Source organism: Pantherophis guttatus, chromosome 3, assembly GCF_059756535.1.
Source record: "Pantherophis guttatus breed Tessera chromosome 3, ASM5975653v1, whole genome shotgun sequence".
Lineage (NCBI taxonomy): Eukaryota > Metazoa > Chordata > Lepidosauria > Squamata > Colubridae > Pantherophis > Pantherophis guttatus.
In genome coordinates this window covers 35,174,377-35,228,890 of record NC_142065.1, presented here as the reverse complement: position 1 = coordinate 35,228,890, position 54,514 = coordinate 35,174,377, and the positions used below count along the sequence as shown (strand labels likewise).

The window sequence follows — 54,514 nt, the reverse complement described above, 5'->3', positions numbered from 1 at the left end:
AAATGTCCTGAAATCGAGCTCTGTGTTTGGTAAAATCATTCAGTTTTTATGGCAATCTGCAGAAGTAGTTTATTTCAAGAAGGTTTTTAAAATTATTTTCTAATCCATCCTTCAGCTCTTGGCATTTTTCCATCCAAGAAGTAAGCAGGCCCAAGCATAATTAGTTTCAGAGATAAAGCAAGTTAACTACCTGCCAAGACATGGGGATGAGGAAGTGAATAATATAAAAAGAAAAAGGGAAATATTTTGATTTGGGATATAAGATTTTCTTTATGACTTTAATTGTACTAAATTGGAAGGGTGTGTGTGCCTGTACGTTGGAGAATTATAATTTATAAGCTTGCAAGAAAGCAGCTCCAGTAAAAATGGTAATTCAGTTCATATTGTAGGAAGTTAGCACCCACCCCTTTCCTAGAAGAATGAACTGTTTTAGGAAATATTAAAAAGGCAGAATGTATTTTCCTGGATAAGAAATGGAGAAACATGTTTTAAAGACAAAGCAGCCCCCACTTTCCTGCCTTCCCCCCTTTGTCAATGGGCCAGAGGCAGAAACCCAATCCTCCCCCACCTTTGTCAATGGACCATCAACTGCAACACAATAGGACCCATCTAGCAACAGAAACTCACCACATGGCATCTGGGAAGATTACTTCAGCCAGCAAGGCTAGCTAAGACCCCCACCCCCTAGGAGTCTGACAATCAATCAGGATACTCTTCCTATGCCCCAAGAAGTTCAAAGCTCAGAGGGCATAAAACCAAGGCACGCTCAGCATCTTGCCCCTTTTCTGTTCAGGAACTCGAACCATGTGATCCTGTCCACCATTAAGCTATCTTTCCGAGCAGTCTCCATGTTTTCAGTGTCTTTTTCCCCACTTGGAACTGAACCCAGATGGATATTTCTTCCAACTGTAAGGTTCCAAAATACACTTGAGTCACCAGAATGCCAAAGAGAGAGACTCAAGATGAGGCTTGCAAAAAAAACAGATTTTATTTATGGCCAAAAACAAAATACCGGGTGGAACTATATCCAGAACATACAGATACAATGCATGCGAGGAGATAGCCACACCTTGGGGAAGGTATGGCGTCCTTTTATACCCTCAGAGACGTCAGCTTAGTACCCAACTCTGGCCTCCCAATCCAGGCCCGTGGATTCCTTGTTGCCCTGCAAGGGGGAATAGAAACTTCCCAATTAGTCATCTTGAGCATTTCTTTGTTTACTCAATTGGCCACTTAGGCCCCCTGGCCCTGGAAAGTAGCAGTCTATCCAGATCAACATAAATTAAGACTGAGATAGTACCATGCTCTTAGATGGCACAAGAAAAAAACAGGGAGAAGATTAATATGGGTTCAGGTCAAATGGCAGGGACATATGTTTGACAAATACCAGATACATTACAGGCCTAATAACAGAATATGTTTGTTACAGGGGATACAAATATAAAGGCATAATATATGTGATACAAATACAAAGGCATATGTGTATTACAAGAACCTAATGGTTACAGAATCTAGTATACCAGTATATCATATCCTAGCATTATTTATTATATCCTTATTATTGTTTCCCTTCACAACAATGTCCTGCCTATGTTCCTTTTCTCTTAATATTTGGACAAAATGGATCATCTAAGGATGAGACAAATCGTGGGAAAAGAAAAGTGCATTCCCTGCAGTTTTATTTGACATTACTTTGGAAAGGCTCACGTTTGAGAATAATAGCCAGTTTGGTGTAATTGTTACCAGATCAAACTAGAAACCAGGTGACTAATCCTGCCAAAGCCAGCTGGGTGACTTTGGACTAGTCACTCTCTCTTCTTAGCTCTAGGAGGCGGGCAATGGCAAACCACTTTTTAAATCTTGGCAAGAAAATATTGCATGGTCACCAGGCATCAACACTAACTCCAAGGCACACACTCATGTCTGAAGAGGGGAGGTGGCCGAGACATTTTTTTGCATGGAGAGAAACGCAGAGAATGGAAGCTACCAGATCCATTCTGGAGAGTTAGTGTAGGAAGTTAGCACCCACCCCTCTCCTGGAAGAGTGAAATATTTTAGGAAATATGAAAAAGGCAGAATATTATATTTCCCTGGGAGAAGCATGTTCCCTGGGAGAAGCAGCTCCCACCTTCCTGCCCCCCACCGTTTGTTAATGGGACAGAGGCAGAAACCCAATCCTTTGTCAAAGGACATTTGCAACACAATAGCAACAGAAATTAACACAATGGGCCCCATCTAGCAACCGAAACTCACCACACGTGACCTGGGAAGCATGTAACCTGGGAAGCACATGTGACCATCAGCCAGCAAGGCTAGCTAAGACCCCCACCCCCTGGGAGTCTGACAACCAATCAGGATACTCTTTCTGGGCCCCAGGAAGTTCAAAGCCAGAGAGAGCATAAAAACCCGAGGATTTACTGTATCTGCCCTTTTTCTGTTCAGGAACTCAAGCCATGTGATCCTGTCCACCATTAAACCATCTTTCCAAGCAGTCTCCATGTTTCCAGTGTCTGTTTCCCCACTTGGAGCAGAACCTAGAAGGAAGTTTCTTCCAACATTAGGAAGGGAGATTACAACATGGAACCACATAGCACGTGCTGTCGTTAGTTATTACATTTGTAACTACTTCAACGACTATCTTTTAAAAAAAGGATTATTGCCTTTTCATTTGAAAACACGGAACAGACGACAAGCAGGCCGATTTAAACCTCGGAGCCTGGGTAGAGATGTCCCCTTTGTCCCAACCACCCTGAATAGAAAGGCGAACATAGCCACCAGCTTGAGCCACTGCTCATTTCTCCGAAAAGGGGCGGGGAAGCCAAAAATATCAACGTGGGGGTGGATGGGTCCATTGGCGGGTCGAGGTTTCAAGGCTCTTCTTCCCACGCGTTTCCAGCTATTGTTAACGTGGCAGGTTGAGTCTGCAGCGCGGCTCAGGCGCGCAAAAGTCTCCCTTCGTGGTCGCCCCTCCCGACCCGGGGAAGCCAGCAACAGTCACGTGGCTCCCTCCCTCCGCCGACTCGCCGGTGGTAACGTGAGGCAGCAACGGGGCGGATCCGGATCCCGCGCAAGCGAAGGATAGCAGCTTGCTCGCCCTTCTCCTCATCAGTGCTGCAGCGCAATGTCGAACGCCCTTAAACGGGCCCGGCCCACCAGCTCGCCCGATGGCTTCCAGACGCCTCAAAAGCGCGGCGTTCCCGCTGCGGATTTGGCGGGTTCCGTTAGCCTCCATCCTCGGTCCTGGGATACGGAGCAGCTGTGCGCCTTCCTTCAGACTCAGGGCTTGGAAGCTGCGGAGCTGCAATGCTTTCGAGGTGCGCGGGAGGGCCGGGCCGCGGGAAAGGCTTATTAAAGGAGCCGCCACCTAGTATTGCTGTGGGCGGTTGCCGGGCATTTGCAGAAAGAGACTAGAATCGAAAAGGGGTTCTTTTCCGAAGACTTTCGTTTGGGGCAGGGCGCTCCAAAAGTGATGGCCGTCATTGCCCGGGAACAAGGGGCAGGTTTATTTTCACGCTGGGTGGTCTAGAGAGAGGGCAATGGCGCTTTTTCTAGTGCAAAAAATAATAATCTCGGAATCAAAGGGTCCCCCCCCCCCACCTGCTCCTAGCCACACTGGCCGCATCCTTTTCCTCCTGTGTTTGGCTTCATCAGCCGTGAATGGGACAGCTTGAATCACCATCCTATGTTGTTGTTAGTTGCGAACTCGTGTCTGACCCATCGCGATCCCATGGACAACGTTCCTCCAGCCAGGGGTCCCCAAACTTGGCAATTTTAAGACTTGTGGACTTCAACTCCCAGCCGGGGAATTCTGGGAGTTGAAATCCACAAGTCTTAAAGTCGCCAAGTTTGGAGATCCTTGCTCCAGGCCTTCCTGTCCTCTACCATCCTCTGGAGTCCATTTAAGCTCACGCCTACTGCTTTAGTGACTCCATCCAGCACCTCATTCTCTGTCGTCCCCTTCTTCTTTTGCCCTCAATCTTTCCCAGCATTAGGCTCTTCTCCAGTGAGTCCTTCCTTCTCATTAGATGGCCAAAGTATTTGAGTTTCATCTTCAGGATCTGGCCTTCTAAAGAGCAGTCAGGGTTGATCTCTAGGACTGACAGGTTTGATCACCTTGCAATCCAAGGGACTCGCAGGAGTCTTCTCCAGCACCATAGTTCAAAGGCCTCAATTCTTTGGTGCTCAGCCTTTCTTATGGTCCAACTTTCACAGCCATACATTGCAACTGGGAAAACCATAGCTTTGACTATACACACTTTTGTTGGCAGGGTGATGTCTCTGCTTTTTAAAATGCTGTCTAGATTTGCCATAGCTTTCCTCCCCAGGAGCAAGCGTCTTTTAATTTCTTGGCTGCAGTCCCCATCTGCGGGATCTTGGAGCCCAGGAAAATAAAATCTGTCACTACTTCCATTTCTTCCCCATCTATTTGCCAGGAATTGAGAGGGCCAGATGCTATGATTTTAGTTTTCTTAATGTTGAGTTTCAAGCCAACTTTTGCATTCTCCTTCTTCACCCGGATCAAGAGGCTCTGTAGTTCCTCTTCGCTTTTTGCCATTAAAGTAATATGATTGCATATCTGAGGTTGTTGATATTTCTCCCAGCAATCTTAATTCCAACTTTTGATTCATCTAGCCCTGCCTTTCTCATGATGTGACCTGCATATAAGTTAAAGGGATAACTTTAATTTATATGCATAAGTATAAGTTGAGGGATGGGGTCTTCCCTGCCATACTCAAGGAGGCAGTGGTTCGTCCCCTCAAGAAGCCAGCCCTGGATCCGGCCTCCTTAAACAACTTTCATCCTGTCTCCATCCTTTGCTTTGTAGCGAAGGTTGTTGAGACCGTGGTGGCTTACCAACTCCCACAATTCCTGGAGGAAGCTGATTACCTAGACCCGTACCAATCGGGTTTCAGGCGTGGCCACAGCACGGAAACGGCATTGGTCGCCCTGGTGAATGATCTCTGGGTTACCCACCGAGCTCCGGACAGTTCCCGATCTCTGCACTTTCTGCGCTGGCCTGAAGACATGGTTGTTCCAGCAAACTCCCTGATCAACTATGAGATTTTAATTTTGGGGATTTTAATTTTCATATTGGTTTTAGGTGTTATTGTTGTTTTATTTGTGTGAGCCGCCCCGAGTCCTTCGGAGAAGGGCGGCATATAAATTTTAATAAATAATAAATAAATAATAAATAATAAATAAATAAATAAATAAATAAATAAATAAATAGATGATAGATAGATAGATAGATAGATAGATAGATAGATAGATAGATAGATAGATAGATAGATAGGCAGGGCGACAGTATACAGCCTTGCCAGACTCCTTTCCCAATTTTGGACCAATCAGTGGTTCTGTGTCCAGTTCTCACTGTTGCTTCTTGACCCGCATATAGGTTTCTCAAGAGACAAGATGGTCTAGTACTCCCATCTCTTTAAGAACTTGCCATAATTTGTTATGATTGACACAATCAAAGGCTTTAGCATAGTCAATGAAGCAAAAGTAGATGTTTTTCTGGAACTCCCTAGCTTTCTCCATGATCCAGCGTATGTTGGCAATTTGATTTCTAGTTCTTCTGCCTCTTTGAAATCCTGCCTGTACTTCTGGTAGTTCTCGATCCACATACTGCTGGAGCCTAGCTTGTAGGATTTTAAGCATAACTTTACTAGCATGTGAAATGAGTGCAATGGTGCGATAGTTTGAACATTCTTTGGCATTGCCTTTCTTTGGAATTGGAATGTAAACTGACCTTTTCCAATCCTGTGGCCACTGTTGAATTTTCCAAATTTTCTTGCAAATTGAGTGTAGCACTTTTACTGCATCGTCATTTAAGATTTTGAATAGCTCAGCTGGAATACTGTCATCTCCACTAGCTTTATTGTTGAATGAGATAACTTGAATTACCACCCTTAGTTGGGATTAAAAAATGTAATAAAAAATAAAATAATGAGGCCTCTTGAGAGATGACTCACAGCTGGGTCCATGTGATAAGTAATGCCCTATCATGGAAACAGCTGGTGCTGCCGGCCTTGAAGGAAGCAGTGATATATATCATCTCAAGAGACCAGGAGAGGTCATCTGATATTGCAGTGTGTTACATGCAGATCTTGCAAGGCTCCCTTGCTTCCTAAGTGGGTTTTCCAGATAGATATAACTGCAATAGATAAAGCACATGTCCTTCTGCCAAGTCTGAATCCAAAGAAGACACTAGGGATAGGCTAGGATCTCTTTTTATTCCCCAAAGTTCTTGCTTTGTTGGGATTGTATCTTTTTTCATGGCTCAGGCCCAACTTCCTTTGACTGGTTCAAGTGACAGCTTTCCTTTGTTTTCTTAATGACTTTATTTCTTATCTACTTCCCTGAAGGAATCTTTTAGATAAGATTCCTGGCTTTTGTCTTCTCTGCTTTTGCACCTGTTTTATCTTTAGTTATGGCAGCTTCAGTCTAATGTCACAGGTGCAGTATCAGTATGCTGAGGATACCTAATTATACATCTCTGTTCCTTGCTGGCTAAGAGATACTGTCCTGCTTTTGGCCCAGTACCTGCCAGCTACTAGGGTTTGGATGGGAAAGAGCGAGTTTCAACTCAGCCCTAGCAAGTGGCTCTGGATTGTTGGGACTACTGAGTCCAGGCATATGTCATTTTGATTCTTGCCAAGCTGGAATGGAATTTAATTTAATTAATTCAATTTATATGCTGCCCCTCTCTGAAGACTCAGGGCAGCTCACAATACATTTTAAAAAATAATTATAAAAAAACATTTAAAAATTAAACATTAAACATTAAAAACTCATTCACGCCATTCATGGCCAGATCTCGCCGTAATGGAATGGAATGGAATGGAATGGAGTGGAGTGGAGTGGAGTGGAGTGGAGTGGAGTAGAGTAGAGTAGAGTAGAGTGGAGTGGAGTGGAGTGGAGTGGAGTGGAGTGGAGTGGAGTGGAGTGGAGTGGAGTAGAGTAGAGTAGAGTAGAGTAGAGTAGAGTAGAGTAGAGTAGAGTAGAATAGAATAGAATAGAATAGAATAGAATAGAATAGAATAGAATAGAATAGAATAGAATAGAATTCTTTATTAGCCAAGTGTGATTGGACATACAAGGAATTTGTCTTGGTGCATACGCTCTCAGTGTACATAAAAGAAAAGATACATTCATCAAGAATCATAAGGTACAACACTTAATAATAGTCATAGGGAACAAATAAGCAATCAAATCATATTAGGAAACAGTCAGTATAAATTGTAAGGATACCAGCAACAAGGTTACCGTCAGGGTGGATAAAAATCAATGATTTTTTTAAAAAAATCAGATTTTTTTGATTTAAATCGGAATTTTTTTTTTATTTTTATCGAATTTATTTTAAAAAACTTTTGGGGTAAAAATCTATCGTAAGATAGTTTTCTGTTTAAGATACATAATTTAGTTTATTCAGCATGAAATGGAGCTTAGTTATGTAGCATGGTGCTATATATTCTGCAACACTGGGACTCGGTGAGTCAACAGTGAGTCAAAGGAGTAGCAGAGATGACAGTTGCTCTTTAAAAATTATGATTTAAATCGAGTTGATTTATGGAGAGTAAAATGGTTTACAGTTGATAAGTAAAGACTCTTAAGTTTTCATCACAGAATTTATATATTATAATTATATCCACCAGAAACAGCTGACACACAATTTGGGGCTACTCATGGATTTGAAAATTCTGCTTGTGAGACAAGTGATAATCATGGCTATGGAGGCCTTTAGACAAATCCATCTCATGCACCAATTGCAGTCATTCCTGGACTGGGATACTTTGCTCACAGTCACTCAAATCCTGGTCATTTCCTAGATGAATTACTGCAGTGGCTCTACATGGGACTGCCTTTGAAGATCATCTAGAAACTACAACTGGTCCAGAATGTGGTAGTATTTGCAGTTCTAGATGCCTCACATTTTGCTCATGTTTCATCTCCATTGAGGTGATGAAATATGAGGTGCAATGGCTCCAGTTTCTTTGCCTGATGGTGATTGTCACCTTTAAAGCCCTAAATTTCATGGGCTTAGACTACTTATGGATCCCCTCTTTTGAGGGTATCTGCCCATATTTCTAGGTAAAATAGAGTGGGTACACACTAGGTCCCTTCTCTTAAACATTGTCATCTAGGGACCTAAGCAGCACATCTTTTAGAATGAATTAAAATGGTGTGCTGTTGGTTTAATCCAAGATTTGTAGCAATCAGATTGTATCCCAACATCTTATCTTAAACCACCATTAACTCTATCCAAAACATAGGTTCTATCATGATAAAAAGGCAATTTTTTTCCAATACTGATTATTTAAAATGAATTTTATGAAATTAGTGTTTCAGTTACTCACCTTGTTTCCTGTTGGATGATGTCCTGACTTTTGGTTTATATTGCCCTCGGGCAAGTAACAGCAATATCAGGCCTGCTTTTGTTATGGTTACATCAGTGTAGCAATTGTTGGCTGAGGCTTTAAATCATTGATGAAGAAATGGCTCTAGACTGCTTCTAGTCCTGCCTGTGGAACTCACCCCCACCTCCAGAAGCAATCACTTCATTTATCTCCTAATGCTGGTACAGCCAATTCTTAATTGATCATTGCTAATGTCTGAATAATATTTGAATTGAAATCACCTGGCAATGATGTTGCTTTCTCTATCTTCCTGTGAATTATCTTCTTAGGTTACAGTATAAAGAGCTTTTAGGTAAATGGATTAGGCAGTTAGAACTCAGGTTGTTTGCTGTGAGGTTCTTCACTGGGTGAGTTTGGGCTATTATTGATTTTTTGTAGCCTAATCCTACAAGACACAGATGATATATTAAATTTAAAACTGATGTCCAGCTTAGCTTACATACAGGCAATCTTATTATTACTGTCTTAGAACTGTGACTGTAGAAATGAATTACCAGAACATAATTCAAAATTATGTGCGGGCTTCTCGGCTCTCTGAGCTTGCTTGTTTTCTTGTAGACATTACCCAATCTAGATAACATTATCAGGGCTGGTAAAAATGCTTTTATCTAAAGTAAAGCTATCCTTGGAATGCATTCCTTATCTCATTTCTTTGGGCAAGCTATCTTCAAGGTTTGTGAAAAGTAAAAAGGCCAACAATATCTTAGAACAGGGGTCTCCAACCTTTGCAACTTTAAGACTTGTGGACTTCAGCTCCCAGAGTTCCTTTGCTGGCTGAAGAATTCTAGGAGTTGAAGTCCACAAGTCTTAAAGTTGCCAAGGTTGGAAACCCCTGTCTTAGAAAACAAAGTGAGACGTGGTTTCAGAATCTTAATAAAAGTGTAATTGTCAGCTGCCACCTTAATGCTTGCTTGTGCTTCCCTACTATATTGTAACATACTGCCATGAACTATGGGAAGTGGTGAAATAAAGGGGAAAACAAAAGTGAATGCTGTATCTCTTGGAGATTCTGCTTCAAGGTCACCTGGCATACCAGCTGCATACCATTCTGCGCTTGGACAGGCCTGCTTGAACCTTACTGGTCGCGTAGGGGTCAGCAATGGAAGGTAGTTAAGGGAGGGAAAAGTTGGACTAGAGATTTTGGCACCTGATTCTCAGTTCTGGCTATGCACTACTGCAATGCACTTGAAATAACACTATACCTTTCTCAACAAATGGAGCCAAGGATCATTTGCATTTAGAGGTTTAAGTTTGTGGCAGATCTGGCAGTAATCCTCTAATAAAATATCCTAATACTATGTATTAGTAATACTGCAAGTCCCTTGGACTGCAAGGCAATCAAACCGGTCAGTCCTAGAGGAGATCAACCCTGACTACTCTTTAGAAGGCCAGATCCTGAAGATGAAACTCAAATATTTTGGCCAACTAATGAGAAGGAAGGACTCACTGGAGAAGAGCCTAATGCTGGGAAAGATTGAGGGCAAAAGAAGAAGGGGACGACAGAATGAGGTGCTGGATGGAGTCACTAAAGCAGTAGGCATGAGCTTAAATGGACTCCAGAGGATGGTAGAGGACAGGAAGGCCTGGAGGAACGTTATCCATGGGGTCGCGATGGGTCGGACATGACTTTGCAACTAACAACAATACTACATAAAAAATCCTTAATAACTGGCAGGTCAACATTTCAGAAGAAGGAAATGGAAAACTTACTTCTCTACTGTCAAAAAATCTGCATGGACTTGTCCGTGAAATCAGCAAAAAACAAGATCATTGCAAAGGAGATTAATATGTAGAAACATGTTACAATTATACTACATGGGATAGAAAGAATATATTGTTATATATTCACTTGGATTCCCTGTTTCATAGTAAGCATGATCTGCTCTGATACTGATCTGATCTGCTCTGATACAGCCTTCTGGGATTGCTGTTTCCCCTCTAGTAATGTTAGAGGGTGTGCCCAATAAGCTTTGTGAATTGGGTTCAAGCTAGAACGCTGTGATACTTGACAGTCTGGCATAGAATTGCTTGCTCTGCTCAGTAAGTAAGCAAGATCAAACTACCATGCAATTAGCAAATCTTCAGGGCACTGGCAAGATCCACGTTCTTTATTGTGTAACTTCCTGTATCCACAGGGAAGTTTTGAAATGTATATTGGAAGTCTTCTGGTTATGCTAATTTATTCCAGGATAAATGTAATATTCAGATTTTTCTATATTTAGGGAACAAGAAGAATCACTTTATTACAGTAATATGAAGGATTAATTCACAGGATATCTATGCCTTTAATTATAATTATTAAATGTTTATGTTGCCTGACTCTCAATAAACTACTAACTTGGATTAGTAGTAGGGATGAAATGCTCCCGGTTCAGACCAGATCGCCCGATCCGGTAGCAATCCTGGCAGGTAGTTCGGAGAACCGGTAGCAATCCTGGTGCGAGGCTCCACCCACCCGCCTGGTTGTCATTACTTCCTGGTTTTAACCAGGAAGTAATGTTTTGTACCCTCTGCACATGCAGGGGTACATGCCAGAACTGGCAGTTAAAAATGCTTTAAAAAGTAAAAAAAAAGAAAGAAAAAGTTCTGACATCACTCAGCTGATCATCGGAACTTTTTTTAAAAAACTTTTTAGGCATTTTTTTACTACTGGCTTAGGCGAATAGGTAGTAAAAAAATGTGTTAAAAAAGAAAAAAAAAGGCTCTGACAATCACAGCTGTGCCACGCGATCATTGGAGCCTTTTTTTCTTTTTTAAAGCATATTTTTACTACTTATTCGCCCGAGCCGGTAGTAAAAAAAAAAACACTTTTAAAAGGTAAAAAATAAGGCTCCGAGGTGCACGATCGTCGGAACCTTTTTTTATGGGGGTGGGGTTCCCTGAAGCCTGCTAGGCCAAAAACAGAGTGTAGGCAAAAAACGGGGTGGGGGGTGCGTTTTTGAAAGAGAGAGAGAAAAAAGGGAGGGAAGGAGGGAAGGAAAGAAGGAAAGAGGAGAGGAAGGAAGGACTACAAACCTGGCACTAGACGCAACCTCAGAGGATAATCCAGGGCTGGTAGGGACCTGGAGGTCAACTAGTCCAGTGGTCACCAACCAGTGGTTCACAGACCACTGGTGGTCCATGAGAAAATTTTGGTGGTCCGCAGAGAAATTGTTGCATTTCTCTCGAGCCCAACTAAGGTTTCCTTCACTGCTTGCGCTTCAGCGCTTTGACTCTCAGAGACAGGATGGGGTCCTTCAGGCAATTAGCTTGGGCGCCTGTTAGCAGAGAGAAGCAGCCGGTTTCAACCCTGGCTTTGCTGTCCATTGCAGACACTAGATCAGCCCCCTGCAAACTCTCATCTCAAGGAGCGCTCGCTGAAGCGGCACGGGAAACTTTGGCCAGGCTCCTCGAGAGACAAGAGTTTGCAGGGGGCCAATCTAGCATCTGCAATGGACAGTAAAGCCAGGGTTGACTCTGGCTGCTTCTCTCAGCTGTAGTGCTTCCTGGACATGGTTTACTGCTCCAAGCCCTAAGGGCTTTGAGCCCCAAGCCCCCCCTCATCAGTCCCCCGCAGCAGCTCCCCTCCAGCTGGGAGTTGAGCCCAGCACCGGCTCTCGTATGCCAAGCCAAGCCCTTCATCTACTTCAAGCCATCATCTATCAGGGGAACCCCACAAAGCCCTCGCCATTTCTTCCATCCTTCTGCCCCCAACCTACCTTTTGGATGAGGTGGAAATACTGGATCTTCAGAGGTTGGGTGGCTACGGCTGGGAAGAAAAGGAAGAAGTGGTTCCAGCGGAAACCTCCTCCTCCTCCTCCTCCTCCTGGAGATATCTTTGAGGTATCTTTGCCTGACTTTTCCATGCAAAGCCGACTGGCTCTTTCCCTTTCTTTCCCTGTGGCTCTTTCTGGGGAAAAAAAGACCCCTTCCTCTTTTTGTACCCAGCTGGCACTTTCCAAAGCTGGCTTTTCCAGCGTTAGCTGCCCAAATCCCCTTTGATTGTGATTTTTTAAAATTATTATTCGGCCGTTCCTTTCCGGACATCTCCGTTTTTCTCATTTATTTTTTTCCCCAACCATTACTTTTCCAAGTCCTCCATTTGCTTCCAGCCTGCTTTTATTTGCCTGTGCGATTTAAAAATGAAGATTTAGAAACACCGGGCTTTAAAGACTTCTCTCTGTATTGGATTGGTGAATAAATCCCAGGCATGAATATGCCTATACATTTAAAATGGGAATGAGTAGAAATTATTTTAAAAAATTTAGCATGAAGCGGGGGAACTGAGATTTGTTAGCTTTGCTTTCTTTGCTGCATTGCCTTGATTACCGTATGTTGTGCAAAAAATAATAATGATGCACCGGTTAAGATTCTAGGTTGATGCTGATTAAATTTAAAATAGGACAGTTATGAATAGTGTACTGTAATGTAGGGAAGAAATGATAAAATGGGAAAAAGCTGTAGTGCTTCCTGGATGCGGTTTACCACTCTGAGCCCCAAGTGGCAGGAGACAAGGGCTGCCTTGGTGCCACCAGCTGGCACAAATATACCATGGTGAAGGTGGAATGCTGATACCATGCAAATACAAGTAGCACTTCACTCCCGCACCTTCCAGCCATCGCCACCGCCATTTCAGCCCTCTTGCCCCTCCCCCCGGTAACAGCACCATTATCTCCTTGCAGCCAGCAACGGCTGCGTTCCTTTTTGCATGTTGCACCACCTGCAAAGTTGCACATTGCACGTGCCACCCCCTATGGTGGAAATTTCCAGCCCCACCATGGCCCGGTCCCATATTCCAGAGCTGTGGTAGTCATAGGACTGGCCCTTTGATCATCCCGGAGCAGCTCCTCCACCCGGGTGCACTGGCCTGCAGGGGAGACTTTCCCACCAACATCAGCAAGCCACCGTCAGTCTGCCTGTCTTCGTTTTCCTTCACTTAGATTGACCAAGCTTCTTGAGAGAAAAAACACAAAAGAGGTTTCCAGGCTGTGTGCCTGGAGCAAGCACTTTCTCTCGGGCCTCCCACCTGAAGGCCTCACATAAGCAGACAAGTAGGCCCGAAAGGCAGCTGAGCCTCCCTCCCCAGTGGTCCACGGGATTTAAAATTATGAGTTTGGTGGTCCCTGAGGTCCAAAAGGTTGGAGACCCCTGATCTAGTTCAACCCTACACCAACAGGACATTCTTAGTGAGTTTCTGTCTTTTGATCCCCCAGTCACATGGTTACATAGCCATGCCCACCCAGTCACATGACCTGCCCACCAAACCCCGCCCACCAAGCCATGCCCACAGAACCGGTAGGAAAAAAATTTAGATTTCACCACTGATTAGTAGCCTCTTCATACACTATATTTTCATGGCTTCTCTTTCAGGTTTATTAATGTATATATTATTCATGAATTGTACTCCTGTATTCAGATTAATTGTAACCTGCCAAATAATTTCAAAGTGACAATTTCAGAAAGAAATGTTAACATTTATGTATTTAACTCCCTAGAACATAAAATAACTGGTTCAACTGTACCATATCTCACTGACTCTCATCTTGAAAAAATGGGAATTTGGTAAGCAACTTTTATCTATTCAAATTGAAATTATAAGAATGTTATGTCTTCTGTACTTGCATAGCCCTTTGGTTGTTGTTGTTTGCCTAAATACTATAATATATTTAAGTGACTTTCATTTTCAGATGCTGTTTTTTAGGAAGATTCTTTTATATTGCTTTGGTACACAGAAAAAATGGAAGATATAAAAAAGGAAAAATACAGGAAAAAATAAACAAACATAATACATACCAAACATTTAACAACCTCTATTTTTAAACTTTGCTTATACCCTGCCCCCCACAAAATATAAATTTGTCTTCCCATTGTGTTGATAGAGAGCTAATTCACAAATCATTTATCCAAAATGACAAATCTGGAGTACCACTGTATACATTGTGACAAGTTTCTCTGGTACATGCTGTATAATTTCATGGATATTACAAACTCAGACAATACACTCGCATCTGTCTTTTGAACAAAAAAGTTTTTATTATAACAAAGATATACCATAAGTAACTTTTGTTGGTGAATAACAAAATAAAGTTTATCCCTGATGATACAGCATTGTGTGACCTTTTATTGCTAGTAATGTCTTATTTTTAAATAACTTTATATTTTTATAATCTTATTATCTTATTTTGTTTTGTCCTTTTAATGCTATTTATATTCTTACTGTGTTCCTCTATATTTTCTAATTATACATCCCGTTTCTGTTTCCTGCACCCTGTTGTTTGTTTCCCTTGACCCCTGTAACCTTATTTCTTATTTCAAAAAGGATACTTATTTCTGTATCCTTTGTGATAAGAACTGTTACCCAATCAAAGTTATGCGGGTCTTTTCAGCCTCTCTGAGTCTCTTAGAGACTTGCTCTGAGGGACTTGCCTGTTTCCCTTGGAGAGTCAGCACCAAGTCACACTAAGAAGCTTTTGACTTCTGCCAAAGGTCTCTTGCTTTTGTCATTGTGGTTTAGGGGTGCCATACATCTTTGAATCAACACTGCCACATAGCATCCCAACAATGGATACTGCTTTGCTTGCAGAATGCAAATGAGGATATAGTATGCATACCATTTTATAGTTACACTGTGCAGAACATTGCTCAGAGTAAAAAGAGAAAATGAAATATGTATATGTTCTTATAAATAAAATTAATGTGGAAATGTAAATTTAACATTTCTTTTAGAATAGGAATAAATGTATTTTTTCTTCATGACGTTATCCTTTAAAAACGAGTGCTTTATCAACATCGCTTTCTGGCAGAAGGTATTTTGCTAAAAACTTCTGTAAAAATTCATGTCTTTAGTAGCAGTTAATTTAGCTTCCATATTAATTTCATTACTAAATAAAATATTGAATTATTATTTAAGTCATATTATATGCTTCATTTTCAGTGCTGTAGGAGTGAAACAGAAGCTGCTAATCTGTGTGCGCAAACTGGCACAAAGTCAAAGTTACACTGAAATAACAAAGGTGAACAAACACTTTCTTATTTATGTTGAAAAAGGAATGTACCAAACAAAATTAGTCTTGCTGTAATGCTATATTATTTTAATACTTAAGTCAGTTTATTTACCGTTGGGAAACAAGCTACAATTCAGTCCAAATTTCTAATTTAATAGACCTGGAATTGGCTCTCCTGGCCATAAAATGCTTGTTAGAATATAACTGAAGTCTTTAGACATTGTCTAAGTGGTAGAGAATAGACATGCTTTCATTTTCATGTTTGTTTAGATGTCGTTTTACAATTGTTAAACCACCTGGTCTTTTTTCTGTCCTCCATTAATTTCCAAATCATTTTTATATAATTCAAAACATTAGTGTCTATAAAATTCAATGAACTTTAAAACAAAATTAATAAGTGAAATAACAGTTGTTTAAAAGGAAGTCACAATAACAAAAGGCCATATCATATGAACCACAGGACTTGGTGCTTAGGACTCTGGGTTGACAATTAGTTTGAGACCCGAGTGCTGTTGTGTCATTTCACCTCCAGCCAACCTAGTAGTTTGAAAGTGAGCAATTGTGAATAGATAGATAGGTACCAGTTCGGTTGGCACATTAACGGGGACATGAAAGGGCCCCCAACTGGGCATTCCCCAGGCAACAGTGATTTTACCAGCTAATCTTTTTAACTTTTAATCTGACATGAACGGGATGGGATCATATGAACCAATGATGTATTTTGAATTACACATCTCCAATATTTAGCTGAATCCCCATTACATTCTTTCTGAAAGGTTATATGGATTCCAGCACAAAAATATATATACTTTTTGTTAATTTAACTGTAATCTTAAAATGATAAAAATAAATGTTGAAATTGTCTTTCACGGATGCTCATCAACTGGATATGCTAATTTTTTCTATGCTTCTGTGTGCACTTGAACATTTAATTTAGTGTAGTCTAACAACTAGCATAACAAGTAGTTATTTCATTAATTTGATATATTTGCTTGGAAAACATATAGCCTCCTACTTTATACATGATAACCCTACAAATGGGTTATCAAAGAAATCAACCCAGAGTACTCATTTGAGACACAAATGATCAGATTTAAGTCATGCTTCAGACACGTTATGGGAGGACCTAGCTCTCTCTCTACAATGCTGGGAAGGATGGAAAGAAAAAGGAAAGGAAGATAACCAGCGGCAAGAGTTTACCATTGGAAGACTTAAAGGACTAAGCTGAAGACAGAGTGCCTTGGAAAAAATATATGGTCACTAAAAGTCAACATTGACCTGATAGCACATAATAAATCAATTGTTACAATAAACAAAGCAAAAAATCCTATATAACCAGAACAAAGTTAAGCAGAAAATCAGGTATTTAATCATATATGTAACTTTGAACACAGGGAAGATTATTGCAGGAAAATAAGCACTTATTACTCAAACTAGAGTTATGTTAAAGTGTCAACTTCTCCTCATAATTGAGACCTGGTTTAAGCTTTCCCAGCAGCATCCAAATATGTCTTGTGACCGCTAACACAAGAAAGTGGGGCAACAGATTTTTTGTGTAAAATCGGAAGCAAGTTCTTGGCAGGATACGAATGGGGACAAACATTAACTTTCTAAGTATGACCATATTATTTTGAGAATTACTTAAATTATATAAAGAAATGGAAGCTTAGATTAGCCGATTGATAAAACTGGGAATCTGGAAAGTTAAAATTCCCTGCTTTTAAAAAATAACAACAACAGGGTCCATCCATTCCATAAGAACTTTCATAATATTTTTGGAACAGATAACTTTTTAAAAAAATCGTCCTTTCTCTGCAGACTTTATTTGCCCCAAATCTGCTGAAGATGGTAAGAGAGTAACCTTCTATAGTAGTTCTGGGAATGGCAGAAAAAAGATAGTAGCAAGTATTTAAATCATTAGCCTAGGGCAGGGGTCTGCAACCTTAAATACTCAAAGAGCCATTTGGACCCGTTTCCCACAGGAAAAAAAAAACACTGGGAGCCACAAAACCTGGGTGGGCATGGCCAACTTGATGTCACTCTCTTCCACCGGTCACATGATACCCCCCCCCAGCCATGCCTACCTAGCCGGTCATTAGGACAGAGAACCAGTTGTTAAAAAACACCGGGAACCACAAAATCCTTTTGACATATCTTTCTCTCCCCTCCCTCCCTCTCTCCCTCCTCTCTCCCTCTCTCTCTCTATATATATGTGTGTGTGTGTGTGTGTGTGTGTGTGTCTCCCCTCTCTCTCTCTGTATCTGTCCGTCTCTGCCCTGGCCGCTTCTCCATCCCCCGCCGTTGCCCTTACCTTCTCAGGCCAGGCGAGGAGTGACTGGGAGGGGAGGGCAAGGGGCGGGGCCAGCCAGTGGTGGGATCACCCGACAGGGAGCCACAGCAGAGGGCCCAAAGAGCCACATGTGGCTCCAGAGCTGTAGGTTGCTGACCCCTGGCCTAGGGTTTTCAACTTTTGTTTTTTGTTTATGTATGGTTAATTTGTCCCAGTTTGGGCTTTTCATTATTTGTGAGTCAGGCTTTTCATTATCCTGTGTTTATCTTAATTTTTTAGAATTAGAAAAGACAATGTTTATTCTTGATCAAAATATTATTCATCATAGATTAACTGATATTTTAAAATTTTGTTTTGCTTTTTCCAGGTATTTAATGATCCAATCCATGGTCATATTGAAATGCATCCTCTTCTTGTTCGCATCATTGACACACCTCAATTTCAGCGTCTACGATATATTAAACAGTTGGGTGGCACTTACTATGTTTTCCCAGGAGCATCACACAATCGCTTTGAACATTCTCTTGGGTAAGGAGTACTGTTACTTGCTTTTGTATAAGTAAAATGATTCTACTGAATTTTTTAAAACAGCCAGTTCCTGCTATATGTTTTTCATTGAGGGAGATTTTTATACTTAAAATTTGCTTTATGATGCCGCATATTTAGATACACTTAAAATTTACAATACATAATATTTTTTCTTAAACTTTGGGAATCACCACTAATAATTGTAGATGAAAAGAAAGACTACTTGGTTTATGTAGCCATTATCTTGAATATAATGCATTTTATTATGTTGAATACCATTGGTAAAACTGGGCTTTGTGTAGAGTGAATCTCTATATTGTAGGGTTTCCATGTTCCATGCAAAAAATAAACAGGAGAAAGAGGAATACTTTTCTGAATTTCTGCTTGAGCTAAAGAAAACTGGCCTCTACATAGTGTATATACTGTAAAATACAGGCAAGAATATGCATATATTATTTTCTTCCTTTAAAAATGAAAAAAAAAATATTCTTTCTTGTTTCACATTAAATTTCGCATTTCATTTTGTTCAAAACAAAGATCAGTAACATGAAACATTCTCTACTATATAATATTGAAATTCAGAATTTAAATAAGCCTTATAGCCCAGTTCATAATTGCATTGCATTAATAATTTAAATTCCCGTTTTGTTTATAAATCAAGACATAGAAAATTTAATTTCTTCCCTTTTTGGAAAAGCGTTAGTCATCTCGCAGGCCGTTTGGTGCAGGCATTGCAAGAACGACAACCTGAATTGAATATTGATCAGAGGGATATTCTCTGTGTTCAAATTGCTGGACTTTGTCATGACTTGGGTAAGCAAGTTCTTTGTTAATAAGTATTATGTTTATAAACATATTATACCATTCCAAACTATTTCTTGTGACAGTTTTAACAACGATGTTAACTTCTGCATTAACTTGATCAAATGTAGCCCTGAGATAGAAAAATACAGATTTCATACTTCTGGAAAAGGAGTAGGGTAGAATTGTAAAATATTGCATTAAACATGAGACAGGTGAGCCAATTTCTATACAAAAGAATAAATAGATACTAATTTGATATAAACTGTGTCAGTATTTAAAATGTAGTTGCTGAGCTTAAAGTGTCTAAGGTGGTACAAAGGGATTACAAAAGTCAATTTAATTATGAAATGCCTCAACTAGAATTCATTATTTTGACTCTTACCTGCTGTAGAGATGTGTTAATTGAATGTTTGTCAACCAATGGAATGTGACAGGGGGCACATAGAAGTAATCTAGGCAGGGTGACAGTCCATTCCAAATCCTATGAGAGAGATAGAAGGTCACAAGGCTAATCCTCTCAAGTATAACATCTATAGGAGTATATTTCTGCTGTTGCTGATTGGAGCTTTTCAGTCCCAAATAATTTATTTTGTTTAGCCCAGTTTGGGGCTAAAATTCTAGTATAATTGTTAATCAGAGAGAGAGAGGGGGGGGGATTAAAAAATGACCAACTCAGGTTCAATAAACAATAAGTGAATACTTCGGCTGTAATAGATTTAGCAATACCATAATTTGAGGAACATTTGTCTGTGTATCTGAGTATATCTGTAAGCATTTAAAAACATACAAATATATCTTAACTCTGCCAAAGTTTAATTGTATAATCTTTACTTTTAGGCCATGGACCATTTTCACATATGTTTGATGGAAGATTCATTCCACTTGCTCGCCCAGGATTGACATGGAAGGTGGATATTATTTTATTTATTAAATTTATATGTATTGTAAGTGAGACATGCTCATGGAGCTTCTCAATCATCCAGGTCATGGTTGTCCCAAAAGTGCTTTTCCAAAAGGCAACTGGACTTCCTGGAGGGTTTTTTTCCTTAAAAGCATTTCACTTCTTATCCAAAAAGCTTCTTCAGTTCTGACTGAATGGTGGGGAATGGAAGGATATATATTCTTTGCAGTTATCTGGTCATTAGCACTCTGAGAATAGATCATTAGCTCTCTGAGAGTCCTTGAGGTCAGTTGGGGGTTTATCTGTATCCTCAGAGTCACCTGAATCGGAATGCAAATCGGTGTGGAATCTTCTTGGGACTGCTGAAAGGACTGTGTTGTAGACAGGAGATAAGTGGTGTCATCCCTCCCTCTCTGTTGAGAGGGGGCTTTTAATTTTTAATATAGATGGCCTCTTTGATTCCTCTTTCAAACCAGTGTTTCTCTCTGTCAAGAATATGGATTTTGCGGTCTTCATAAGAGTGTCTTTGTCTTTCCTTCTGTTTCTGAAAGTGAAAAGTCACTCTTTTGAAGACAGCAAAAGTCAACTCTGATCAAAAGCGGTCTGTCGTAAGTCGACAACTATCTGTATGAACAAATGTCTTATTCTGCTTATTCCATGAATGGATAGAAAAGCAACAATAACTGCAGTAACTGTAAATACTATTTGTAATACATACAAACTTAAAACTATGACATATTATCTCAGTAGCTGGGATTCATAAGCCAAATTTAAACCAAATTTAAATCATTGTGAAGATTTTAAACAAGGGTTTTTAGCTTTTTTTCATGTGCAACCATAAATATCAATTATGCTGGATTGATTGATAGTTTATATTGTGATTAACATAAGGGAGCACGGTGGCGCAGCAGCTTAATAACCCTGGATATATCAGCCAGAGATGGTCATCAATCTGGCTGTTCAAACCCATGACACCATATGACAGAGTGAGCTCCCATCATTTGCCTCTAGCTCCTGCCCACCTAGCAGTTTGAAAGAGAATGAAAAAGAATGCCAGTAGATAAATAGAAATCACTCCAGTGGGAAAAGCTAGCAGCATTACTTGTGGAAGTGGGAACCAGCGCCAGACCTGCCCAGTTGTGAGGCAAAGTCAGTGGAAGAAAGCCTAGATGACCCGATATTCCCTGAACGCTGCTAGCCAGCTGGGGTTCACCCCTTGTGGTGTACCCATGGATAGCGCACATGCGTGAACAAAATGAAGTAGTAATCGTAAGCTGCCAGAATTAAAAAGCATTGTAGACTTCCCTGGCTATGTATGCCATACTTTTTTAAAAAGGTGATTTAACATTTATCCATCTCTCTATCTATATTTACAGCATGAGCAGGCTTCCGTTCAGATGTTTGAACACTTAATTGATTCCAATAACTTAAAACCAGACATGGAACAGTATGGTCTCAAGCTTGATGAAGACATACATTTTATCAAAGAACAGATAGCAAGTCCTGTTGAGGAGGAAAGGGGGGACAAAGAGGTGAGTTCCATTTTTTTCATTTCCCTGGATCTTATCTAAATGTTGTGCATTTAGATAAATGTTGTGAAATGTTGTTCACTAGAATGAACTGGGATCAAAAGAGGAAAGGGGCAAAAAGCAAGGTCATTACTTTTTGTTATTTACTTATTTATAAATTGCAGGAGTTCAATAGCAGAGCAAACTGTTGCACCCAGAAAGGCCCAGGTTTAGTCCTGACATTTCTGAGGGTGGGAGGTGCTGCTTGCTGACATGTTGAGAACCATCATTAAAATAGATGTATAAATGTTTTTCCCCCAATTCTGTTCAAATAAAAAAAATATGTATTACTTTAAACATTGCTGTAAAATTAAAAACTGAACTCAAAAAGGAGGGAGAGTTTCTAAGAAAATTTTGAAATGTCATGCAGAATTAAGACACCCACTAGGGCCCATATATAAACTCTTACTCAGATATGACATGGAGCAGAACAAATAAAACATTGCATGTTAAAAAAAGATGTGAAACATTTTAAAAACCAGACATAATACAGCAATGGGAATAATTATGGAATACATCTATAACAGGGGTGGGCAATTAATTTTCCCAAGGGGCCACGTAAAAAAGAGGGACTGTTGTGGACAGTCACTGATGCTCTGCCCCCTGCTGTCCATCCCCAATGTTGCACTGATGCCCTGCCCCCAATGCTAACACTGCACCACTGTCCTGCCTCCTGCTGCCACCCTTCTCCCATCACTGCTGCTGCCTCAGCCCCCACGCCCTGCTGTCATGAGCCGGACTGGAACTGTCCGCTTTTTAATTCTTTATGATTAGAATACAGATTATAGAAACTATTCTGCTGCAGCATTTGCAAAACTTTGGAAAGTTACTGCTTAAAAATCTTGGTTTGATTGTTCACCATGAAATAGGTATAAATATTGATTAGAAGATAGTATTTGCTTACATTTTTGTCCTCCTCATACAGTGGCCCTATCATGGTCGTTCCAAAAACAAGAGTTTTCTTTATGAAATAGTGGCTAACAAAACAAGTGGCATTGATGTTGATAAATGGGACTACTTTGCTAGGTATGAAAACTTTACTATTTACTAGACTTGAAAACATTTTTATAAGCAATATTGAAAGAGTTTTGCCTACAACGCCTTCAACAAAGTATTTTTTCCCCATTTTTAAAGAACAGGAATGTGTTTTTCTTTGCAGTTAGACTCCTTCAGTTTTATGTGGTTTTAATTGTTTTTATGCTATTTGTATTATTATGTATTATTTTAGATTATTAGCCTTCTTGATAAATAATGTATGGTGGTATCCCTTCAGAAAACATCAAATTATATTCATATATATAAAAAGCAAGGAAGAAATGGGTAGATTTTAGCTCACTCTTACGTCAAGCTATATCATATATTTTAATAAATAAATGAAGAAATTAAGCTATTAATTGTATCACTTTGTTAAGTCTTCAATAAACCAATAGGTTGGTATCAAATTTAGTTCTGTATAAAGTAGGTTGCTATTAGTAGAAATGCCAATTTTCAATTATTTTCATTCCACCTCTACAATATCTTGACTTAGCACTATCCCTATTGATTCTGCAGAATAATATATCAAAAAGCTGTACAGGAAGCTGAGTAAAAATAAGCACCTTGACCAGTCTACAGTTGATGTTTTTCTCAGTGAAATGAGACTTGTGGATCTGTAATTCATAGTAGAGAAAATATGGTGGAAAATGAGAAAGAATGTTGGTCAGATGATAGTTAAGACTTTAAAATTAAGTGTGTGTGTGTAGATAGATAGATAGATAGATAGATAGATAGATAGATAGATAGATAGATAGATAGATAGATAGATAGATTATTTTATATTTGAAATTCCAACTTCTATGAATTGTTTAATATCATGGGAAACTGCTTAGGAAAATCAAATAAATGAACATTAAAAATGTTGATCGCTGTAGAATGTTGAAATTTCTGATCTATTTCATGTTCATTGTCCGTTTTGGTTTAATAATTTTGCTACTGTTTTACTTTCCATAAATAATATTTTAAATCAGTACTGTACATTAATTTGTGTGCAATAATCTTTATTAGAATCATTGTAAATATATTCACATGCAAACTTAATTTAAATATTTATTTATTTATTTATTTATTTATTTATTTATTTATTTATTTATTTATTTATTTATTTATTTATTATATTTCTATACCGCCTTTCTCCCGTAGGACTCAAGGCGGTGTACAGTCAAGAAAAATATAGACACACAAACATCATAAAATTGCTAATTAAAATTGTTACTTAGTTTGGTCAATTAAATAAAACCCAGAATTAGATAACATTTAAAAAATCATTCACATGTTCGTATGTTTAGCGCCGCCTGTTAGAACATCAGGGTCTTGAGGGCACGGCGGAAAGCACGGAGATCAGGGCTATTCCGTATCTCCGGGGGCAGTTCATTCCAAAGGGTTGGAGCCCCCACAGAGAAGGCCCTCCCCCTGGGAGTCGCCAGGCGACATAATTTGACTGACGGTACCCTGAGTAGTCCCTCCCTGTGAGAATGAACTGGTCGGTGGGAGGCTATTGGTGGCAAAAGACGGTCTCGTAGGTACCCAGGTCCTAAGCCATGGAGCGCTTTAAAGGTGATAACTAACACCTTGAATCGCACCCGGAAGACCACCGGGAGCCAGTGCAGCTCGCGTAGGAGAGGTGTTACATGGGCGTAACAAGCTGCGCCCATAATCACCCGCGCGGCTACGTTCTGGACCAGTTGGAGCCTCCGGGTGCTTTTCAAGGGGAGCCCCATGTAGAGAGCATTACAGTAGTCCATACGGGAGATAACTAGGGCATGAGTGACCGTGCGCAAGGCGTCCCGATCCAGAAAGGGACGCAACTGGCGGATCAGGCGAACCTGATAAAAGGCACCCCTGGCCACGGCCGTCAAATGATCTTCTAAAGATAACCGTGAATCCAGGAGGACACCCAAGTTGCGGGCCCTCTCTGTGGGGAGCAAGATCTCATCCCCTATTGTCAGTGATGGTACCAGCTGACTATACCGGGATGCCGGAAGCCACAGCCACTCGGTCTTGGAGGGGTTGAGTCTGAGCTTGTTTCTCCCCATCCAGAATATAATTGAATGGTCTTATTTGTCTTTTTGGAATATACTCAGGGATTGTCATCATCTTGGAATTCAAAACAATTTTGACTATGAGCGCTTCATTAAATTTGCTCGGGTGTGCCAAGTGAAAGATATGATGCATATTTGTACCCGTGACAAGGTAAATTCCCTTGGACAGATTGTGTATTTTGTATATTTCACGAAAGTATCAGTTAGGGTACACACTGCAGGAATAAGATAAGGTTATAGTTCTTGTTTATGAGAATAGAGAGATTTCAAAATGGATTTCTTAGAAGTCTAAATTCTGACTTCCAAAGATTAGAAAGCTAATTCTTTGTTTACCAAAGTTAGTGAGTTTACTGAATGATGAAAGAGTTGCAGTGAAAGCCTTAATTTAAAGAGCAGAATAGTAAGAGTCAGGGCAAGATGCCTTTTTATGTAATCTCTAACTTTTATTTATTAGATTTGTTTGCTGCCCATCTTGTTTTAAGGTGACTCTGGATGGCTTATTTATTTATTTGTTTATTCAATTTTTGTAGATATAGTGCCATGCTCATCACTATCAAAGCACAAATAAGGGTCAGAAGTGTCCCCATGGCCTCTTTTATTTCACCTGAATCTTGAAAATTCTCTTTGAAGGGAAGGAATGCCTAGGCCAGTGATGGCGAATCTTTTAGAGATCGAGTGCCCAAACTGCAACCCAAAACCCACTTATTTATTACAAGGTGCCAACACAGCAATTTAACCTGAATAATGAGGTTTTACTACTTAAAATAAAGATAAAGAAGGCAGAGTTCAGCTAATGTTCTAAGAAAAATGTGATAAATGCACTTTTATGCCCCTTCATTTTTTTCTGCTTTTGAAATATTACATTTAGCAACAATAAAAAAGAAAAATGTTTGTAATATCATTTCTCTCTTTCCCTCCCTCTCTCTCTCTTTCCCTCCCTCTCCCCTTCTCTCTTTCTCTCTTTCTCTCTCTCCCCCTTGGGGGAAGGAACCTCTGAACATAATAAAAATTAAACATTAAGGGTTACAATTAAATGTGTCATGGGATTGGAGCAGAAATAAAATCACCCAAGTTCAAGTATGCAGCACCAAACATTTTAAAGCTCTATGCAGCGAAATTAAATATGCCAAGTTCACCCTCTGGGTCCCATTCTCCTAAACTTTTTCAGATTGAGCGTAATTCCTCAGGCATGAAATCTCCTCAACCCAAAGGAATTTCATAATTTCTCTTTCCTCATATTTGGGCAAAAAAACTCAGATTTAACTTTGTAAAATATTTTCTTAATCCCCCAGCTAACTAGTAGATCACTTGAAATTCAAATTCAAGTTGTTACTTTCTGCATTTCTTTCATTTCTCCCCCTGATCAGCAGAGCAAACCCCTATTTTAATATTTCTATGGTTTCACTATCCAGTTCTGCAGCATTTCCTTATTTCAGCCTGCTTACAACATGTTGATTGCAAAAATAACTGTTGGAGAATTTTTTACTGATTAAAATAATTTTATCTTTATACAACTCTCATACAATTTTTTTTGCAACAGTCAATGTATTGCTGTGTTCAAGAGCAGTTTAAAAAAAACATTATTACTATTTAGAAAAACCAATATGAGGATCCATAGTAAAATTGATACAATAAGATTGCAATAATAAACACTTAGCTGGGAATGATCCTCTTTAGACTTAGTGAGTCTTGCTTATGAGAAGCCATGAATGGGATGACCAATATAAACTGTTGATATATAGCATTGCATAGTAAATATTTTATTCATAATAAATGTTCTAGAAATGTCCCCTATTTCTTCAAAAGAGTCATCAGAATTCATTTCTGGATATCTAGAAACAAGCATTTGGAGAGAGTATTATTACTAACCATTAAAATTAGTCAGAGATTTTGCAAGTGGACGGTTTTGTTAATTAGTTGGTTAATACTACCCTCAATGCTGTATTGTTTTGCAACTATAGTTATATTAACAGATTAATAATATGTTTTATATTTAAAAGGAGGTTGGAAATTTATATGACATGTTCCACACACGAAACTGTCTGCACCGCAGAGCATATCAGCATAAAGTTAGCAACATTATTGAAACCATGTAAGTTTGAAAGGATCTACTCTGTGGAAGTTATTGATTATATCAATCCTTATAAAAATATGCATTTTAATAGTTTTAAATCTGCATACATTTGCAATGAATAAGATGTTATTTGAAGAGGTTTACATGATTAGGGAGGGAAATGCTGCTTCGATAACGTTTGACGTTTAGCTGTACTTTTTATAAATAAGTTGTGTACAGTTAATATACTTAGAAGTGTCATTGATTTCTCAAAACATTTTTAATAAATTAATCTAGCCAATTATCTTTTTCTCTGCTACTATAGCTCAATTGAACATACCCTTTCCTTTCTCTCTTAATCATTGTCAAAGTAGATTTCATTGAAAAAGGCAAATATTGTTTATAAGTATAATTAATTAAGTATAATTAAGTATATAGTTTTTGGAAATACAGTTTTTAGTAATTGCCAATTTGTATCATCTATTTCATATTAGGATTACTGATGCCTTTCTAAAGGCTGATCCACATATCAAAATAAAGGGCTCAGGTGGAAAAGTGTTCCAGATCTCTACAGCACTGGAAGACATGCAAGCCTACACCAAGCTGACAGGTGAATGTGTGGATTCTCCAGAAATTCTTATCACATTAAGTATGAGAAATATTTTTCTCAGGTTTCAGTTTTGTAGCAAGGTGCTATAATACTGTAACCGTGTTTCCACCGAAACTGCAAACCCTTTCAAAAACTCAGGTCTTTCTGCAGGGTACTCCAATTATGTAATCCACAGTTCAGAAGGGTTTGTGGAATTAGAGAATGAGAAAAAAGATCTTACCCTGTTGTTCCCCCATTTTTATCAGTGAGATTCTTCAGTTGGATTAAAAGTCATGAATAGAACAAGCATTTCTGTTCCTTGGGAGGTTACTGGTTCCCATTTTAGACTTGGAAAAAGATGTCTTATATTTTTTCATGGATATAAGAATATTTATAGCTAGCTTTAATTATGAAGGCATTAAAGAAGAGCTGATGATTGTAGCAAAGACTGAAGAACTGGTGAGTAAACCACAGGTTGGTTTACTTGATCAAGGTTAAAATAAAACTTTGTTACAAAGTTCTGGCAACCCTTTACAGACTCTTTGCTGACACCAAGATTGAAAAGTTGATGTTTTATGGATTTGCTTATAGATAAGTGATGGGATATGGGATGAAGAGCTATCTATTTGTTGCCATGTAAGATGTGAAGAGTTACTAAATTTGTCTATACTTGTAATGGAGGTTGGAAGTCACTTCTTTATTCCGTTTTGCTTTCTTTATTTTTTTTTTTTACATTTTGTTCTTTCTATTCTCTTTTCTTTCTTTTAGTTTGCATTATTGTTTATTACTGAAATCTTTAACAAAATATATGTGAGAATAACTATTTATATAATGCTTTCTGGCAGATGAAATCTTTTTGAAGATTCTACATTCTGATGAACCAGAGCTGAGTGATGCACGCGAAATTCTGTGTAAAATACAGCAGCGCGATCTCTTTAAATGCTTGGGAGAAACGCAGCCACCAGAGGGCAAGGAAATTAAAAAGGTTGAGACAATTTGCACTGGTTAAATCACTTCATTGTATGAACTCATTTAGCTATAATAATTGAACAATCATTTTCTATATCTTCTCTTATATTTTCTAAATATAAATCTCTCATAAGATTCATAAAGTTTGGCAATATTTTGATATTTCGATCATTAAAAATAGGGAATGTTGACTGAGGGCATCTAAAAATGTTGTAGGAACTAGTGCACTGCTACTTCTGATGTAATGGTTCAAAATGGTACATGTATATGTATACATGTAAGTATTTTATTTAAAACATTTTTATAATTTCCCATCTTATACCAAACTCTGGGTAGCTCCCAATCAAGAATATAAACTACATAAAAACTCACTAAAACAGTTGCTCATCTATATTCGTTCTACTAGCACCTTTAAATTTTCTCTTTTGGATACATTGACTTGGAGCTGTTTTCTTTAATTGTTTGCAAAAAAAAGATAAAAATTGCTATATGTTTACAACTTATATAGTATAGTTTATTACTCATACTTAAGTTTTGCAAAGTATTTAAAAGTGATAATTTGTAAAGTGAATTGGCCCAAATTATACATCTCATGAAACAATAAAGCAGCTCATATAGGAAGCTTGCATGACTGCAATTTCCATTTGCATGTATACATACAAGACATACAGTAACTTCTATTGGAACTAGCAGTAGAATTAAATTGCTGTGCAGGCACACATGCTCTCAAAAGGTATATATTCCATACTTACCATATATACTCATGTATAAGCCCGAGTTTTTCAGCACATTTTTTATGCTGAAAAAGCACCCCTTGGCTTATACTCGAGAGCAGCAGGTTCAGTCCCTTCACACAGGGTCGCTTTTCTCCACTCCCAAGAAAGATCAAAAGATGCGGAGCAGCCTTTAATGACAAAGTTGCCTAGACGAGGTAAAAGAAAACAAACTGAGGGAAGGAGCCCACTGAAGCTGCTGGTGTTGCAGCCGCCCCCCCCCCCACAGCTTGGAGCTCCAAGCGGAAGAGGTCTTCAGCTGTTGTGAAGAAGCGGTAGCTCTGGGTGCGCTACGCCCGCTTCTTTCTCTTTGAGAGCCACTTTGCAAACAAGGTGCAAAGTGGTTCTCAAGGAGAACAAAGCGGGCGTGGCGCACCCAGAGCTGCCGCTTCTTCACAACAGCCGAAGACGGAAGAGTTCGCTCAGGAGCGATGTCAGCAAGGAAGGCGGCTGGGTCGAAGGGAGGCCTAGCCCAAGCTCTCTGGGACAGGTAAACAAGTGTGGGGAGGTGAAAGGGAGCGGACTTGGCCCTCCACGTGTTGTACCCTCCTCCCAGCCTTTGCCTGTGCCTCCGTGCCACCAGCATCTCCCAAAGCCACCACCATTGGAGCCGCGATAGGGACTGGGACAGCCCGGTAGCAGCCATGAGCTGTGCTTTCCTCTAAGTGCTGTGGGCGGCAGAAGGAAACAGATGCTTCTCTCTGTGGGACTTGGAGGAAAGCGCAGCTCATTGCTGCTAAAGCACCTCAATCAGCTACAGCCCAGACAAGCTGAGGAACTGCGGGGGGCCTCCCGTATGTTGCACCCCCATCCCAGCCTTCGCCTGCGCCTCCGTGCCGCCAGCATTTCCGGAAGCTGCCGCCGTTGGAGCCGTGACAGGGATGGTCTTGGATATACAGTATGTTTATTTACAGTACTTAGTCTGCTATATTTTATTTTTGAAATTTACCAGTAGCTGCTGCATTTCCTGCCCTAGGCTTATACTTGAGTCTATAAGTTTTCCCAGTTTTTTGTGGTAAAATTAGGTGCCTCGGTTTATATTCGGGTCGGCTTATACTCAAGTGTATATGGTACCTTTTAGTAAACTCAAAAAAAACCAAAACCCTTTATTTCAAAAATGAATTTTCCAGTAAATTCATTTTATATTTAATAATTATGTTTCATGTTTCTTAATTATACATTAGATTGTGGATTTTCCAATTCTTCATTCTGTAGTTCAGATATACTGTATATGTAATATTCTTATTTTTCCTTTTGTAAAATTAAATCGTTGCTTTTCATTCATAAGAGTGCTGCATCTTAATACTGCAGGTATCTTAGAGGCTGCTAGACCATATGAGCCATACTTTTTGTTTAATCCATATTTCAGTTACATACTGTATATTTTCAGGAAAATGTTATCATAAGCTTTTATCATGAAATAACAAATACTAAAATATACCAACCTATATTTGCCTTCTCTTTGTAATGGAGATTAACTTCAGTCCCAACTTCAGTTCACCTGAAGAGTTCAGAATGCTCTTGCCAATACAGATGGCTTTTGATGCAATTACTGTTTTGAAAATTATATAAATATATATATATATATTCAGATGCATAGATGATATCAGTAGACTATAGATACACTATTATAGAAATTCTTTATTTGTTGCAGTAAATGTTACCGTATTTTCCAGCGTATAAGGCGACGGCGTATAAGATGACCCCCGACTTTTCCTGTTAAAATATAGGGTTTGAGCTATACTCGCCATATAAGACTACCCCTCTTCCAACGCACACCAAAGAAAAATTAAAAAACATCAACTGGCTCACCCACAATGTAAAAGCAGCTGTGCTAGACCCAAAATGGCCCCTGCAACAAACAGGAACCTCACACAGCCCCAAAAAGCCCCAAAAAACAACTTTCACACTTTACACACACAAAATTCCACATACAGCTTTGTGAGATTTTGTGTGTTTGTGTAGTTAGAGTGAAACACTACAGAAACACACTAAATCTCAGAAAACTGCACAAATATTATTTTATTTTATTTTATTTTTATTTTTATATGAAAGCTAAATTTAAAACTTCCTAAACTTTAAATGGCTAGGTCTAAAAAAGAATAACTAAAAAAAAACCCAATTAACTATTTTTTTAAAGCTCCCAAAGGGGGAAAAAACTTACCCAATAGAACAGGGGTCTCCAACCTTGGCAACTTTAAGACTTGTAGACTTCAACTCCCAGAATTCCTCCGCCAGCTTTGCTTTGCTGGCTGAGGAATTCTGGGAGTTGAAGTCCAGAACTCCATGCCTGCTTGATTGCAGGCAGAGAGTTGCTTGCTGATGGAATGGATTCAGGCAAGCGAAGCAAGGCAAGCGTTGCGACTAGCAGCTAAGGTAAGCAAGCTGGAGGGGGAAAACTTCTTTCCTTTTACATGGCTCTGGCGATCCAAGCTGAGTTGCCTGATTAGCAGGCAACTCAGCTGGGATGGTCAGAGCTTGGCTCGTCAGAGCCTTTCGGGCTGGTCTGCCTGGTTACAGGAGAACGACATCCGGCGTATAAAACGACCCCCAACTTTTGAGAAGATTTTCATGTGTTAAAAAGTCATCTTATTTTTTAAGTGTTTTTAATTGTTTTGTTTATCGTTTTTAATTAATGGGGCCAAAATTATATATATCTTTTAATTGTATTTTAATATTTGTACTTGATGTTTTTACTTGGATGTTCACTGCCCTGAGTCCTCAGGGAGAAGGGCGGTATACAAATTCAAAATAAAATAAATAAAATAAATAAAATTATACGCCAGAAAATACGGTACATGCAATTCAGATATTTTTCTAGATGTTAATCAAGTTTCTGAAATTACTGTTGTCTGCTGACCAGTTAAAAAAAATTAAAAATGTTATGCCTTCCAGGAAGATTATGATGGATTGTGTGCTGAAATTGTTAATTCCAAACCTAAGACAATCTCTGAAGATGTGGAGCTGAAGGCTGAAGATTTTATTGTTCATGTAAGTAAGGTGCTTTTTTGGTTTTGTTTTACCAGTAAAGGAGAATATTTGTAGCTCAGGGTTGAAATGAGGGGTCTTTGGTGCTCTCTGAGCTTGCTTTTCTTGCAGATGCTTCATTACCCAAAGTAGGTAACATCATCAGTGCCAGCACTGATCATTAGCAGTGATGATGTTATTTACCATATTTTTCAGAGTATAAAACGCACCTACCTTTTTTGGGGAGGAAAACAAGAAAAAAAATCTGCCTCTGCCTCCCAGCAATTTGCCTCGTTACAGCAAACAGCCTGTTTTAGTTTCATTTTCAGCACAGTCTGATTAGCACAAGAAAAAAAAATCTGCCTCCCACCAATTTGCCTCCTTGCAAGCAAACAGTGGAGGCCTGCGTGACAATAGGCAATGGCAATCCTTGCAGCTTGAAACTGCTGGGGTTCGGGAGGCCGATCCAACCAGCAATCAACTGCTTGTGCTAATCACGCTGTGCTGAAGCTGAAATGGATTGTTTGCTGTTTGCTGCTTGCTGCAAGGAGGTAAATTGCTGGGAGACAGAGGCCAAAGGGTGGGGGACAGCGGCTGGGCGGGGCTACGTTTGATGTATAAGACACACCCAAATTTTCACCTTCTTTTAGGGGGGGAAGTGCGTCTTATACTTCGAAAAATACGGTAGTTTGGGTAATGAAACATGCAAGAAAACAATCAAGCTCAGATTTTCTTTTGTTACTTTGCTTTCTTAGAGTGTATGTATATAAATTGTTAAGTGTGCTTTATTTTGATTTTGTCGTATAAATAAAGGTTATTGATATGGATTATGGAATGAAAAAAAGGAACCCCATTAACAGTGTTCGTTTTTACTGCAAGACTGACATCACTCAGGCAGTTAAAATTACAAGAGAACAAGTAAGTAAAAATGGGAGTGGTTGATTTTGCCAGTTTATTGTGTTGTTTTTAAAATAGCCACTGTATTGCAGGTAGTCCTTGATTTATGAGCACAATTGAGCCCAGGATTATGTTCAGAAATCATGAGGTTATCATGAGATCATATCTGAGTTTACAATGTTTTTTGTAGCAGGTGTAACATGAACCCCGTGGTTGTAATGCAAATAATTAAGTGAATCCTTTGTCCTCAATGGCCATTTTTTGCCAGAAATCAGAAGCAAATGCTGGTTGTTGGGGGGGTGGGGGGGAATGCAAATCATGGTTAGGTGATTGTAGGATTGTGCAAATAACTGTAAATTTGGACCAGTTGCTGAGTGCCCAAAATATATGTAATTGGGAAGAAGAGCAACCATTGTAACTTCAAATCCGGGTCAAAAGTACCTTTTGGCGGGTTTTTGTAACTTTGGACAATCGCTAAGCAACTGGTCATAAGTCAAGGATTATCTGTAATGATATTTGGCTATAAAGGGTGAATCCTCTACACCAGCTCTATCATGCTTGTATTGGATGCTCCTTTTATAATGGCTTTGAATGGTCTGTTTTACTGCTTGGGAAAGATCAGGAAAGTTATTGAAGTTAAGCGTTTTAATTATTTCTGTCTTTAAGGTTTCAAAGCTGCTCCCAGAAAAGTTTGCAGAGCAGCTCATCAGAGTTTATTGTAAAAAAAAGGATGCAAAGATAATTGAGGCTGCTACAAAATATTTTATTCAGTGGTGTATGGATAAGGATTTCACTAAACCACGGGTAAGACGTTCACATGTGAATGGGGATACACTCATAATACACCATCCTCCTGAAAATTTTGTAATTCTTTACTATATACTTTTTAATGGGCTACTGCAATAAGCATTGGTAAGACACAAATCCTGCTCATGTGCTATATTAATTATATTAATGAACTTATTAGAAATTAAAATGTTATTTACATAAAATTGGTATTTTCATTAACAACAATAAAAAAGATCATTGTGAATTTTTTAAAAAATCATGATTTATCCCATGCACAGGGATACGTCAGGCCTGATAATATTTTATCCCTTAAATGTACACATATTTATTTCAATTGTCAGGAGAGAAGATGACAAAATATTTTAACGGTTGATCTGAAATGCAAAACTTAATTCCTTTTTTTTAATTATTTGATAGGATGGTGATGTGGTTGCTCCAGAACTTACTCCAATGAAAAAAGGGTGGAATAAGGATGATGAAAATCAGGATTCAAACAGGAACAGTAGTGGTTTAAAGTGTAAAGTAAATTTAAATTTTTAAGTGAGTTAGTATATGCCTTTAATTCTCTGTGTGTGTATGTATTCTAGCCAAACTTTCTTCAAAAGGTATACCGTAAAATTACAGAGTAAGCCTGCATAGTGCCTTTGAAAAACTGCAGTGGAAAATGCCTGTAGACTTTTTCACAAAATGGTACATTATTGTGATTTTGAGAAAGCTCAATAATTTATCAACACTATTTTAGTGTTAATTTAAGATAAATATCACTTTTCTATATAGCAAACTTACAAAAATGCCTCAGGGTTTAAAAATCAAGAAACTAACAGGTAGATTTCAGTTTTACAATATAAATCATTTTTCTAAAATTATCTGAATATTTCGTTGAATCCAGCATTGGCTTTATAAGTGTAAATTCTCTAAATTTGCACAAGGAGGGGTAACCAATTTTCATTTGGCTTTATCTTCTCCTGAACTGTTTGAAATGTGCCCCACATTTCACAGAAATGCTTCCTTAAGGGATGGGGAGATTATAGTAAGTAGGCCTAAGTTATTTTTATTTACCCATATTTTTTTGGAGTATAAAATGCTCCGGACTATAAGACACACCTACCTTTTTTGTGGAGGAAAACAAGAAAAAAAAATCTGCCTCTGCCTCCCAGCAATTTGCCTCCTTGCAGCAAACAGCCTGTTTCAGTTCATTTTCATTTTCAGCACAGCCTGATTAGCACAAGAAAAAAAATCTTCCTTCCAACAATTTGCCTCCTCACAGCAAACAGCGGAGGCCCGCAGAGGCAGCAATAGGCAATGGCAATCCCTGCAGCCTGAAACAGCTAATGGTCGGGAGGCTGATCCAACCGACAATCAGCTGCTTGTGTTAATCAGGTTGTGCTGAAGCTGAAACGGGCTGTTTGCTGCAAGGAGGCAAATTGCTGGGAGGCAGAGGCCAAAGGATGGGTGCGTGGGGCTACATTCAGTGTATAAGACACACCCAAATTTTTACCCTCTTTTTGGGGGGGAAGGTGCATCTTGTACTCTGAAAAATACGTTATTTTGTGTCCAGATCAAACCTTAAACTTCCAAAATGAGGCTACCTTTTTGAGCAGAAACAAATCATTTTTGGTGCATTCTACTGGTAGTAAATCACAGACTAACAAATGGGCCAGACTCTGCCTCTCCTCACTTTCATACTGCATATTGTTATCTGCCATCAACCCCCACCTGAGCATGTTGGTCTTACTTTTAGGCACTCCCACTCTCAATGTCTTCCGAGTAACATCAGGAGATCAAATCCCTCAACCGTGTTCTCTTTTGAGATTATTTCTTGTTCCATGAATACTGTCCTCCATCTTCTAATAGAGTTTTGCTCCTGCCATAAAACCTCTTCCTAGATCTAAGTCAAAGAGTTTGGGGCACGTATCCATTCAGAGGATGTCAGAGATCATTCATTTGGTTCTCTCAGCATCTGCTGCTACTTCTCTCCTAATCCTAGGTGGAGCAATACCAGCAAGAGGATACATTTTCTCAATTGGGGTGGGTTTAGGGCATCCTGTCACTGTGTGTACTGCTTCATTGACAGTGATGTCGACTAGCTTCACATGTGGATGTACTCCATTCTGGAGCAGCATATTCTGCTGCAGAAATCCTCTGGGCCAAAACCAATATCTGTGGTGTAGATGGCTGAGCCACCCCCACCCCCCATGTATACTTTGACAACCTCATGAAAATGTTATTCCTCATACTAACTTTAGCCTTAGTATTCAGGCAGTGTTCTTTAAATTAAAAATTAAATTAAAAATTGGATCATTAATGTTCACAAGTATATTGTTTCCACTAGTGCAAACCATCAACTGTGAAATGAACCAGTGAATAAAACCCATAGCTTTATATATATATTCTGAGTAAATATATAAAATAAACTTAAGTGGGGGGAAGATCTTGTGCTACTTGCTTGAAATTCATATATTTTCTGTATGAAGGGATTATTACATAATTCCTTAACTCTTAGATCATGACAGCTGGTGAATGTATATTGATTTAGAGCTAAATATTCATTAGCACAACAATATTACTATATTTTAAAGTTATGAATATTTTGATCAATATTTTAATAAAAGAAACAATTATAAAACAATATAGGTCTCATACTTTCAATGAAACACAAGAAAATTATGTTCAACCAAAAGGAACTGTAAGAGGAAAGTTGTTCCAGCTTCTCTGAAGCCAATTGGAATGCATTTTTTATGTCTTGTAGTAATCGGATATTATTTGTTTAGAACAGTATGTTGTTTCTTTACCAAGTTCTACAATATGTACTTTATACAATAACATAGGGTTTCTGTTAATTGCAAGAACTAATACTTAATTCTAAAGTATAATTTTTGTTTTAGGCCCATTCAACGAATCCGAGTAAGTTTCAGAAGAATTCTACATTTAATATAAATTGTAAAGATACAAGCAACATGGTTATAAGCGGGAAGATACAGGTACTAGGAAGGATGAGAATAATAATAATAGTAATACAGTCTTAGTAAATAATTTGACAGTGTTGTGGGAATTGGTTGTTTAGCAGAGTGTTTGAAACTTACCTTTCTTCAATTTTCTTAAAAATATTCAAGCTTAAACAAAGTTAGAGCTTTGCAATTAAAATATAATATCTGCAGAAAACTATACTTACCCCTCAGTGGATTTAGAATATGGATATATTGGGATTTGTTTGTTTTTGTGCATTTGTTTTTGTGTTAGGAGAGCCTCAGGTTTTTTTTTTTTTTTCAAGGATCTACTGTACATTATGTTAGTTGTTGGAACTCAAACTGCTACAAGCTCAGGGTTTATATGACGAGAAAGAAATTGTGAAGTTCCTAAAGACCTGCTTGCCATATGGATTTGTACAGTATTTGGTCCAGTTGAAAGAATTTTCAAACATTGCTTCTATTTGCAAATCAAACTATTTTTTCAGGTTCACGTCTGAATGGTTAGTGAATTGTTCATGCTAATCCTGGGCTTCTGCATTATCTTGCTGCTTTTGTGATAAGAAAGCTATCAACCTTTTTACACAGGGGTAGAATTACCAGATATCCAGCAAAAGGTGGATGTGTCTTCTATTGTGTCTTCATGACCTCCATCCAGCAGACAGCCAAATGTTGCCCCTCCACTTTGCATATCTGAGCTTTCCTCCAGAAGAAGAATATAGATCTGAGCTTCCCTAATAAGTGCTAACAGCAAGTTAACAAAGTTAACAAAGATTCACTTGAATCTTTCAATGATGTTCTGAATTATGTTTCTGTCTACCAGAGTACAATACTAGCTATTTCACACAATTTTAATCTGAAAAGACCATTCTTGTCTTGGTTTGCCATTAGGATAACTTGAGTATATTGTGTACCGGGTCCTTCTCATATTCCATGTTATTTTATGTCAGCTAAATGTATTTCTAGCTTTTTGATACAGTTCAAATTAAAAGGTCAGGAAAAAGGAGACTATTAATAGGAGCATAGCTACACTGCACAATTTAACCTGCTTTAAAATAATTTTTATGAATTTCACTATATAATTTGGTAACAATAGAACTGAGAGAATGAAGACAAATCAAGAGAAATACTGAATGGACTGGGAGCAAATATTTTTTCCTGAAATTATCTCTTTTTTTCCCTTCTTTGGGCCACTGCAACTCTCAAAGGGTGCTCAGCCAGGTCAAAGAACAGTGCTTGTTAAAAGAGGAGTTTCACAAAAGTTAGAAAATTCATCCAATTGCAAACCATGACTGTAGTGGACTTCTTTCAAAATATTTTCTTAAAATTAATTGATTGTAAAAAGCTCTGCCAGTATTCCTTTGCTGGACAGCCACAATGACCAACTTCTTATTCGTTTATAAATGTTATAGAATATTGAAATGTTTATAAAATGATGCCAGAAATACAACAGTGAAAATTGTCCATATTACACTACAGAAGATGTGGCAGATGTCTGGAGACAAAATGTTGCAAATGCAGTGCTAATGAAGTGAGCTTTCTATGATAGAAAGGAAAAAGCTAAAAAGTTTGATGTAAAACCGAGTGATGCATGCCTTGTATTAAAGAAGAACTATCATTTGCAAAGTTACTTTTGCAGGCAAAAAAACAAAAAAAAAACAACCACCAGGTCCTGAGGTGCAAAAACAATACTTCCCTGCAAGAAGCCATATGTATGAAGCCATGAATACTGAATGGACCTGTTCATGTTACGGCATCAGAGTTCAACTCAACTCAAAAGGTGGCCTGCTATAGAAAAAATGATTGTAGTATTCCATTGCATGAGCTACCAAGCTCAGAGAGGACCAAGGACACCACAATTCAATTCTTAAGTTATAAATATTCTCTTCTTTTAAGTATGGAGCCATTGTTTGTAGGCACTAACACATTTAGAGAAATATGTAGAAGGTATTTGGGCATGTGAACAAAACAAAACAACAATAGAAATGTGTTGTGATATAAATACTCGACTATTCCTAAGTAACACAATTAAGTCATAAGAATTCCTATGAAAGTCTCTCCAGAGATTTCACATTTTAAAGCATAAAGCTGAAGTATAGAATCTGGATTGGAAGGGATCTTGGAGGTCTTTAATTCAACCCGCTATTCAGGATCAGGATCTGGCTTCCCAGATAAATGGCTTTCCAACATTTTGCTTGAAATGCTTCAGTGATGGAACATCCTCAACTCCAGGAGGCAGCTTGTTCCACTGCTTAATAACTCATTGTTAGGAAATTCCTCCTTATTTACTTAATATTTTATAAGCAAGTAAAAATGTCTTAGGTGAAGCCTAAGAGCAATATGTTTGATTCTATTATGAAAGTAGCTTGACCCATACAAATACATGGGCAGGTATCTGATAAAGCAAAAAACAAAATATGTTTATGTTACTTCCCTAGCAAGCAATAGTGGCAAATAGGTTTATTGCTTACCAATTCCTAATAAGATCGTTACCCAGACATCATTTCCTATGTGAACTACATATGTCTACCACTAATCTGATCCAAAGGAAAAACTACTTTTAGGTGCAGCTAACTTGAAAAGAAGCTGATAATTGAGGGATATAAATATTAGGAATTAGTAAGATTCTCCAGCATTGATTTCTTTCTTCCCAATCTATAAAGACAGGGAATCCACAAGAGGACTATCCTCATTTGAGGGGGATTTGACAAATTGATGCAGGACTACTGGCCAAATCCTCTTAAGTGCTTGGAAAGTGCATGAAGAGATGTCTTGATTTTTCTTCCAGTTAAGATAGTGTCCAAACTTCCAAGTCTCGGATGAGGAATTCCTCTTTGGGTGATAATGCCTCATTATTGAAGGTTTCACAGGGATGGCTTCCTCCATGGTTCAGATCTCCATCTAGCCAGAGTCCAAATTTACCACTGCATACAAGGCAAGAGATAGCATATAGAATAACTTCCATAGCACAAAACCTATTCAAGGGTACAATGATACTGACTCATTTGCTGGAGTCCAGTTAGAATATAAGCTTTGCATTTCTTTTCTAAATTGGGGTGCTGGATGGTCCCATTGGGTGATAGAATTTATACTAAATATATAGTGTTTTGTTTTTTACTCCAAGATCTCGCTTTGCTCTGGCAGAATTGTGACATACCTATCACTTTAACACTACTATTAACAAAATCAAATGCTGAATTCTTTCATACTCTTGGGAACCCTGGACATTTTGGAGATAGTCTCAATTGCATTTCTTGGCATTCTTCCAACATTTGCTGGTGCATGAAAACGAAAAAGACCAGTGTGGAAGAGAAAATGCCCTAGCAGGGAACTTCGGCAAGTAATAATATTCACAACTTGGCAGTTATTCCAATGTCCAATAAAATGACATGCATGAAAACTCAACAGCTGGCATTATTGGAATAACAAGAGTGTGAAGGGAGGAAATAGGGGATAGAATGACATATTCAACATGATATAGCAGAACAAAGAACTAAGAGGAGGGTAGTGATGAGTAAAAAAAATTAGACAATCCATATTTTAGGGCAATTTTACTGTTCGACATCAAATGGTTTTTTTAAAAATACTTGTCTGGTGGCAGCAATGACAATGTCATTTATGAGCTACGAGCATCAAAAATAGGATGATAAAAGAACATGCACTGTTGCAAGTAATGATAGATTTGGTGAGGGGGAAAAAATGAGGGAAACACTTTTCCAATTCATGATGAACTTTCTTAGCCATGCAAAAGAGCTAATGAGATTCTCCACAAAGATTGCAGTGCAGCAGGCATGCTGAACTGACAAATTAATTTCCTTATAACTTAGCTATCTTTCAAAGCGACATACCTGCCTCCACCAATGGCTAAAGAATCTGCATCTCCTTTCATGAAGAAGGTATTTTTGCCTGTCCATTTAAATACCTGGCAAGGGAATCAAAAGCATAGCATTAAGCAATTTAGGAATTAAACCATATAAACTTCCTATACAAAAAAAAAATCCCACTCATATTATTTCTAGTGATAGCTTGAATCTTTTCATAGTGTGATTTAATAGATCACATCTAATTGTACTGTATGTCCAGCTAATATCCTCCTGTTGATGATCACGAAAGTGTGGACATGCATAGAAATAAAGCATCAGAGAGGTAGCATGCTGGCTGGACAATTCCTGATTTATGGTACTGGTGCAATTTATTGCTCAGTGTATGAATCCATATTAAGCCTCCTAACAGAAAACTCTCTAACCTTCATCTGAAGATATCCAAAGAGGAAGAACCCATTGTCAAAGTCCTTTTGCTATTAGCAAACTTTTTTTCTGACATTTCATTGAATATTTTCCATTAACCTTTTGGGTACATCTTTTCATGTTGTTGAAGAGTACTATTTTACTCTTCTTTAATATTCTTTTCTCAAGGCTAAATATCCCAATTCTTCCAGCCACTCTTCATAAGAGAGAGTTTCTCATCTTGTTGCTCCTTAAATCTCTTTCAGGTTGTCTGAATCTTTCTTAAAGTGTGGTGCCAGAAACAAACACAATACCAAAGTTTGGGCCTGAATCATACAGAATAAAATGGAGCTCTTATTTTTTTCTTGATCTTGAAAACAATATTTATATTGATGCAGCCTAAAATTTCATTAGTCTTTTCCAGTGGTGAAATATAAAATTTGTTACTACCGGTTCTGTGGGCATGGCTTGGTGGGTGGGTGGGTGGGTAATGTGACTGGATGGGCGTGGCCAACTTTTTTTTTTTTTACTTTTAAAAGCATTTTGTCTACCTCTTCGACCGAAGAGGTTGTAAAAAAATGCTTTTAAAAGCCTCTGACAATCAGGCAACTCAGCTGGGATCGTCAGAGGCTTTTAAAAGCTTTTTTTTTTTCCTACAACCTCCTCAGCCAAAGAAGTTGGAGAAAAAAATGCTTTTAAAAGGCTCTGATGATCCCAGCTGAGCCACGCGATCATCAGAGGCTTGTAGAAAAAATGCTTTTAAAAGTAAAAAAAACCAGCCTCTGATGATTGCGTGGCTCAGCTGGGCATGGGGGAAGGTGCAGGGATTTTTGTTACCGGTTCTCCAAACCACCTGCTGCCATCGCTACCGGATCAGGCGATCCGGTCCGAACCGGGAGCATTTCACCCCTGGTCTTTTCCCAATGATATCAAAATACTGACTCATGTTTAATCTGCACTGTTATTCCAACTATCTGTCCAATATGCTTTGCACAAATAATAAAGATGGGATATAAATAAATAAATTACCAGACTGGTTATATTCCATCCAATACATTTCTATATGTTTTCTGTTTCATCATTTATGTTTTCTTCTTTCTTCTTCATCACAAGAAGAAACTCACATGTTTCTGTTAAATTTCATTTTCCCTTAGCCCACTCTCTAATCTATCAAAAACCTTTTCAGTGTTGGCATTAAAACAATTCTTGCCAAGTTATATTCTGGAACACAACAATATCACAGAATCTTTTAAAGTGCGCCTTTTATAGCCATAGCAATTAAGTGACTGGCAAAATTTGCATGACTATTGGCTCTTGAAGCTGTAAATACAAAATCAACTCACTCAACATAGAGATTAACATGGTGTTTCAATCACCTTGAGTTGTGGAGTGAAAGAGAACAGAAATGTTTCTCCATTGCCATAAAAACAACTGCTCACATGAATAGCTGTAGAAGAAAAAGCTCCAAATATCTGAAAAAGATATAGAGGAGGGAATATGTTTCAGCTTTCAGGAGTTTAATCATGTCTATCTTTCTGCACATTACTCATGATGTCACAGTCTGCTTAGCCTATTATATTGAATGAATCAACATTGACTATTTATTAGATGTGCTATGTGCACAAATATCATTTTTCCCTTTTAAATCCAGTATCCTTTCTATTACTACAATGTTGTTTATAAAACAGCCTAGGATTTCAAATAGTTGTTGTCAAACAATAATAAGACAGCAACAGTTTGTTTAGCATTAACACGAATAGATTTTTTATAAATGTGAACTCTTACATTTCTAAATCTTTCTAACCATCTGTTAAAATAGTAGCTCAGGAGGCAGTTCATTCCTTGGGTGATGAAGCCAAGGTACTTTTTTTGTATCCATCAAGATGACTTGCATTATCTCCAATCCAGTGGTGGATTTCTACCGGTTCGGCCCAGTTTGGGCGAGCCGGTAGCGACGATGATGAGCTAAGAGCAAACAGGTTCTCTCTGATGATTAGGTTGGCCCTCCCGCCCGCACCTGCGTTATAGGTACCTTTTATTTGGTCGTTTTTAGCCCAGCTAAAAGGCACAGCAGAGCGGATTCCCGCATCTCAGCTGTTCCATAATACACTGTGCTTGCGTGGAGGCATGTTTGGAGCACTTCACTTGCACGTAGTGCACATGATGCGAGCTGGTGGTAACACCGGTTGAAACCCACCACTGCTCCAATCTACATATAATGAGCTGTTTATTTATTTTTCCACTTTATTATTTTTTATTATTATTTATTTTTACAAATGACTGTGAGGTGAGTTGGGCTGAGAGAGAGTGACTGGTCCAAGGTCACCCAGCTGGCTTTCATGCCAAGGCTGGATTTGAACTCACAATCTCCTGATTTGTAGTCCGGTGCCTTAACCACTAAACCAGGGGTGTCAAACTCAAGGCCTGTGGGCCAGATCCAGCCCATGGGGTGCTTAGATCTGGCTTGCAGGGCTACCCGGAAACACAAGGGGACCAGCCCAGGGTTCCTCTGCCAGTGAAAATGGAGCTCAGTACAGTCGTGTGCGGCCCTCCTGAGCTTCATTTTCAGCTGCGACGGCCTCCTGCAGCACTCTGCCAGCTCTCCCTCCCAAGCTCAATTTTTGCTGGCAGAGTGCTGCATGAGGCCATCACAGCCGAAAATGGAGCTTGGGAGGGGTACCCCCCCAAATGATGTCAAGCTGGCCATGCCCACCCCGGCCCCCGAGATCAAAAACAACCCTGATGCAGCCTTCAATGAAATTGAGTTTGGCATCCCTGCACTAGACCAACTGGGTGTGCAGTTATTGTATCATAGTAAAATGAATCTTTCTGTTTCTGTTGCATCTTCCCATTTCAAACCCTTTCTAATGGATCAGGATTATCTACTGAATATTGTTGACTGCTTCTTAATGTTGTGAATGGAGAAGAATAATTGCCTGATTATTTAAAGTTGAGTTAGGTCTAGTTAATTAGCATTCTTCTTTTCCATATCATCAATCTTACATAAGTAAAGTTATTATTTAGACCTATCTGGGATTACCTGTCCATCAGTATCCCTGATAACCAATAACACAGGAGAGGCCAAGTTGCTCATGCTTCTATACATGGTCTTCAGACTAAATCCGTCCCTTGCTGTACAGTAGACAAGGTTCCAGGGATAGGCAGTCACTCGCGGAGGGAGATGTGGAGTTAGCTGAGAGGGACCATATAAACAAGATCAATTTTTCTCACCTCGCCCTGTAACAAGCTGTCTTTTCCTTTGATTATCTTTTCCTTCTCAGTTTGTTCAACTTTGGAAACATTGGACTAGAATCAGCAGATCTTTGCAGGCTGCAAATTATGAAACACATAACTGAAAACAAGATTCCCTCATCCAGCTTCTGGATGCTGCCTAAGCAAAGTAAATATTCAATCTTTGCCAGAAACTACTTCAGGTCTACCAGAAACTTGGTATCAGAGAACAAAATGGTTGGCTTTACATACCATGCTAAATTTACACACCACGCTAAATAATTGTTTAACCAAAGTTTGTTGAATAAATCTCGATTTACACCCTAAACCAGGGGTCTCCAACCTTGGCAACTTTAAGCCTGGTGGACTTCAACTCCCAGACTTCCCCAGCCAGCTTGCGAATTCTGGAAGTTGAAGTCTGCCAGGTTTAAAGTTGCCAAGGTTGGAGACCCCTGCCCTAAGCCATCAGCACCTAAGTCAAAAACAATGGCTTACAAAGTACAATGACTGGAGTCACACAATGTGCTTTCGACAAGCTGTTTGAACCCAGTTAAAAGGTCAATAAAACTTGCATCAGCTAAATGCATTGTCTGGAGGAAATGGGCTTTTTCTATGCAATTTCCAGGGACAACAGCAAAAGGCTAAGCTATAATATCCAGCTATCACCATGAAAAGTGTAAAATTCCAATATATACTGAGAAAATTTATTTACCTGTTGGATTTCTTCTGTGTGCAAGATGCTACTTTGAGCATTCAGTACAGGCTCATTCAATTCTTCTGCAACTTCGGATGGATCATCTGCACTTGTCCTGATTGAGTCTAGCCCATCAGCTTCCTCTTCAGGTTCTAGAGACAAAGTTTCATCACCCAGATTGGGCTGACAAAAAACACATCATTAAATAAGGTGAGAATTCTTTTTTCCTACCTGGCCTGTAGAACATCTCCCATGTTTGTCGAAAGCACATTGTGTGACTCCAGTCATTAAATAATTGGATAAATCAACCTATCATTACAAAAATAATTCCAATAAGGCAATAACATGTACATGAAGTTAGTGAAATGATTAATTTGTCCATAACAAGCCATTTTAAAAAGTGTTGGAATCTCAATTCAACAAGCTGTCCTTTTTTCCATTAAGCCTTGAATAGTCTCATAAGAGGGAAGGAGAAATTGATTACGATTCATGTAACATTGCATTAGTACATCTTTCCTATGGATCTATTTCTGAAGCCAGAATGTTTTCAAAGCAAGCCTAAAATTTCCATTGCGTTGGGAATTCTTCAGGATTGAAAGGATTTGCAGTAATTGCTGCAATTTCATTTCCCCTCATCTATTCAGTATTTCAATGAGATTTCTGCACAGGATGACTAAGACTTTTTCCCAACTTCAGAAACATGCCATTCATGTGAAAGACATTACAAATATTATTAAGATTCGTGTGTATGTTTGTGTATGCAAAACCTGTACCTCGGCTGAAAAGTTGGGGTCAGCCCTTCAAACCCGCAGCTATTGGGTTCCAGCCTTTGTTTTGTAAGTTAGAATCCAGTCATGCACTTACAAAATATCTACATGACGTTTCACACAGCCTGGACCTTCTCACCAGATTTATTTCCCCCTCTCATATAGTTAACTTCCATTGGCAGGATGGACTAGGACTTTAATACTTGACGTTGGAAGACAATGAATTGTAACACTTCTTCTATGGATTGTTAATATCTAATTCTGTTAGCTCTCCTTCTGAAATTCTTATCTCCTTTTTCTGCTGAATGTTCCATAGGTCAATTGGTTTCTATACTATAGTGGATTGGTATATACCGTATGTATGTCAAAGGTATCAGTCATGAATCGGCATTGGACATTATTTGTTCTTTGTGGAATAAAAATTCCAGTTACTCTTTTCCCTTGTTTGATGAGTACAGTAACAATCTGTATTTCCTGACTGTATCATTTAAGAATTCTATGATATAGAAAGACTGATTTAATATTTGATATAAAATATAATTTATTTTTAATCTTATGGCAAATAAAGGAAACTTGCATAAACTCTATTTTGTGATCCCATATACTCTTTCCCTCAGCTTTCTGGTTCTTTCTAACAATGCTCCCCCACCCCACACATGCACATACACATACACACCCCTCAGCTTTGATTAGGTAACCAGCATGTGCATTCCTCATTGAGTTGTTTTGATCAGTCCCCCAGCTGCTTATTATTTCTCTTTTTTTATGTCATTTTTATTATCAATGACATAATCTCAACATCAGTAGAGGACATGATACTCTGTAATTAAAACAGTGGGAAGAGGGGGAATGAAAATTCAGAACTTCACACAAAGAAAAACTGATACTGATGCTATTTATTTTGCATTTTTCTCCAAATTTGGGGAAGAGAAGATACTAAGATACTAAAGCTCCATCCATTTCCAGCCTCAACACAATGTGATTTCACCAGAAATTGTCATTATTCTCCAATCAGAATAGTAGAGTGTATTTTGAAGTCAAAAATCCAAGACACCTGGAGGGAAAACCGTTACGTATAGCTAATGCAATTTAACCTATAGCAGCTTCTTACACCCAAAGTCACAACTGACTTCATAAGACAGAATTCATTTGTCCAACAGTTAATTCTTCACGTTCATCTATTGACTACTAAGCCCTAGGTCAGGGGTCCTCAAACTTGGCAGCTTTAAGACATGCTGGCTGGAGACTTCTGGGAGTTGAAGTCTCAAGTCTTAAAGCTGCCAAGTTTGAAGACCCCTGCCCCAGGTTCTAGCCTTAGTTGATTCTGCAAAGTTTTTTAGCCAAAAAATTCCAAAACAAAATCACTGCTTCACCTTGAAGAAGCTACTCCCCTTTTTTCCATTAAGGGATTATATTATTTGGGAGTAGCCATCTTTATGCAGAGAGGCAATATATTTGCTGTGGGAGTAGGGTCAGATGGAAGTTTTACTCTGCTCTTCCCTTTTCCATCTGTGCCCTAAAGCATGCACAAAAGTACTTACCAGAAGAATGTAACGGTAGCGTGGAGTTTTCATTCTTTCTATGATTGTCCAAACCACAGCCCTGGAGAGGAGTGTTTTTTACCGGCAGAGCGTGTATGGAGAACAGGTGTTTGCCGATAACCTGAGGAGAACACTCCCCTGTAAACACTGTGCACTTTATCCCTTCTCTTCAGAAGTTAAGCTTCCTGTTTCACAGATGCTCTCATCTAAGATCATACAAAACAAATCTCTTTAAAATCTTTTCAGTTCTTTTATTTCCAATCCGTAGCTTTACAAGTGTGTGGAAGTGGATCGATTGGCTGGAATTGCCAACATAGGTGGGATAAACTACAAAAGGTCAAAATTGTTCCCAAGCTGATTTTTCAAAGGAGAAATGAGCAGAGAATCTTGCAGAAAAATATTCAGAAATGTAGGAAGCCAGCAGTTTGGATTAGTAGATCTGGAATATTAAAAATCAGGAGGAGAATATATCTGATTAAATGTTTCTAAAATGAGGGTGAAGGTTCATTCTCTGAGCTTGTGGGTTGGTTTCCAAACATTTCATTACCAGGCTAGGTAACATCTTCAGCAGAGTTTAGGGGATGTCAGTGTCAATGTTCTTCTGTTTATAAGGGCTTCGGGTGTGGGTGTGTCGAGTGAGGGTCTTGTGATGGGTCAGGTGTGAGTCATCAGTGAGAGTCTTGTGACGGGTCATGTGATAGGGAGGTTACATCAGGTCAGGGTCATTGGGAGGTGAACTGCTGGTGGGGGAGTTGCATGGGTTGGTTGAGGGTTGGTGCTGTCTCTGGTTGGCTGTGTGGTTGATTTAGATTCTGAGGGATTCGTAGGCTGGTTGTAAATCAATGCGTCTATGGATGGAATTGCTTGTGGAGTGTTTCTAAAATGTATAACTTGACCAAAAGTGCATCTTCCAACTTTTTGGTTATCTCCCTATTACCTAAAATGTTTGACTAATTTACAAATTCTAGAATTTAAGAATAATTCTTATTCGTCCCACTGGATTTCTTCCTAATCTTTTCCAGCCCCCCAATCCCATCAACACTATTCGGCTTTTGCTGAGGCTAGGGTTAGTCCTGTTACAGAACTCCTGGCAGTAATATATGTAGAATAAGAATTTGCTGCCACAGATCTTTTAAATTCATTGTTAGAAGATTGGTCAAGATGCGATCAGAAATCTACATCTATTCTGTTCTTTTTGAATCTAAGATTAATGAAAATTGAGATGATGGTGTGGATGATCCACAATATTTCTTAGGTCCTGTCCAATTGGCAGCCAATAGTTATGCTGTGCTTCAAGCAAACATACTAATGATAGGTAAAAAGGACCCTTCTCTTTCGCTCCCTTTGCAATCTATCAGAAATGATGGGGAGAATGAACTCTGTGCCTAGAAATCATAGTGAATTCAGGTTGGGGAAGGAGCAAAGAGGCTGAGACCTGACTTTGCATTCTGTAGAAAATGCACCATCATAAAATATTTTCCATAGAAATGAGACTGATGAACAAAATGCAACTCTTCATGCTGTGAATTCCTGTCTTATGCCTACCTTGTACATGTGCTTCTTTACATCTTAGAAGTGGGGCATAATATCGGCTGTATTGCAATTAATGCCAAGCCAGGATCTTTTAAAGAGCAAATTATAGTAGTCACAAAACTACGCTATGATTTAGCATTCTAATTGCTGCCATTCAAAGCCTACTAAATTCAGTAAGTTGTATCTTTTGGAATAAGCGTATTGGAACTAGGCTTCTGGGTGGTTAATTATTTTGTACATTATAATCTCATTAGATGTCCAGGCATCCAATATTAGAATTTTCCAACCTTCTAACAACCCTGGGAAATCGGCTGAGCTGGGGGGGGGCAATAGCACATAGCCTCAAGAGTTACATGGAGTGTAATGACCTTCCATCTCTCAATCAATTCCAACACTAATTAGATCCACTGGTTTCATGTTACATTAATTACCACAACATAGACAAGTTCATGACAGTATGTCCACAGTCCTATTAATCAGTGGTGGGTTGCTCCCGGTTTGCACCGGTTCACAAGAACCGGTAGTAAAAATTTGTAGTAGTTCGGAGAACCGGTAATAATATTGGCTGGCCACGCCCCTGAACCGGTCCCCGGGCCGTTCACCGCTTGCTTACCCTGCCTACCTCATCAGAGGCTTTTTAAAAAAAAAACTTTTAAAAGCATTTTTTCTACAACCTCTTCAGCCGAAAAAATGCTTTTAAAACTAAAAAAAAAAAAAAAAAAAAGCCTCTGATGATCTCGCAGCTCAGCTGGAATCATCAGAGGCTTTTAAAAGCATTTTTTTCTGCAATCTCTCAAGGTTGTAGAAAAAAATGCTTTTAAAAGTAAAAAAAAAAAAGTTGGCCATGCCCACCCAGTCACATTACCCCCCCACCAAGCCACACCCACAAAATAAGACACGCCCCCAGAACCAGTAGTAAAAAATGTTAGAACCCACCCTAGCTATTAACACAGGTAGCATGGTGGCAAATTTGGTTCTTGAGAAGACATTCACTTTACATACTAAGAATGCAGTGGAACAAACACCATATTTCAATTGTATGGAACCATCTATTTCTTTTCAAACAATATAAACAGAAGCCCTTTTGAACTTTTGATCAACATGGATGGGGTCTTTTATTTTGTGGGCCACCCATCATATTCCTGTTTATGTCCTTCAGACATAACAACTGAAATGCTCTTCATCATTGCAGTATTCTAAAATATGTGGCAGCAACAGAAGTGGCATAAATGATGAGCAATTTAAGGACAAGATTACTGAAATTTAGCATGAGAGGAACCATGGCTTCCAAAGTGATTGTCTCAGCTCCGAGCTTTTTGGATTAACATTTTAGCCATTGTGGGTCCTTTTGCAAGAAAGTTTATGTGTGAAAAGTGATGGTGGCACTTAGGAATAGTTGAGAAAAATGTTATGAAAAGAGAATTCCCTCAATTGATTCAAAACCTTTCTGCTTATAATAGAAATCCTCTGGTTTTTGGTTTTTTTTAAAAAAGCTGAGTCTCATATTAGTATTTACCCCAGGAGTATTTGGTAGGCTGCATTCCAGAATGATCTTCTCCCCTAAGAGCAGGGGGCATATAGTTTAAATAATTCAAAGATGAGCAGCCATTATATATATAAAAAAGACCTGCAAAGGATACCATGGAAACATGCAAATTAATTTGCTTTATGAGTCATGTGAATCAAGACATGGCCTTTTGAGGTCGGGGGAATAGAATGTTTCAATACAGTGGTGAAATCCAATTTTTTTTTACTACCGGTTCTGTGGGCCTGGCTTGGTGGGCATGGGTGTGGCTTGGTGGGCATGGCAGGGGAAGGATACTGCAAAATCTCCGTTCCCACCCCATTCCAAGGGAAGGATACTGCAAAATTCCTATTCCCTCCCACTCCTGGAGGAAGGATATTGCAAAATCTCCATTCCCATCTCACTCTGGGGCCAGCCAGAGGTGGTATTTGCTGGTTCTCTGAACTATTTATTTATTAGTTCGATTTTATATGCTGCCCTTCTCCGGAGACTCAGGGCGACTTACAATGCTTTAAGCAATAGCCTTCATATTTTTGTATATACCTGCTTAGTAGGGCTTTTTGGCCCCCCCTAAGCAGTGTTCTATTTTATACAAAGTTAGCTTACTGGCCCCACAAACCAAGTCCTCATTTTACCTACCTCAGAAGGATGGAAGGCTGAGTCAACCTTGAGCCTGGTGAGAATTGAACTCACAATAATTGCAGGCAGCTGGCAGCTAAGTGCTACCTTAAAGCAGTTTTAGTCCGTTGCGCCACCAAGGCTCTACTCAAAATTTCCACTACCAGTTCTCCAGAACCTGTCAGAACCTGCTGGATTTCATCCCTGATCTGAAGAATGGTAGCACAATAAATAGTTTTCTAATTGTTTGTGTTGTTTTATCTAATTTAGGGGGCTTCTCTTCATCTTACTGATTTATAGTTAACCTCCTAATATTGGAATCCCATTGATTCTAAGATGACAATTTAGTCTTAAAGTACCCATTTGGAAGTAAACTCAGTAGTGTTTACTTCTGTGCATGTACTGTGTCCTGTTGTATAATGGATGAGGTATGACCTGGAATTTATTTAAATTAACAGCATACTTTTTTCTCCCAAACTAATTATATAAAGGATAATCAGCATCTTAAATACATCCTCCTCCTATGCAACTTAATTTCAAAAAATCTAATTTTATTCTCACCTTCACCTTCTATTTTCCCACTTAAAGAACTAGTCACATAGTGTAAAAATATTAAAACCATAGGCACATACATTTAGTTATTTACTAGCAGTATACTTACATTAGGGCAAACAGGCTTCCTTGAGAGATACTGTAGCTCCTAAGCAAATGTGGAAGAGCCCATTCAAAGGCCTGTCTTCTTTGCTTATTTAATGCACTAAAGTTGAGGGATCATCAAAGAAAGACTTAGCCTTACCAACGATGGAAAATAGTTGTTTCTGAATCTTGCAAAGTTCAGAGGGATTGTGAATTTATATCGAGCCCTGCCCAGCCCATCCTGTCCAATTCATCATCTGGGTCAACAGGCTGACTGCTTGCCCCCAGGTCATTCTGGTCTGATCTCATTATTTTGGGATCAATAGCAAGGTTGATGCAGGTGTTGCTATTTGTAACAATGATGTTGCAAGCCATGTATTGTCTGTAAACCTCCAGTGATGATAAGGCTGAAAATTGACACATTTTTTTCCTCTTCCTCTCCAACCTTATGGAACTATAGTCAGTTATTCATTTGTCCCTGGATGACAACTTCCATGTTTACTTTGTAAATTTAGAAGCATATTAGAATATGTTGATTCAATGGGATTAATAGAGTTGAAATCCTGTTGATTAGGTTGGTAACAGATCAGGGATACTCAAAAGTAAAAAAAAACAAACTATCAAAAAAAAGAATGAACTATCACTTCCATTGATTGTTAATGGTGCCAGGCTTTAAATCAAAATTGTACCTATATATTTAAAGGCTTTGAGGCACCCAAAAAGCAAGAACAGGGGTGACTTTGTACCTCCATCTGTTGTCCTGTCCATCTTCTTCCCACCCACCCATGTCTGTTGCTTTAGTAGGAATGTTTATTCTTTCTATGCAGCAGAAAGATTGAATGAATAGACAAAATCAAAAGTAGAAATTGAGAGTAGAGTATAGCAGTTTTTACTTTTCTTGGTATATTTTCTCAGGTACTGGTGGAAATTAACTGCCCAGCTGATATGCAAAATCAAATTTTACATAGAAAATGACTCTTGCAAAAATATATTGCTACATTAAAAAATAGTTTAAGAGCTTTGGGGGAAACATTAGTTCACACTGAAAGAATCCTAACTGTTGAAATCAGTGAAAAAGTTGGTCATGAGTAATTTAAGTCCTTCTTGAAGTCAAAATAATGAAAGCATAACTAACAACCTGGATTCACAATGTTGTAATTTTAGTCATAGCTTGCAGCTATTTTTAGACATAGGATCAACACATGGAAGAACTGTCACTCATTGGAATGAGTGTATGATATGTAGGAAAGGATTTTCCACACTACATTTGGTTGGCCAGATATAAAGGATAACGGAGATATTACCTCGCTGTTCTTATGTTTGTGTGTACTTGTGCACTTTTACAGCTTATTATTCTGTTTTGGTTTTAAGTATGTTGTGACCTTCCTCAAGTCTTTGGAAAAATATTAGTAAATCCATATGCATAATAAAACTGATATGACTTGTTTTGGTTATGGAATTAACTACTTTAAAACATGCTATTTATCATTTCATTTCAGATAAGGAAGTTGCAAAATATGCCAACCCTCCCATATCTTTTGTTTACTATGTCCTTGCAAGGTGTAATTCATGGGAGCAGAGGTAGAAGAAGTGTCTGATTAAGATCTTGAAGAAGTTTTGTTAGATGAGCCCCATTTTCACTGGCCATTCTTTGCTATAGACAAGAAATTTTCACTTCTCACAGGTGCTCAGTGGTGTCCACATCCCAAATGCCAAGTAATCTTCCTCATCCTGGGGCTTTGCAATTGTGGTGAATTCTTTAAGGCCACAATTCATTATCTGTGCCATCCCTACCTTCTGTAGCTTCATAATCACAGAGCAAGGACAAACTACTCTCATAGTAGTAGCTAATGGGTCAGAATATCTTAGGTTTCCATTAACATCCTCTGATTCCACCCTTTGGTTAGAAAGTATAGAGCAGCCTTCCTGATATCTTCTGCAAGCATTGTGGAAACACTGATTGTGGGGAATATATTGACACAACTGTGTAGTTGATCAGGTAAGCTCCCAGTTGGAAAAATCCAGCACAGAAACAGGCAGACTGTGACTCCAACAAAAGCAAAGTGCAGATGCACTGTGATATCACAACACATGAGCAACTGACACCCAGTGGAAGCACAAAGGTCTATGACAGGGGTGGACAACTGTGTTCTTTTTACAATCTGTGGACTTCAACTCCCAGAATTCCTGAGACAGCCAAGCTGGCTCAGGAATTCTGGGAGTTGAAGTCCACAGGTCAGAAAGGGGCCATATTTGCCCACCCCTGGTCTAAGATTATATGAAGGAAGAGATGACAAGAGTGGACTAATTTTCAGGAAAAAAAGAGCATGCAACTTGGATCACCTGCAAAGCCTCAGTAGTGGTTTTACTTAAGAGTTCAGGAACGGTGTTATTTCCCTCATAAGCGTGTAGCCATTGTTTCTGAGGGAGCTGCAGGAGAGCCTAGAACTCTGCTGGGAAAGAATCCAGAGGGACAGCAGCAACTATTTGCCTCTGCATACCAAACTGCATTACAGCGGAACATTTCAAGGACATGTTCAAAACAAAGAAGGCATTCTCTTTAATTGTACTCATGGGTACAAACTGGGCTATAAATATATGACGGCCTTATGTATAGAAGAACAGAACTGGAAAGGGCTATTTAGCCCATCAAGTTCAACTGCTTGCCTAGATCAAAATCCAAATTAAAGCACCCCATCTAACACCTTCACCAACTGTATTCAAACAGTCTAGGCCAGGGAAAGCTGGCTGAGGAATTCTGAGAGTTGAAGTCCACAAGTCTTAAAGTTGCCATGGTTGGAGACACTGGTCTTGGCAGCCATGTAAAGTAACAGACTGCTGCCTAGCCTTTGCTTGAACACATTTGGTGAAGGGGAATCCACCGCCTATTTTAGCAATTGGTTCTACTGACAAACTGCTCTTACTGTTAAGGAGAAAGTTAAGATATTATTTTAGAAAGATAGAGCATGGTATTACGTACCCTCTATGTTCAGTATGTCTTCAAAGGACTTTATTTCTGATTTTCTAATCTTCATTGCTCTTCTCTGAAACTGGTCTAAATTCTCCAAATCCTTCTTAAAGGGTAGGGCCAAGAACTGGACAGTATACTCATGGATACTTTGTTGGATCTTACCAAAGCAGAATAAAGTAGAACTATTATATCCCATGATTT

At 38.8% G+C, this 54,514-nt stretch overlaps 2 protein-coding genes across 2 annotated transcripts; one reads left to right on the top strand and one right to left on the bottom strand.

Moving 5' to 3' along the window:
• The first annotated feature begins 971 nt into the window (after positions 1–971).
• SAMHD1 (SAM and HD domain containing deoxynucleoside triphosphate triphosphohydrolase 1) lies at positions 972–36,234 on the top strand. Its single transcript, XM_034414080.3, has 16 exons — positions 972–3,314; positions 13,892–13,958; positions 15,331–15,409; positions 18,058–18,218; positions 18,916–19,031; positions 19,860–19,930; positions 21,300–21,455; positions 22,417–22,517; positions 24,611–24,719; positions 26,569–26,660; positions 27,116–27,231; positions 28,056–28,195; positions 31,848–31,943; positions 32,733–32,837; positions 33,483–33,620; positions 34,023–36,234. The coding sequence occupies exons 1-16, from the start codon at positions 3,122–3,124 to the stop codon at positions 34,143–34,145; spliced, it is 1,863 nt and encodes a 620-aa protein (XP_034269971.2). The 5' UTR covers positions 972–3,121; the 3' UTR covers positions 34,146–36,234.
• A 2,957-nt stretch (positions 36,235–39,191) lies between these two features.
• Positions 39,192–51,535, bottom strand: TLDC2 (TBC/LysM-associated domain containing 2). The gene is made up of 7 exons (XM_034414079.3): positions 51,368–51,535; positions 47,031–47,236; positions 44,741–44,905; positions 43,838–43,990; positions 42,174–42,269; positions 40,420–40,493; positions 39,192–39,495 (listed from the first exon to the last, which is right to left on the bottom strand). Exons 2-7 carry the CDS (start codon positions 47,061–47,063, stop codon positions 39,360–39,362), a joined length of 657 nt encoding a protein of 218 aa, XP_034269970.1. The 5' UTR covers positions 47,064–47,236; positions 51,368–51,535; the 3' UTR covers positions 39,192–39,359.
• Between the last annotated feature and the right edge of the window lie 2,979 nt (positions 51,536–54,514).

Coding starts and splice junctions, on each gene's coding strand:
- SAMHD1 (XM_034414080.3), top strand. CDS start 3,122: ATGTCGAACGCCCTTAAACGGGCCCGGCCCACCAGCTCGCCCGATGGC. Junction 3,315..13,891: donor GGAGCTGCAATGCTTTCGAG/GTGCGCGGGAGG, acceptor TTAACTCCCTAG/AACATAAAATAACTGGTTCA. Junction 19,032..19,859: donor TGGACTTTGTCATGACTTGG/GTAAGCAAGTTC, acceptor CTTTACTTTTAG/GCCATGGACCATTTTCACAT.
- TLDC2 (XM_034414079.3), bottom strand. CDS start 47,063: ATGAAAACTCCACGCTACCGTTACATTCTTCTG. Junction 43,991..44,740: donor ACACAGAAGAAATCCAACAG/GTAAATAAATTT, acceptor GGTCCCTCTCAG/CTAACTCCACATCTCCCTCC. Junction 42,270..43,837: donor TCAGGGATACTGATGGACAG/GTAATCCCAGAT, acceptor TATCTTTTTCAG/ATATTTGGAGCTTTTTCTTC.